The sequence below is a fragment of the Macrobrachium nipponense genome, chromosome 29 (assembly GCF_015104395.2).
Source record: "Macrobrachium nipponense isolate FS-2020 chromosome 29, ASM1510439v2, whole genome shotgun sequence".
Lineage (NCBI taxonomy): Eukaryota > Metazoa > Arthropoda > Malacostraca > Decapoda > Palaemonidae > Macrobrachium > Macrobrachium nipponense.
The window spans coordinates 43,350,488-43,422,576 of NC_061092.1; the positions used below are offsets into that span (position 1 = coordinate 43,350,488).

Here is a 72,089-nt window from a genome sequence, read left to right on the forward strand (position 1 = left end):
CTGTGTTAACTGTACAATGTCCCTGATGTTAACCAGTTTTAGGACTCTTGGTCAAAACCAAGTAGATGATTGTACAAATGTAAGTTTATTTCCTATTCTGTTGTCACAGAAACACAATTTTTAATGACCAAGATATCAATTTCATATCCTTGCAGCTTTTTGTAATTTCCATGGGGTTTTATGTGACGGGACAGACAAAATCGCTCTCAAACGTTTAATATCTTGAACCCACTCATGAATACTCCCACTCCAGTGTCCCTTCAAATGACCATAGATAACAAAGTCGGAACTTGAATTCAAGGCATTGAGATACGGATGATGATGGCAGTGTTACTGAATAGCTGATAAAGTCTCATGCTTGTACATATAATTATCTTTAAGGTAGCCAACAGTTATTACTGTGAAGGATTGAACAATTACGAATCTTGTTAAGGGTTACTATGAAACCGAGTCTCTTACCAGATGCAACACATGAGGGAAAGGTGTTATGGTATTTCTGTACAAGGTTAATGATTGTTGATTGTGTCACTCATTACGAATAATGATTATAATCAATGTGCCGATAGATATGCTCTTTTGCCCTTTGCTGATAATTATGTTCTGTTTAGATGCAATAATATATAAAATTGTTTGTGCCGTTTGTCAGACACATCCGCTGTTCGTTTCTTACCATATTGAGGTAGTCCACAATGGCAAAGAATTTTGTAAGAATTTCCACTTCTCTGCTTCCTTCAAGAAAAGGGATGCCTTAGCATTGATAGAGTGTTATTCATACAGAATTCCTGTGGCACATATGACGATGCAAACTCTGAACCCGTCATTAGTTTCAGTAAAACCTCGACTTTTTCTCCATCTCACTAAACCTGCTCGTCAGGGAAAAATGACTGGGATTTACTGAAATTCAAACCCCGGTTCAGTTCAGTTGAATTCGTCATGCGTTTGTGGACCAGCCCTGTACAATAGTACCGCAAGGTCCCCACACGTGACCTGCGGAGCCCCACCAGGTACCCCCCTAAAATGGACTGTGGCTAAGAGGCTGGTCATGGATAGGTACTGGCAAGGTAATGGTATGGAGGATATGGTACCAGCAGCCATGAATGCCTCGCATCGCAGGGCAATGAGTGCTCCTTTTTTTTTAAGAGAAGGTCGTGAAATGGTTTTTGGAATTTTAGATGAAGCAGATATTCTGTAAATACGATAGAACTCAGCCTTGTTTAAAGTGTCCGGAAACTATCGCATTGCCTTGCACCACATACAGAATGTTTTTCCTTGTTGACTGTTGCATAGGTTATTGTGCCAACATATTTGGGTCTCTCCGCTGATTTACCTGATAATCAAAGCTAACAGATGCCTATAGATATTTTTACCCTGTTTAAACACAGACCAGATTGTTATTCATGACCTGAAATCTGTAATCTTAAAGAAGTGAATCTCACCGAGGACCCAATCACTACTTTCCTGGGCTGCGGTGCATTGATGGTTGCGATAGAGTTAGTTCACTAGAGTAGACCAAACGTAGGTGGAACATGTATCAATAATTATGCTGTCTATGTTCTCATCCTTAATAAATGATCAAAACAAATTCTCTTGGAATTATTGAATTTTGCCTCTGCAGTCATGAACATTGCCAGGTATAAGATTTGTTTTTCACTGAATAGGGGTTTTATCTACTGAGAAATATAGTCTTATTTTATGGGAAAGAAAGTAGTACATTTTGAATCGCATTCACTAGAGATGTAACATTTCCTTCAAAGATGTATATATGAAATTCCCAGAATGCCTTTTCCAGTTTCGCATCAATGCGCATCTGAAGTAAAAGTTCCTGGTTTCTTGGTCATTACCTTTATCCTTCCAATTCTTTCAGCCACTCCCCTTACATTTTCACTTCTCTCCGTCTACTTTTTGAGCAGAGACAGGGAAACGCAACGACTGGTTATTGTTTCAACTGAAAAGCTGTCCCAATATCTGCTCCCTTTTAGTGATAAAAAAAAGGACATGTTTAAAGAAGGCATGATTAAGGATTTTCCAGAAGACTGGAAAGGGTGGTATTCATTTCAAATTACAGAGGTGAGCAGGTAAATACCATGGACAAAACCATTGAAGTAAACATTACTTGATACCCAACTTCTAGAGGTAACATGGTGCAGGTTATCTGCATGACACTCGTTCAACCCTCAGGTTCTGGCACTGGTTATATAGCCTCTGGTCTAAATGATTTTGAATACAGATTAACCAGCCGTTTAACTGTGGCTCATGGCACACTAATGGCTGAGGTTTCTACGTGACGACTTGAAATGAGATATAATACCAAATGCTTGCATGGCATCAAAACCAAATTTCAAACTACTTTACTCTGTACTGTCAACAGAAATCAAACTACCTCGTATTTAAATGTCATATGACTGAATGCTAAAACAACCGAGGACTAAAGAAATATAACAGAGTTATCTAAACTAAAATTGAGGTGAGAGATTCTTATAGCCAGAATGAGACCATTAACTTGACGTGTTCATTCAGATCATAACGTAATAACTTGCCAACGTTTCAAAGTTTATATACTTTGCTAAATTCCAGTTAACATGACACCGATCATGTCAGAACTACATAAATGCAGTAATAAATAGAAGTGACTTGTCAGAGGAGACCAGTTGTATATGAAAATGATGCTACAGTTCATAAGTATACTACCGAAATCAAAGATCCGTGTATAAGCATGGACAAATGTAGATTAATTGAGCCAAGAAGTTGCTGGAACCTTGAAAAACTGTCTTGAAACACTGCGCCCATTCCATTCAGTTAAGATGACTCAAAGTAAAGAAATAATATGAAAGCGCGAAGACTAGGAAAAAGACTAGGCATAGCACTAAAATAAAACTATGAATTACAAGAACAAGTTCTTCAAGAACACGGAAATTGAAACAGCCATTGAGTTCCACCAGCTGGACCAACGAGACCATCGTATCGAAGAACTGTTAACAAAGTGTGCTGGAATAACTACTTTCTTCCTCTTCGCTGATGACTAGATGACAGACATTTTTGCTTGAGTTCCTGTTGGGTGCGGACGTGTCCTGTTAAGGTAAGGATTGCTCTTGAGAAAGTGTCTTGGTTTGACTGCTAAGAATTGGTGTTATATTAGAAGGTATTGAACATGGTTGAACTGGAAGAGTCGAACCATTAAGAGCTAGTAAGCGTTGAATGATTGTGAACGACTTGATGTGTAATATCTGAGATGCCGAATTTTTCCCGAGTTACAAATGTGTAATTGAATTATCTCATGAAGTGACTAGGTTTTCGTGCAGGTCAAATAATGCAGTTTGCAACTGATCATATTAAATTAGAGAGAGAATCTATGCAACTTTGGCTTTGCTTGAGCCAATTTGCTAATGGAACAAAAGCGTAGGTTTCCTGAGACCGGTGTTGTAACATTATAGTTATCAGGACCCGGCTTGTAAATAAAACTATCGGCATGCCATGTGGATCAAAAGAAGGCTTAACTTCCTTCATCAGTCGTAAATGAATTGGAATAACAAATACAAAATATCAGCGTCATCGACGCCGGAGTCGTATGCAAGGAGATTTTCTCCAGCGTACGTGCAAATTATTAGTTCTTGAGGGATGTCTATTTCCCCTACGTTACTTGGAGCCGAGACAGACCTTCCCAGGTCCATAGGGGAACAGGCTGATTCGGACCATGTACTGGCTCATTCGGACCTTTATCCAGGCTTATTCGGACCTTCATATGATTGGTCGATTTTTCTATGCAGTTTTACCTCCTGAACAAGAATTTTAAGTAATATTTATTCGGACGACTGTAATTAACCCGGAGAAATACATTTGACTCCCCAATTCCTGGTGGCTTTCGTATTCGCGGAGACGAACGATACGGAATGCTTATATAGAAATACCCATTGCTATAATATAAAATTATTAGTATGGGTCCGAATCAGCCTAGCAAATGGTCCGAATCAGTCAAGATTAAGGTTCGAATTAGCCAAGGTCCGAATAAGCCTGCATCCGTCCATAGAATACTTTTAAGTGTTTCCGTTGTCGTCGTTCAGTCCGCTGAAGTAATTCCGGTAGATCTAGGTAATAACTCTGCGTCGGATATTTCTTTGGAAAGTACAGTTTCCTATAGTATTAGGGTTGCCTTTTAAGAATTTACCTGTTATGTTTAGGGGGGATGAGTGTAATTAAGCGCCAGGGGATAATTGCTGCTTACGAAGGACAGCTACAACTTTTACGAAGAACAGCGGCAACTTCAGGGTGCAAATTAATTTGGGTCTCTTGAATGATCCGCCATGGTTGATCACTGGATTAACGTTAAGGTCCTTTCAGGAACCCGCATCATTGTTATGCTGTTATTAGATCTTAGCACAATTTCGTATTGTTCACTCACTGTGACTGCGCCCAGACTTATGCTCTATTGTTGGGGCTTATTTGTCTTAAGCTCAAACGTCGGTTCACTGTTTTTTTTTCCATTACCTTTCAATTTACAAGCATTTGTTTTTGCGGTAAAGTGATCACAGAATCACAAGTACTGATTAGTTTAAAATGTGCTTCGTAATGAAACTGAAATGGGCAAACATAAGTTTAGACAGTTTTCCAAAGCTACCAAGAAAGATAGACGAAACCGTGCTGCGCTTGTTGAAGAAAGTGAATAGCCAATCGTATGATAACGTTGAAAGGCGTAATCCTTTTACTAAACTTTTTTAAAGCACTATTGGGTTAGATTGAACTTTGCTAAGAACTATAAAGAAAAGCCATAAGTTTGTGAATGTTGGAAACTATTCCTGTTTTGTTCGAAAGGATCGGTGAAAAAGTGTACAACGATTTTCGTAAAATTTGTTGTAGGATATTATTATTTGAAAGCTGTTTTAGCAGGATACGAAGTATTTTCCGAAAAAATTCAATCAATCAGCCCAGAATTGTCGCTTCAAGGTATCCGTTAATCTTCAATAGGATGAGGGTATCACCAGGTCTCAGGTTAAATGGGAGACCACAGAAAATAACCGAAGATCGACAGGTAGAGGAGGTTTCAGGAGTCCACTCACCCAGGTGTTAGATTAACTTTACTAATGTTAGATTAACTTTACTAATGGACTTCATTTAGTAAAGTTAGATCAGCTAGCTCTACCACAAATTTTGTGATAGACAGTAATTCTGCAGAAGAGCTCCGCACCTGGATATCGTTAATGTTTTATTGATACAGAGAAGGGTGAATATAATGCAGTTCAGGTAGGACAATTCTAAAAAATGTAATAATTACCACCAAATTTGACGATACAGTTGGCATCTGTTATGAATACTCGTGAAATTCTTCCAAGTTCTTTACATTAAAATTCTCGATCGAATTTTGTTTGCGTGAGTGCATTGTGGTTAAGCATGGATTGCTTATCAGGAATGTCTTCTCTTGGAAATGTGGGTCAGCGATAAAATGCTGAAACGTGATGGGTTCCTTTGTTGTACGTTTCACAAATTATGTAGGATTTTGGGAATTAGGCGTTACTTGAAAAATATTGGATGTTTGCAGTCATGGCACCATAGGTTCAACTGTGTCCTAGCTCCTGGATTATTTTTGGGTGTATTGTTAAGTCTATGCCGAATTTCGGCCTCATGCAGTGCCCTTAGTGTAATTCTTCCTTAAATTACAGGGCCGGAGGCATCGATTGTTTATGAAATTTGGTGTTTTGAGAAATTAACCGGCTCTTGTTTGTTTTAACGTTAATCTCTGAGGGCGCAGTTTTGGTAAAGGAAAACAAAGAGACTAAATTCTTCAAATTATCTCTGTAAATGTCCCTGAGTAAATCACATGTACTGCATTACACAGTGTATTAACAAATCATAGATAAAAGTTATCCCCATGCGTAGCCCATGTGTAGAATTACCCATGATCAGTGTCAAATTATTGATCGCACATAATAGCACACTAAGTTAAGAACCATGTACTAGAGGTCTTTTGAAATTATTCAGAAATCTACAATTTAGGAATCCACCACTCTTACTGAGATTACTCGAGTCTGTCATTTCAGATTTCCAATAGTGAACTAAATGAGACATCGTTTCAAGCCAGGGATTAATCGAGTTGAAATAATGAAACAACGGCTACAAAGACTTAGGCTTGTTAAGGCTCCTTCAATTTTTTTAATCAATACTATGTTCAGAACATTGTATGTCGAAACAGAATCTGGTTACGTAAATAAATAGCTGCTAGACACTCAAAAGGCTGTTGCGTGTATGAGAGACAACCATCCCACATTTTTTGCAGTCATACCTTTAGTTAGCTTTAAAAGGAATTGACTTTGAGATAGTGATGGATAGCAAGTTTTAATCAAACGCACGTGTTATAAGATAAAATCGGAAAGTTGAAGAGGGTAGCACAGAACTTGCGGATTTCTACACTTCTCTCGTAACTTGGAGTGTTTCATCTTTCAGGCAGAAACTTTTGGGTAATTCTAGGCAATAAATCCGCACGGACTGCAAGGAACGGTCCCGCGAATACGACAGTCACTAGGAATTGGGGCATTAAATGTACGTATTTCGCCTGGTTTAGTACCAGCCCCTGGGGATTAATTATAGTCGACCCCCCCAAAAATAACTAAATTCTTAATAAGCTGCCCAAATACTATACGAAACTGTAATTTCCAAAGAAATACCCGACGCTGAGTTAGCACCTACGTAGATCTACCTTCTTTTGTAAACGCTAATTGGGCAAAGAGCGGAAGTGCATACCTAGATTATCTGCAGAATGAGTTTGTATATACAAAGGGGTATGGGAATGGCGTTCGTTTCGTACTACTATGGGTTTCAGAGAAAGTGCAAGTACATGTTTTGGCAATAACTGTAACGAACACTCGTATCAGAACGAGATTTTGCTATAGTGTATTACACCCAGTGCGGTAATTTATAAGGGTATTGTGAATCACTAATTGTAAAGAATAAAGACACTTGTCTCTGTACCAAGAGACAAAAACTCCATTAGCCAGAAATGGATACGAACACAACAGTAAAAAGCTCCGCCTACCCTCTCCCCCCACCCCCGTCCTCCTTTCTTCCCTTACCTTCCCTTCTCTCTCTGAAAGTTGCTTCAGTAAACTTATTTTGTATGATTTTTCTATCAATCTATCTATCTATCTAACAATATACATTGTTGTATATATCTAACGATCCAGTCTGTTGTTAGCTGCCAGTTGATTGATTTATTTATGCATTGATCCGTTCATCTCTCTCTCTCTCTCTCTCTCTCTCTCTCTCTCTCTCTCTCTCTCTCTCTCTGTGGGGCAGTAAAACGATAGACATTATGATTTATGGTAAAGCGGCAGTTACATGTGCATTGTTATAATCGAAGTTTTAACTCTAATGAATGTCAGGTAGAAAGGGTCAATTTTTATTTGTAACAGAGTAACTATAACCAGTTACCTATTCAAACCAATCTGAAGGCAATTGGCGGCTTTTCATGGCTAAGAGTTTGAAAAGTTGCGTGACAAACGAATTTCTGCAACCGTGCTGAGAGTTAAGTTCCGTGGTGGCCATCTCTTCTTCACCTTCGTAATAAAAGTACTATATTGCTGATACCCTGAGTCCACATGAGGATTACGAAGAAGGTAACCAAACACAAGTATAACAGTCGCTTTACGCATAGATCATAGTGTCTATCGTTTTACTTCTCCACCATACATTCAGATTTCTCTCACTCTAACCATTTACAGTAGGTACCACACACACACACACACACACACACACACACACACACACACACACACACACACACACACACACACACACACAGAGAGAGAGAGAGAGAGAGAGAGAGAGAGAGAGAGAGAGAGAGAGAGAGAGAGATGAGCGGATCAATGCATAAATAAATCAGTCAACTACCAGCAAACAAACGACTGGATTGTTAGTTATATACAACAATGTATATTATTAAATAGGTAGATAGATATACAGATAGTTAGATAGAAAAATCATACAAAATAAGTTTACTGAAGCGACTTTGAGAGAGAGGAAGGGTAGGTGAGGGAAGGATGAAGGACGGGGGTGGCGGTGGGGTTGGGGGGAGAGGGTAGGCGGAGCTTTTTACTGTTGTGTTCGAATCCATTTCTGGCTAATGGAGTTTTTGCCTCTTGGTACAGGGACAAGTGTCTTTATTCTTTACAATTAGTGATTCACGATATCCTTATAAATTACGGCACTGGGTGTAATACACTCACGGTCCAGATAGTGTGAATACACTATAGCAAAATCTCGTTCTGGTACAGAGTTGTTGGCAAAAAACGTGCCTGCACTGTCTCTGAAACCCATAGTAGTTTAAATTGGGGATAAAATGCTATGGATCCGAGATGTTTGGATGGAAGTCGGGCAGACCTTTGGCACCTTTTATAGCCATTTACTGGACATCCATTTCCTCTACCTTCTCTGCAACTTGGGAGTTTCTCAGTTTTATCTTTAGACCTTGTGCTTCATCTCATTTGTTTTCAGGATCTCCATTACCGTCCAAGGGACTACTACGCCAATTTTTTTTGCACTGTCTTAAGCGCGTGGCCGAAAGTTTGGCTTTATAGCTTAAATTTCATGAAACCTCATACAATTTGATGGGCCCGTCAAGATATATTTTGTCTACAAAAGCTGTACTTTGGACTTAAGCATACAAAGATTCGTATCATATAAAGGTAATTTTCAGGAAGACTAAAGTCTCTCTCTCTCTCTCTCTCTCTCTCCTCTCTCTCTCTCTCTCTCTCTCTCTCTCTCTCTCGAATGACAAGAGTAGTTTAGGAATACTTTTGTTCAAGATCGTCGTTTTGTTCATGTTTAATCTGTTATGCTGATAATTCCTTAGGTATGCAATGAAACGAACCTTTTGCTTGGCTTCGTGAAGCAATGTGCGCATAAAGACGTATTAAAGGCAATACGTTACCGGAAATTTAGTCCATTGAATCAGTAACTTAACTCTAGTGAATAATACACGAGAGGCTCTCGTTCTTAGATATCACCATAGCCACTTCCGCCGAGGAGCTTTTGGAAAAATTACAATACAAATACTGATAATAGCATAGTTAATGAACATAGGTTAGGGAATTCTTTGGGATCAAGGGTATCAGGTTAGTTGTCTAAAGATTGTTTGACTTCCAAATTAGGATCTAAGTTTAAGTTAGATGTTAAGTATTACGTCCTGTGAGAGGTTGCTCTGAAATTTAAAGATGATAATAGACTGATAGATAGGGATATTTTTCAGAAAATCGTTGGGTTATATATATATATATATATATATATATATATATATATATATATATATATATATATATATATATATATATATATATATATGTATATATATATATATATATATATATACATATATATATGTATATATATATATATATATATATATATATATATATATATATATATATATATATATATATATATATGGGACATAATTACAAAGCCTAAGTAGCGTGGTCGGTATGGTGTTGGCGTGCCATCTCGGTGGCCGCGAGTTCGATTCTCGGACATTGCACTGAGGGATGAGAGATGTGTATTTCTGGTGATAGAAGTTCACTCTCGACGTGGTTCGGAAGTCACGTAAAGCCGTTGGTCCCGTTTGTTAATAACCACTGGCTCCATGCAACATAAAAACATCATACAAATAAACAAAGCACACAAAGTAAGATTTTGATTGGTTATGACTCTCTCTCTCTCTCTCTCTCTCTCGACTGCTAGCAGATAAGGCTAGTCCAGACAATTCGTAAGATTCCGTTGGAAAATTTGTTACCGCTAAGGGACTGAAAAGTGTCAATTTTACTGCCAAAAATATAAATGAATTGATGCCATACAGGTCAGATAAATGTATTTAGTAGAAAACCGCATCAGTTAGTTTTTTCCTTAAGGAAATTGAGCTAAGTGGCATCTTTTGATTTACCATTTACAGTGCCTTGTTTTAAAAGCATGGATATTGCATAAGGAAATGGTTCTATTTTTCATGCATTATCCTTTGAGAGTGTTGGACGTGAAGGTCACTAGCTGAAAGTATTTTTGTAATAATAACTTTTGCAGATGTTTGTAAGGCCAAGGAACAAATAAAGCATTTTTCATTCTTTAGCATGTGGTATTGGTGGCTGTGAGAACAGTAGTTCATAATTGATTTATGAGTTTTTTTTTTAATGCGTTGTAGTATATTCATTTAAGATGGAACTGTGCTTTAAAGATAAGTGTCTCCTGCTTAACAACGGACTCATCCTTCTTTGATTTGAGAATGTAAATGTGACCCGTTAGGAATATGATCAAGCTGCAATGGAAATTGGGAGAACAGAATTAGTACTATTCTGCTTTAACATTTACTGTTGCAGCTTGTCTTAAACAGTTATCATAACATTTCGACTTCACGTTCTGAAAACTAGGCAGGAATGATATGTTATTAAGCAGAAGGTATCTAGTGTCTTAAAATCATTTTAATATCTGAAGCATGCAATATAGAATTCAAAACCTTATAAAGCAACAACTATGGACTGTTCTTTTAGCTGCCAATACTTCAGTACCGTTTGGGAAAGAATGCTAAATTTGCGAGTTTCTCAGCCATAAGGAAATCCATAAAAAGCAATTATTTTCATAAAACCGGTCAGCTACTTATTCTGGTTGCCTTTACGCCCAACAAATTTGAAATAGGAAGATTTGGGTAGTGAGGGATTTGTCGTGATAACTACTCACTACAGGCTGCTATGCATTATGTACATAAAGAAAACAACAGTCTAATCGGTAATGTAATTTAAGATATCGCTAGCAATATGTTCACCAGAAAACACTCGGGGCGGGGGAGGGGTGGGGGGCGCTTAGAGAGGAATATGAGAGACGCTTCGACCCCTCTAGTTAGGATAGGGACCGCTTAAAGGAATTGATAGGTTACTGAAGTTTTTGGAAATTACACAAATTTGGGATCTTTCCTAGATAGAGATCCCCAAGGGTTTTCGGGGGTCGTTATCTAGGACTTAATTTGTATTTGTGGTTAATATCTTTATGATATCTACAGTCTTTTGTTTTTGGTGTCACCCCTAACGGGCTTGTACTGAACACGGCACCAAGGTGAATACATACCGGGTTAATAAAACCCGTGGGGCTCATTATCTAGGTAAGATCCGAAATTTATAGATATACGCGAAATTTGTAGAAATTTTAGCACTATTTGTATGATGAAAATAGTTAAAGCGAATTTAAAAGAACTACGTCATCAGGCATGAACAGTTAAAATATCCGAAACAGTTCACAGTGCTTTCACACACCATACCAAATACGAAAAGATAAGCTATGAAACGACATTCGAAGTTGGGTAAATGACGTTGGGTGCAGAGGTCTTATCGAGGTGAGAAGTGTTAAATGATTAAGGATATGTTTTATTGTTCCACTATAATTGATAGTCGGTATGATGCTCACAATGCAACTTAAATTTACCAGTAAAATGAATGCGTAGTTGCTGTTCCACTTTGTTTGACAAATGTGTACTAAAAAGAAATAGGAATACTATGGTGGGACATTGTTTGTAATAAATTGGGTTTTGGATTTCGGTAATGGTGCTCTGTAATACTGTGCATATTTTAAGTAAAAAATATTTAAGACACTGGTAAAGTTTAACCAGACCACTGATGTTTGGCAGCTCTCCTAGGGGAGGCCCGAAGGATTAGATATTTTTACGTGGCTAGGAGCCAATTGGTTACTTGACAACGGGACCTACAGCTTATTGTGGGATCCGAACCACATCGAGAAATTAATTTCTGTCACCAGAAATAAATTCCTCTGTTTCCGTGTTGGCAGAGCGGGGAATCGATTACGTGCTTGATTGTCAAGCACGTAATCGACTCGTCCAAGGAAGACATACTACGTACTAACGTGGTGCCGGCTGCTTTTGACAAATGGCCGTCGCACAACACGATGTTTGTTAGTTCAAATATACAAGAAGCGGCTCCTTGCTTGTAAACCTTTTAAGTTAAAGCTTTTATAAATTATGATTGCTCGCTAATAGCTTAATGTTTAGCATGGGTCGTTTTTACTTTCTTGCGTCGAACTGCTATAAGAGAAGTGAAGCTTTGACCCTCCGCCGCCTTGGAATCGTTGCACATAAATTCTGGATCCCAGGTCATAGGAATTGTGCAGATAAAGCACTAGGAAAGTGTGTGTTTAGGGTTTGGGGTTCAACATTGGGTTTCCATATAGGTATGTGCCAGTTTTGAATTAATGTCGGTAGATGGGACACCATAGCGTTCAGATATGTCGAAGGAAGTGTTGTTCGTTTAGATCAGGAGTCTGCAAATTATGGTCCGGGGGGATCACATCTGGCCCACAGCTAATATCCAAAAGCCATATACAAGTATATCCCGGTTTGTTTTACCAGTCGCAGCCAGTCAAGTGTGGTGGCAGTCAGTCGTCTCCCATCCCCTGCTTATAGACCAAGGTACTGGTCTTTGGAATTATCAAGGTCAGAAGGGCAGGCTTAGTAAAGATTACAGAGGTGATAAGAGTGTCACGTTGAGATGGTATGGGCATGTGATGAGGATGGATGACAAGGAGAGAGTGAAGAGGGCTTGGTAGGAACCTGCTAGAGGAAGAAGATCGAGAGGGAAACAGAGAATTAGATGGAGAGTTAAATTGAAGGAAAATATGGCTAGTAGAGTTTTAGTGGAGGATGTTGCCTTTGATAGAAGGCAGTGGAGAAAGTGCATCAGGTAACTGACCCCTTACTGTAGAGGGATAACGGTGGGAAAGAAGATATATAAATTGCCCAGTTTGTATTACTTTAGTTAGAACAAATTAAATATATGAAACTGGCGCTTATTTTCTTTTTTACTTATTTTTCTTTATTGGGGTCCGCAGAGGTGTGAAAAACAAATGCGGCTAAAAAATTTGGGGACCCCAGGTTTAGATTAAGCCAGCATTTTGCTGCACAGGGTCTTGTTCTAGGGCAGGTGTTCCTAAAGTAGTGCCTCAATACCCCCAAGGGGTATCAAGATCGTTTCTGGTGGGTATCGAAAAAGGCATCCTGAAAAATATTAAATAAACGGGTTTTCCTCGATTCAAATCGTGGTGTGGCTCAAAATTTATCATCTTTAGATTTCCCCTGCAAGCCTGGATGATGATGATGACCTCGAGGTCCAGAGGAACCCTATTGATTTGCAAGTCAGTGAAGGGGTGCAAACTGCTTTTGAAACTCTACCGTTGATACAATTTTCATTAAAGCAGATCCGGGCTTTTCCGAAAATATCAGATAGGAGGCGCTCTTACCATTCGCAACCACGCATCTATGCGAGGCCGGGTTCTCCGTGCTGATGCAGATAAAAACAAAACGAACACATTCAGGCAGTGACATGGACTGGTGCGACCGAGAATCGAGGCGTTGGTTTCTTCGGAAAAAAGAGGAGCACAATGCTATGCAGCTCACAGCCGAAAAAATCGTGCTGAATGAGCCCATATAGTGTTGTGTAACGTTATGTGAAAAACAATCTCAAATAGGATTTTTTTTATATAAAGAGTTGTACTGTATTCATTTAGTTACTCAATATAAAATATAATAGAGAGTCCTTGCAATTCAGCTATTTGTTTATAGCCGTCCTGGTTGCTCTTTTGTGCTGAAAATTAAAAGCTAAAAGTTAAGGGTATCAGGCTGACTTAGAGTTGAACTTTGGTGTGCGATAAGGGCAATAAAATACATTTGCTTATTTTTTTACTATTCTCCACCACTGAAACATAAAGTTAAGCCACTGCTTACAGTTTACAGTTAAGGATGTAAGGAGACCGTTGAACATCTTCGGTAAGAGTGAGTGGAATCATTCTATGCTCTCTGAATTCTTTTCAGGAATAGGGGTTTACTGAGGCGAATGCCATCGTGGCGAAGAGGATAGGTTTAATTGTTAATAATCTAATCAATTACGAAGCAGTTTTAGTTTCTCCACCGTAAGCATATCGCAGATATTACAGATATGCCAGAAGCGTATAATTGCATTTGAGAATTATTGCTTTTGTGATAGTATTGACTTAGTATGCCAAAATGAATAGTGGTTTCCATGCTGGGCGGTTGGTTTATTTAGAATTTTAGATGTGTGTTAGGCCGTAGGTCAGCTCGGGCCCTTGCCCAATGGCTGCACGCGTTGAGGGAACTGAGGCGTTTTGTGTGGACCTCTGGCCTAGTTCCCAACTTCCGGAAAGAAACCTTTTCAAGCGGATTAAGTATCTAGGTGAATATGTCGTGTTCCATACAGAAAATTAGATAAAGGCTTTTGGAAGTGATTTCATATGAATGAATTAAAAGGAAGCGTAATATGAATGGAAAATAACTGCAGTCAATTCAAGACTGACGCCATTCAGATTTTTTTCTTAAACTTTCCAGAGTTTTGAAAAGTTAGTTAGTTGGTTTCCTTTACAAGACTGGAAGGAATAAGTTTAAGTAATGATGTTGGTGGTGAACCTAAATTTTTAATAACGTTTTGGGTGAAGAGTTTCAAGAGCTGAGACAGATAATAACTTTTTTTTTTTCGTGTCATAGGTAAAGTTTAGCACAAGTGTAACCATATCATCCGAATGGTGGGTCTTAGATGGTAAGCGCCTACCTTTAGGGACCGATCCGTAGTTCTGATTAAGGTACCATGAATTTTAGTTACCTTAGGGTGCCTGTTTATTTGTTTGGTTTGGTTTTATGTAGTGTCTCATATAAGTTCATGGATGTCTGGGTGTTTGAGAGAGATTTCCATTTCACCCCTTTCTGGATGACAGGTGTCTGGAAGTGCGAAACTGGCCCAATGTTCAACTACTTACCTACCTCTGCTGTAGAAAGTTTCGATGTGCCCGTCTTACGTCACTATACAGACCCGTTGTCCAGAAAGGGGTTGGATTGAATTCAGCTTTATGCCCGGAGACATCCATGAACTTATATAAGTGACAGTGCAGCCCTCCACAGGGATGATTCCCTCTCTGGCGGGACCTTGTTCGTTTTCAAAATAAGTTGCTGCTTAAAACTGACGTACGTCCTAACTTAATCTAAAATTAAAATTGTCTTTTAGTGTTTTCTCGTCAGTATAGTAGCTCCTGCAGAATAGGAAAGTCTTTAGTTTTCTTTTTTAATTTGCTTTCTTTTTGTATGATCTTCATTTCAGGCGGTATTTTGTTGCGTAGTCTTGGCCCGCAATGTTCAAATGCTCTCTCACCAGTGGTCGTTGAAGATGGCCACTGGGTGAACGAAGCAGTTCAAGTGTGTAAATGTTTAATTATAGAGGTAATCATAATAAGTCTTGAATTGTGCAAGGAATAGGCGGCATTCTGTTACCATGTTATAACTGCTGTGAGAGATCGCGCACACGATCTATGGTTTTATCCAGTTGTACTGGTAGGTAATCAAATAGTAGATTTTGAAAATATTACTCACATGTATTGATTAAGCTTAAAAAGTCGAAGCGCTTAGGCCTAGATTTCTGTTAGCTGGCAGTTCCAATTCCGTTTTAAGCATTTTCTAGAAACTCCGAGTTGGAGTGAATGCAAAGTAAGGAGACAGGGGTAGGTGTGAGAAATAATCATCTTTATTAGAATCCCGTGTCCTGACATAACCAGACCTTACCTTCCTAACATAACATAGGGAGCCGTGCCCTGACCTGGCCGGGAGGGTGAACTTCCCAAGTAACACAAAATTTTGCTGACCCATTTGCTGTCTCCCTATTCGGCGTAGTACCTACTGAATTTTTATTTACCTAGTATATAAGCTCTTTTCCATGGCAGAGAGTCAAGAAGTTGTTAAGTTATTTTAGTTACCCTCAAAATAATTCTAGTTTTCTTTAAAAGTTTTAGGAACCCGTTTTCTTTCTTCAATGATACTGCCTCGTCAAATCTGATAGACCTTGTACGGTATCTACTCAAACTCACCTCTCTCTCTCTCTCTCTCTCTCTCAACCCTTTCGATAGCTGTAATAAAGTGACGCAAGAATGGGTAATTTTTGTTAGCTGCAGCTTTGCAGTTAGGAGTTAAGTTAGGCTTACACAGGAAAACTTTAGTGATTCACTTTAAATTCTGGTGTTTTATTTGAAATTAACAAGCAAAATATACATTGCACGATAAAGACAAGGGAAATGACCTATACCTTTTTAAGTTAGCCACTCTTGGGGTTCAACACACTCAAATTTACGAACTTTATTCTGAACAGAGTAGTTCATAAAAAAAAAAAAAAAAAAATCTTGGATAAGCACAGTGGATATCATAAAGGTACATTGTTCTCGGTCAGTTACCATTTCCCGTAAGATGCTAACTACACCTCTTTGAGAAAGTTCCCCAATACAGTATGTTCCTGAATGAAAAGCAACAGACCAATATTTATGAAATTCAGTGAGCTTATCCAAGAGGCCTTTTATGAATTCGTTTGTGTGGACTACTGTTTAGAATGAGATGTTTCGTGAGTGTTATGAAAATTGTTAACTGGGGACTTTTTTTAAAGCAGTACTAAGACTGCTTCGGTCCTCATTGCTATAAGCAAACGACCCAGAGGATGTAGTTTATAACATTTGCCTGAGAAGGAATTGCCAGATTATGTATTGGCTTAAATGAAGCTACAGTTGCATGTGCTTACAACTATACTTCTCACTTTTTCAGTCTTCGTGTATAATTTTTCATTTCTGCTTGAGGCAGTTCACTAAAGGCCCAAACACTGTCGATTCAAGACCCTGAATCTTGAAATGATTTTGTAGATAGATAAAGAAGAATCTGAGTTTTTCGATTATCAACCACTGTTTAGGCAAAGGAAAGTGAACCCATAACGAACTTTCGCATAACATTAGCATGTTTATAAGCCCTCCACTCTTCCTGGTGGATATGTTCTCATAATCCAATAATTATATACATGGAATTTAATAGATTACAATTTTGAGCCAAGTAATTTGTTAGGACACTGAACTACCTTAACGTTTTTTTTTTCTTTTTTAATGCGTTGAATACGCAATTTTCGTATCCTAAGTCTTAATTACTCAGAATATTTTTCTTGGAAATATATTCAGTAGGCAAAATGAGAAACGCTAGTGGGACCATCAAAATTATATGTCCTATTTTATTGCAGTTATTGCTAGCATATATTTTTTCATATATATTTTAAAGTCCTTTGACCTTAATACCTTTAACCCTCCCTTAAAATTCTACTAATAAGTTTACTCTTTCCCGTAGTGTTAAATTGCAGTCATGACAGTGCTACCGTAGGAAATTTTGGCCCAAGGCGAAGCCGCTGGGACCTACGAGGTCATGTAGCGCTTAAATTATTATTAGTCGAAAGGTGTAACTAGAAGAAAATTTTGCAGTTGCGCTATGAAACAATAGCTAGGAGAGGGTGAAAGTAAGATGGAAGCAGAGAATATGAACCGAGATCCAGTAAAAGGAATGAAAAGCATTGCAGCTAGGAACCAAAGGGACGCCGCGATGAACATTAAATAACGCCTGCAGTGTACCACACTGACGCCCGCGCAGTGGCGAACTTAAGGGAGGGAAAAGGGAGAGAGGGTGGATTTCATGGCTGATGATGTCTTGCTGTCTTGCTTTGAGTACTTAAAGGTGAAGGGTCAAATCTGATGCCAAATATGAATTCCTTGAGATCGTGGTTCTCTTAGTAATCAATAAATTTGTTAAAATGGATATTTGAGGTCATACTTCATCTCAATCAATGAGAACGTCTGCCATTATGAATGTAGAATTGTACAAATTAAAGATGGTCGGATACGTCCTATTTTGTTTTTACTATGGTGTTCCTAAAGGGCTAAATATCTCATTCATGCAACAGAAACAACTAATACAATTTGTTTGACAGAACCCACTATTTTCATCTATTTTGTATAGACTCACAATGGGGTTTATTTCCTTTTTCGTGTTTCTTGTGCATATGCAATATTATCATGTAAAGGAAAACAAATATTTCAAATTAAAGTAAAAACCTCGCTGTCAAAGGTCGGTTCTATAACATTTTACTGTGAAATTAGTAGTTTAGGAGATATTGAAGGAAATGTGAGACCAAAATCAATGTTTTTACTTTTTTCATAAAATCTTTATTTCAATTTCGGGCTTCTTCGCGGAAAAACCTTCAGTTTAAGAGAAGTCTTATAAAAATGTGTAGAATTCAATTTTCTGTATTTTTAATCTCTATAGCTACCTTTTACCAGTAAGATGCACGGTTTTGCAGAAAAACAAGAAAATGTTAATAAAATATATTCACCGGTCCCATTTTGGATGTAGTGTTCCTAAGGGTCCATATGACATGTTTATGCAATAAAACAAACTACTGCAGTTTTTTTTTTTTTTTTAAAATGCTATTTCTCATGGACTATAGCTTTAAAACGAGTATTCCATAATGCTGCCACGTTATGTAATTGCTTGTGACCCTATAATTCTAGTTTTCTATAATAACCCCGTTTGTAAGGAATCCGTTTTCTTTCTTTTATTTTGCAAATACTCTTCCATTCAAGGCCTGTTCTCGAATCTCCGCTTCATAAAGACGAACTTGCTTCGCAAAAACGATTTGGACACCTAGTGATAAATAAGATCAATATGATTCTCTAAAGAGTTCGATTAGCCATAATAGCATCACGCTAGCTGTGGTTAAAAAAGTAAAAAGGGTTAATCGCGCTTAGATATTTTGTTTTATTATTCAGCATAAATTTTAGCCTAATTCTGCTTCTTACCCCTTATCGCAATGTACGTCAAAATACATGTTTAATTACCGCTTTAACATTTAGGCAATAAGCTAGCTTATCTCGCTGTTGGTTATTAATTTGACAACCTCATCGATTAAACCTTGGAATAATTTCTCCTTATAATTCGGCAGACCACAAATGCAGAAGCCATTAAAGTAGTTTAGTCTTGTGATATGTTGTTTATTGATCATGTTGTATCTTCATTTCTTTACTTCAATCGCTGTTCCTGTTTTACAAGATATCTTCAACGTTGCCTGTAACCAGGTAGAAATGCACACCATATTCGAAAGATCATTTAACTGTCTGTTAGTGCTTTGGAGAAGGATGTTAAAGATATCATGGACAGAAAGGAAAACTAATGAGGAAGTAGTAGAGAGAGTAGGCGTTGAAAGAGAGCTTTTGGCCTCGGTGAGAGGTAGACAAATGCGGTTTGTTGGTCACATAGTGAGAAGACAAGAACTAGAGCATCTCTCTCTCTCACTGCTAAAATCAGTGGAAGAAGACCGAGAGGAAGACCTAGACAAAAATATATGGATGGATTGGTGAGAATGACTGGAGGAAGAATGCAGCTCCGTTGCTGCAGAGCAGGAAATAGAGAGGAATGGCGAGCCATGATTGCCGACGTCCTTGGGTGATATGGCACCTGGATGATGGTGATGAGTGCTACCTACGGTTTTTGCGTAATTCCTACGAGAAGTTTGACAAGACCACAGCACAAATTAATTTGTATTAAATGCTCTTGACATTCAATATAAGAAAGCCGAAGTGCCTTAGCGTAAATTTTCCCTATTCATATTAAAACTTTCTTACGTCGTTTGGAATGTGGTCTCCCTTTGAACTAAAGTTTACAATTTTCTGGATAACAAAATCAGGACGAGAAATCCATATCTTAAAGTCGGTGAAGTTTATTTCACACACACAAACACACACACACGAAAAACGAACTTTCAAAATATATACATCATTTACTCTAGCATATAGCTTTGCTGTTTCATTATGACCCATTTAAGGCTACATTGATTCTCCCAGAAAACAGCGCACAAAATATTGGCCTACAGTGCAGATAACTGTACGAGTTTAAGTCAATGCAGTGTCGGTAATCATCATTATTATTTTTATCTTTTAACGCTATTGATAGACTTCTTACGAAGTTAAGTACATCTGTTAGCATTACTTAGCAATTGAATATGAATGAAAAAACTGCCAATACGAAGGAAAAGCATTAATCCAATTCACTTCATATGCTGTGCTTGGGCACTTAAATTCATAAGATTTTGCTAAACATTTGTTAGTGTTATGGAAGTTTTCATTGTGCATTATTTTTGCTAACACCAACTGCAGGGTCGTGCACACTCACATAAACTGACCCACACAAGTAGGTGTAAACGTAATTTTTCTTATTCAGAGTCGGTAAAATATTATGGGTTGCTTAGTTAAAGAAGGGTGTAATTATTGTAGAAAGATGGCTGTTTTGTACCTACTATAAAACTAGACCTGTTTCGGGAGATTAAGTGCAAAAAATCTTTTTCTAATACTTGCTGAGACTATTCATGATGTTATGTCATCGATAACCACCATATTGGACGTATAGTTTTTTTTAAGAGGGGGGATGGGCGGCACGTAATTATCGATCGTGGTAATTGATCAATTACTTAACATTTTGCTACGTTCGGATTTTTATCTTTTACAAACAGCAAAGCTCACCTACACCCCAAAACAGCGCTGAATGACCTTTACAGGTTTCCGACGCTTGGGCTATGCCCTAAATTCCATGATCAACCAATCAATCAAACCTACCCCCCCAAAAAAAACGAATTTGTATTTGTGTACTACCTACACCCGCTCTCTCTCTCTCTCTCTCTCTCTCTCGCTCTCTCTCTCTCAAAAAAAAAAAAAAAAAAAAAAAATTGCAGATGTTTATTGATATTTTTGACTAATTTTTGTAAAATTTCAGTCATTCCCAAAATATTATTATTTTTTTAATAGGTTACCAGCGACTGCGTGGATACTTTATTCTCTATCGATGGCATATTTACATGGAATTAAACGAAGGAAAATATTTCCTAGAAATGGTTTAGTGCTAAACACCATATGAAGGGAAAAATTGCAATTACATAGGTAAGCATCACTGCAAATGTTTGTTTCCTATTTTTTTTCGCTAAACATTCGTTAAAAATCTGGGAGATCATCTGCTTTGCATTGGTTTTTTAAACGTCACACACACACACACACATGTAAGCGTAATTATTTTTTTCGGCTATGCAAAGAGTCTGGAACAAAAAAAATTTGGAATGCTAAATTCAGAGGGGTGTTCCTGTTGTAGACATGCGGCTGCTTTTACTTATATAACTATACCCGCGTTTGAAAATAGAAAATCTTCTAAACAAATTTTCTTTTAAGTTTTCCCTTGACCTTTGTGGTTCTTGGCCGCCGGTTTTGCTCATTCCACGAAACAGGTTCGCAGTCGTACTGTCTACTTGCAAATTGGTACAAAGATTCTTTTCCTACTTCTTACTGAACTTATCACAAATACTATCTCATCAGAATGATTATGTTGCAATGTTTTTATTTCTGACAAGAAGGAAATGTGAAGTATTTGAAAATTCAATGTTTTTTTTTTTTTTTTTTTGTCGTATCGATCATTTTACACAGCAAAGTTTGTCCTGCTAGAAAAGGCCACATGAGCATTGTAGTTATTCAGCGGCCCCCACCTTAATATCGCCCCTCCCATTCTCTCTCTCTCTCTCTCTCTCTCCACACACACACACACACACACACACACACACACACACACACACACTTCAAGCTCTATACGACACTTTAGGTAACGTGAACCATAATGTAGCGCTGCCTAATAGTTCAAGCTAAGTTGTAAGTCAGCATTCGACCGCTGAGTTTTTATTTATTTATTTATTTTTTTTTTTTTTTGTGGAATGCCAATTATCTTATAAATTTTTTCCCCTTCCTTGTAGGTTACTGATGACTGTGTGGATATCTGATAAACTCCATCGACGGCATCTCTTACCAGCTTCTGAGAAACGACTTGAAGGATAATATTTTTATTTTAAGTTGTCAGACGTTGAAGATGTTATGAAAGAAAAATAATTGCAAATATCAGGTTAAGTATCAATCCAGTTGGGCATTTCATACTCTGTGATTATGTTGTTTTGAATTCATGTTAATTTAACTAAACATATATGAGCGGTCTGCCAGATCTGTAACAGCTGTGCATTGTTTTTTTTACGAGAGAGAGAGAGAGAGAGAGAGAGAGAGAGAGAGAGAGAGAGAGAGAGAGAGAGAGAAAGCTAGCTTAGTTTTTCGTCAACTGTCGTAAAAGTGAATAACTGGGAGCTAAATTTAGAAGGGTGTAATTAATGTAAACATGAGCTTGCTTTTGTTTAAATAATCAGGGCTAATTTTGGACACAAATGGGTGGAGGCTTCTTTTATAAAAATTTTCCTCGAGTTGGTAGCTGCTCTCAGCTCCTTTAACATGGCCATGCCATCTTTGATTCTGTCGCCCAAATTCTTCCACGGTCTTCATCTCGTAATAGTTTTTAGGCTCCTTATTTTCTCGCTACAAAAACAGGTTTGCAGGCAGATATCACCTCATAAATAGAAAAAAAAAAAGATTTTTACTTATGAAATTATCTTCTACTAGACACATGACATTTTATTTTTTGTTTTTCTGTCAAGGCTAACTTACTGTCATTAAAAGATTAACCTTATTTGCCCTCAGTTGTTTAATATACGGCTGTGGTTCATTTCCTTCTTTATAGTCCCGTGTTCTTTGTTAACTCTTTATTGCCACTTATAGATTTTTCTCAGCCTTATGTTTATCCCTCCCCACTAAATCAGTTTTTCATCTCGTTTTTTTATTTTATTTTTTTTATTTTTATCATACCACATCCATTACAAATTTACATACAGTGTTCTTACTCCAGCAATTCCCATAAATTTCCCGGCATTGGTCTTCGGTAACCCATCTTCCTTGGACAATATAATGCTATGATTTCCCTCTAATGTACAGGAGACATACAGTGTCTATTTCTGCAATAAAGACCAAACAGGAATTATTTGAAGGCTTCTTCCATATTTTGCATTGCATATGTTCTAATTCATGACCAAAGTACGAGATAACCTTCCTAATATGTAACTGAAATGTCTGAACTTCCGTTCAATCTGGGCGCAAATGCTTGTTTGTAAAGCATGCTCAAATGTACCATTTCACAGTTTGTCTTATCTCTCTGTTCCTCATATCTCTTATATGATTTCTTCCTTAATTCACTACTGTTTTTCCTTTTCCATACTGGGTAGTACTTATGCTTGTAGCATCATGCCTTTCTTAATAGCGTTTTATATTAACAACAATAAGAATCATCATCATATTGTTTCTTTTCCAGTGCCGTAAATACTGTTGAGATTGTCATTTTTCTATATTTTTAGGTTTACAGTTATGTTTGGTGCCGACTGTGAATATTTTAAGCTTTCACAGGCTTGCCGAGATACTTGTGGTATCTCTTGTCTGTTTTATTTGTTTCTTGAATCCTAGCACCTTGTTCTTGAGTGGGGGGTCTTTAAGATACTGCTAGGCTTAGATGGTCAAGATGCCGTCCCTATGCTTCCTATACATTACACTGCAATGTTAATTACTGCGAACCTTTTTTATGGAAATGCATTTTATATGGTTAGGAGAGCAAAATTAGCTTGGTTGCTACTTGTGAAACATTCAGCAGTTGTCAGAATTCAAGATGGTGGCCTCAGCTATCTTGAATTTCGACCAATTTTCAACTTTTCATCTCGATGACATAGAAGGTCGTGTAATACCTCTTTATATGGTTTTTTCGGGATGGGGAGTCCATTTCTGGAGTTATTTTTGGGATACGGGGTCAATGACAAGGTCAATTCAAAGGTCAAAGGTCAAATTTAACCTGAATTTGGGGAAAAATCACCTCTATTGACGGATTACATGTGGTTTGTTACTTACCTATTCCAGTATGTCAGGTTTTACTGGGTTGGGCAGGTAGGTACATGTATGTGTGTGGCCACCTTGATATCGCCATGGAACATATGTATGATGAAGCTGGGGAGGAGCAGATGCCACACGGTGGAGCAGATTGGGAGGAGAACAAGAATAAGCACAAGGAGGAAGGGGAGGGAAGGCGGAGACTGGACGAGGCTGATCGGAGGAAGATTGCAGTTGAACTGGAGAAGTACAGTCACCCACTCAATGACCAGCAACCAGGTCTCTATAACATCTGCAATGGCCAAGTGACATCAGGCACAGTGAATGTTCAGGATGCATTGGCCATTGGGGGTGAGCAGAGCAGGCATTTCTCCACTTCGCTAAAGCAGCGAATTCCACAAGACAATAAAGAAGAAGGTCAAAACAATGGAGTCGCTCAAGAAGGCAATCTACGACATCGAGACACTGTTCGGTCGGCTGATAGTCGTGGGGCAGCAGTGCAGCATTGATATGGCTGGTGTCTTCCAGTTTGAACTGAGTTCTGTCCCTCCAGCCCTGATCGACGAGTAAAGGTGACAAGGCTGTGCTCGTCAACTCCCTTGGTGTGTCTGTCACGACTCCATCTGCTCCAGACGTGGTGCTAGTTGATGGCAGCCAGCTTCTGTATCACGTTGTCTGGCCAGTCTCCGGGACTACAGGTGACCTGGCTGCAAGCTTTGGGACTTGACTGGCCCACTACCCTCCTGTCTCCAAGAAAATCGTTCTGTTCGACAGATATGATCAAGAAGCTCCCAGCGCAAAGGACCATGAGCAGACAAAAAGAGGATCAGCCAAGGAAGTCCAGCTAACCGCAAACACCCCACTTCCATGCCGAGAAGTTATTCTTTACAATTCCAAGAACTAGAATTTGCTCAACAACATTCTATGCAGCTATCCCCTTCCACACAACATCCAACTCGTTAACAAGCTGGACTGTGTCATTACCCATGCTGAGGCAGACGTCACCCTCTGCAGCTACATGCTGAAAGCGGTTGCAGAAGGCGCCCAGAACATCCGAATCCTCAGCAATGACATCGATGTATTCGTTCTCTTAGTGTACTGGACATCGAGGATGCGAGGTGTCGCCAAAATTCAGATGGAAAAGTGGAATGGCGATGTATTGGACATCAACAAAACTGTTCAGCAGTTAGGCCCCAGAAAGTGCAGCCAACTTCTTGGTGTCCATGCACTGTCAGGCTGTGATACAGTGTCATACTCCTTTGGAAAAGGAAAGCAGTCAGCGCTGAAGCTCCTAGAGAGAGACATGCCAGGTCTCGATCAAGTGCTCGGACAGCCTGGCGTGACTCACGCTCAGCTCCAGGAAACTGCATACACCTTCTTATCCCTCTATGGACAGAAGAGGTGTACAACAATGAAAGACGCACGTGCTCACTTCTACCGTGGCTGCAAAAAGCCTCCGCCACTGAAGAAACTCCCACCGACTGATGCAAACCTGCAGCTTCACATGCTCCGAGCTCATCTTCAGATGCTACTGTGGAAGGCAGCAGACCAACGTGATCCACCCGAAGAAGCTCCAAATATTGTCAACTTTGGTTGGAACATTGAAGGATCCACCATCACACCAGCCGTCTCGACAACGCCAGTTGCTCCCCAAGCACTCCTGGATGTAATCAGCTGTAGCTGCACTGCAGATGGCAAGGCATGCAGTAGCACACGCTGCAGCTGCAACAGCGCTGGCCTTTCATGCACGGACTACTGCAAGTGCGAGGGAGGAGACATCTGCTGTAGTCCTTTCGCCAGCAAACAGATGGACATCGAAGATGATGAAGGGGATGTGGATGATGAATAAATGTACACTGTATTTACTTGTTATATATACTTGCAAGTATATCAGAATGGTTAACAAATCAATTCAAATGTATACACGTTTTATTTTCTTAACTTTCACTGCTATGGGCGACAAAATTCGACCACAGGGTTCCCTGCCACGGGCAATAAAAGTGGGCAGACAAAAGGGAGAACGGTAATACATTGCAAATAAATGCGCAGGACACACAATATTGTGACATCGTTTCTTGAGATATTGGGAAGATACAGTCCAGTACTCTGCCTTTACTTCCTTTTATTGTAACCGTTAGCTATTAGGGGGTGATATGATATATAAAAAGGTGTCGATATTGCAATGTTCATAAATTCGATACACAATCGGTCAATAGAGGTGATTTTTCCCCGAATTTAGGTTAAATTTAACCTTTGACCTTTGATTTGACATTGACATTGACCCCATATCCCAAAATTAACTCCAGAAATTGACTCCCCATCCCGGAAAACACATGAAAAGAGGTATTACACGACTTTCTATGTTATCGAGATCAAAAGTTGAAAATTGGTCAAAATTCAAGATGGCTGAGGCCGCCATCTTGAATTCTGAAAAATGCTGAATGTTGCACAAGTAGCAACCAAGTTAATTTTGCTCTCCTAATCATTTAAAATACATTTCCATAAAAAACGTTTACAGTAATTAACATTGCAGGGTCAACATCATGGCAACTGGGCTAAGACTAATTACTAACTGTAACTAACTAGACTGCTAACTTTTTCTTTCGCCATTTTTCTTACGCTGTCAGGGATGACTTTTAATCACTGACACAAGCACGTTTGAGTAGCTTGGTCCAATCTCGACGGCCTGAGGGTAGGCTGCTAAGTATTCCAAAAAGGGATGGCCACCACTTGGGACAGAAAAACGTTCATCTCCTCATGGTCCCTATGTGATGCTGTCTTATACATCATATTCATTAGAAGTCTTCCTTAACATATCATCATTAAATGTTGACCTATCATGAATGTGGATTGATATTACCCAAAAGACACGGAACAAACTGATAAAACATTCCTGATTAGACTTCCCCCAAAGATAGGAAAATATTAAGGACATAATGCTTTGTAGGAGTAGAGGTGCATTGCTAAAATTTGTAAAATTCAGTGGCAAAACATACACCGTTAAAATAAAAAATATCAAGAGAAAACAGGGGCATTAGATTCTGTTCCAAAAATCTTAGTGTAAGATCTGCAGCAAATAAGTCCTACTTCCTATGAATGCAACAGACCTAAATCTCGCATCATTCTGCGGCGAGGAGAAAATAATATGCTGGAAGACCAGCATATTATTGCAAAGAGTGTTGATTCTATAGATATTATAGTGAAGTAAAACATTGACAGAACAGGTAACACCGTCATAGAAGCAAAATTAGAACCAAATTGACCCATAACCACCTCAATATGCTTACCGGTAAGAAACCAAACCACTGAAGCAAGTAGCATTTTGGAGACTAAGGGACCCCTTTCACGCACAGACTCGGTCTTAAGACTTGTAGAAAAGTGGGCGGAGCGTTGGATGTCAGTGCGTGAATGTGGTTGTTTTTAGCTGGTACAGACTGTCACACAGATAATTCGTAGCGACTTGCTTAAAATGAGGTATAAATAGCCCATTCATTGTGAGACACGGTTGTATCAAGGTTGAAATACATATCCGTGCGTGAATGAATGGAGGTTACCTCGACGCAGACCTGTATCTATGATTTCGGTAATACTCAGTGTCGTCTGGGTCACATGACTTGGGAAATTCTTTCATTCTGGCAGAAGTATGGGTTGATAAGTCGCTTTGCACTGACTGGATTGCTTTATATAAATCACATGCTTAGGGAATATGAAAGCCAAATGATATTCAGGCAGAAACTGGGAAAATATCGCTTACGATATTTTAATAAACTAGCTAAAGGTTAGATATCAAGATGCTATACAGTTACTGCCAACAAGAAAATTATGTAAACATTAGAGGTGCTTTCCGGGATGAAATTCCGAATCCAGGTAAAAATGTCGCAGAAAAGAAAGTTACTGGAAAAATGTCAGGAAAAGAAGTCTCAATCTTTCATAGTGAACCCCAAGTGTAAATTTTAACTCTGTATGTATCCACCTTTGCAAATGCGTGTTTAGTACAAGCCCGTTGGGGATAACCGTAAAAAATAAACAAAAGACTGTAAATATCATAAAGATAATGACGCCCAAGAAGTATTGTGAATTTTCCCCTGTATCTTATTGCCGGTCACCATAAATTAATGCGACTTTTTCCCGGGACCTTTTTTTTTTCCCTAGCAAAAATTGAGACTTTCTGCAACGTTTTTTACTGTGACTTTATTACCGGTCACCGACATTCCCAACCCTCTAAGGAGATATCGCCACACTTGAACTTTAGGACCTCATAAGAACTCGCCGTCGCTGAATACCGTAGTGTGGCGGTCAGTCTATCGGGGCACATAGATTGCCTCATACAAATGTATGATTTCTTGATATAAGGTGTTATTAATGCCAGCAGTTCCCAAAATTTATCCTCACCCATTCTCAAATAACTGTACCAATCACTTGGATGACATTTGAGTTCATTTATGAGGGATGCATGAGAAAACTTTTAAGCAACCAGTCTCTCGTCCAACATCTCTTTCTATCCTTAGCACGGTTCTTCAGTTTGACGCAAATTATAGCACAAATTACCATAGCTTCCAGTTCGCTGTTGGAGAGTACGTCGGTCATCGCTATCACAACCAAGAATCAAAGAGCAATTTTCGCAGACCGGTTCGTAAAGTCAGTGGCCGTGTCATTTCTTTCGACGCCCTTCCCCTTTTGACGTTTCTGGGGATAAGACTGAGAGTGAATGGGGTCCCTATTAAGCTGCACCCAACTAATGATTCGAAGATAAAAAATTATCCAATACTTTCAGTAATACATCCCGGTGTTTACAGTCCCACAGGTAAAAAAAATGGCAAAGGTTGTCATCACAGTAATTGGACAACACTTATCTAAAATTTTAACCCTTTTACAGTACAGTATAATTTGCTGAAATATAATTGGAATTCAACCGAGAATCAATTCAGGCGAACTGCATATCAGAATATGGCTCCATTCGTATGTCAATACATTGGAGAACGTGACGACTAGTTTAGAATTCCCAATTAGCCAATCATTCTAGGAAAACTTGAGTGTACTTTGACTTAACAATTTCCATCCACGATAAAATACTTTGTTCTACATTCTAATATTCTGTCATAACATTACACGTTCCAAGCAATGGCCACATTGCCATTTCTATTACTAACCTATAAGCAAGTAATTATTGCCATATTTTTTTCTTATGTACTTTCAAATGAAGATATGCTATATGAAAAAAATATAAATTGAAGCCTCATAAAATTTTGGCAGCACTTCATAAGTGCGAATGGGAAATGGACTGTTAACAATGTACCTATTACACTGTTTAGGCTTACATTAACAAATATTACAAACAGTTTTACAAGAGAAGTTAATAATAGTGTGTATAGCTGACCGGGCTCAATTTCCACTGTGCTCCAAACCTACAACATACCCAGCGTTTTCTTAACTTCGCCATAACGTAAGTAGACAAATTGGCTTAGTCAGCAAAAAGAATTGAACCTGGCAAAATAAGTATCATGTACATTAGCCATTTTACTATTTTACATTATAGAAGCCTAAACTACGGTTCGGGACCAGTCAGTATTAAAAACTTGTATCCAGTTAATGATTATGGACACGGGAGCTGCACTGTAGTAAAATCCAGTAAATTTGTTTGTTAAAAGTGGTGAACCTCCATTCTTTTTACCATGGCCTGGTAAATCTAAAATTTTGCAATGAAAAGTTGGGCAAGTGACTCAAAACTTTTTAACCCAAGTGATTTTGATAAGCTTGACTTCTACAACCATTCAGAATTTGGTCAGCAAATGTAAAATCTATTTTAGTATGCATTTATCCATCCACGTATAAGCAACATACAGTGAACAAATAAGGCGTAAAGGGCCTAATGGACTCATTGGTTAACTTGTACCGACTGCTCTAAATCGCCACCTGGTGTGTAGGTCATTATCTATACCCGGTGATTGGAGGTGCCTGAAAAGCCGTTCAAAATGGTCCTAGGGTTCCTTTGTCGAATGAATATAGTTTACATTTTTATGAAAATGTCTGTCGGTGTTGAAATATATTGACACTTGAAATGTATTGGATTTCCGTACATGTAAGCGTTAAGATGAGCTAATTAAGCAGCCAAGCGGAAACTATCGGCTTGATCCAAATAAAATTATGTATGTCTGTCAACTATTTGCTTACGGTCACTACAACCGAGATTTGAGGAATACTGCCACTGATGCTATTAAATCAAAACATTCAATCTACTGTTGGATGGTGGTGCTCGTCTTAAGAAAAAAAAAAAATTACTTCAGTATTTGGCTTCGAAAAGTAATATATCTGTCTTCGAACTGGTCACGCACTTTGGCTATTGAGTTTTCATCACACACACGACCCAGATCCTAGAATGCATCTTGGTATTCAGCGATCGTCCAGTGTACAACCGATCAAGGTTGTACTATCAAGTCGGTCGTTAAACGTTATGATTAATGATTGATTGGAAACGATTTAATCCAAACTAGGAACATACTTCAGGTCACCAATACGGTCTCTAGAGCAGTAACACGAGTTTTTGGTTCGACTTTTTAGTAACTTACTTTCGTTCTTTTGGGGACCATTGACATCAACAAATATTTTGTTTTTAACATTCCTTAATTTTGTTGCATTTTCCTACTGCAGTCTTTTCATCCCAATTTTCCGTGTCTTATATTATCTTCTATTTCAATACTTTGTTAATCATGCAGAGCAGTAAACAAATTTTATCTTTTTCTGAATCATTTCCCTTTAACAGTATATCCCGTCATTTTTGTTTTCTTTAATACAGTCTCCAGAACCCATTTGATGCTTAGCAGATAATATGCAGCTGCCCTTCATTGTAGGGTTCCATATAAAATTCATCTATTTCTCTATTGATTCTTTAACATTTTTCAACTTTCTCCAAGTTTCGATGTCCAACTACCAGTAGGTTCTTTTTCAATGCATGAATAGTAATGTCACCTTTTCCTGCTCTTCTGTAATTGCGGTCAATTTCTGATAGTAGGTTTGTCAGGGTTCTTAGATCTTTGGACATAATTTTTGAGATTAAACTTGCTAACCAGCGTTGTCATTTTCTTCCTAATAAAGTTTTCGCCCTCCAATTTTAAATCTCCCAAAAAGGCTTGCTGTTTATATCGTCCGCTTCCTTGATTACTCTTAACTCTGTCCCTACTTGACCATTCTTCCTGGTAGAAATGTATCCGAGTTATACACTTAACTTTGTTAATTTACTTTCCCCATCCTCATATCCTACATTGATATAATTCGTTCTTTCTTGACACCACTTGTTTACAGTGTTAATAATACAGTGGGGGGTCACGACTTTGGGGTCTCCTGGCCAGGTTAGTACACTGCGTCCGTGGTGAGGTTAGGTCAGCTTAAGTCTGGTTAGGTCTCACGTCCTCTGAAATGCTTGCTGGGTCTAGGGTATCCCTGACCCCTAACTTTGCATTCAATCCTTGATTTTCTTGCATTTCCCGTCTTACTATATTGGGGACCTGGTTTTCTTATGAAGACATATTTCAAAATGCTGTTTGAGGCATCATGCTTTTCTTGTAAAATCTCGACAGAGTATGCTCCGCGCAAGAGGATTAATAATATTGTATATAGATCACTTAGCCATTGGGAACATTTTTAACAATGCTGCTGCTGCTGCTCCTCGTTTTACAATATGACTACATCTTGTTTATTCTTGTGGTTCCTATATTTGTTCCATTCTATACTATTCTTTCGTTTTACATATTTATTTATTTTTTTTTTTGCAGTTCATCCCAGTCTGTCAGAAATGCACAGTAATTAGAGATCATCTACTGTTAATCCTTGTACTCTTCCTTGATTAGGGCACATCCTTTTACAGATTTCGTTATTTTCCCCACGTTTACTAACTCGAATATTACAGTCTATATGAGATGGTGTGTTATAGAATACTTTGGAAGAATTGCAAAAATTAATATGTAATCAGCCACTTTATAACATGAGTCAGCGGGCAATTATCCACTAGTCCAATGGCAGATGTGGCCTTGTTACTAATTGTGTGCTAATTTCTTGAAAAATTATCACTTAATTTCGTGAAATGAGAACATTTCTGCATTAATTTTTGCCTAAATAGATCATTTTGAAATCCCTTAGGGTTTCACGAAAAAATCGATATATACTTACGTACTCGTACGTTAATTGTTTTACACGAATGTAATTATTCAATGACAGAAGACCTTGTTTAGATATTTTAAAAGTGAATTTTTTTGTTAAAATCATTAGTTTAAAAAATGTATAATTTTTTTCTACCTTTCATATATATACCTCATGCAGCTAATATCCAGTATTTTCTTACACTAGGCATATTTTGTGTGATTTTTCACATTTTCCTCAATTTACATCTAACATATGTCATAATTCGGTATTCATTCCTGTCTTTTCTGATAATTTCCTTCATCCTCTCCTTCACCCCCACTTGTCTGGTTTTTTTTATACTAATTTTTTTTAGTTTTTTAATTTTGTTCTTATTTCACTTGTCGGCTTCATACCTTATCATTTTCCGTTTTTATTTTATTTCAATTTCCGCTTCATCCCTTATTCCATCTTGCGTTTGTTCCTCCATTGTCACCCTCTTCCTTCGATTCTTTGATTTTTTCTTTTAAAGTTTTCTTTCTTCTATCCTCATACCATCTCAGCTTTAACTTTTGTCTATTCCTGTCTCACGTCATCGTCCTCATTCTTTCCTTTCTTACTGATTATCATTCATCCTTATTCCCTCCATGTTTTCCATCTACTACTTCATCGTGATCATGTTTTTCTACTGGCGATTCATTTTTCTTTCTTCCTTAATCTACTAACTTGACTCTCGTCACATCATCCTCTTTCTTGTTTTAAATTTCATCCTCCTCATTTTAATATTCCTCGCCCTTTTATCATTCTTCTTCCTTCTACCCGACTTTCTCTTTTTTTCATCTCGTCTGACTTTATTTTTTTTTGGCTTATTTTTTCCTTTATCAATTATAATTACTTTCTGACTAGTATTTAGATGCCCTCCGTAAGGACTACAGTTTCCATCCAATTTCCCAGCCTGACATGTTCAAATAATTAACTAAAATTAAATGATCCTACAAGTTGTTGATATTTCTATTTTCAAGTATTATATTAACAAATGTGCTTTTACTAGTTTCTTGTTGTTATTCGTTCTTTTCTACTACAGCATAAATTCATACCTACTGCCGAGTATTTCATGAGTATAAGTTCGATCCCTTAGTACTTAGTAGTTTTACACGACTCTCCATTTCTCAATTTTTTCGGCTTCCCTTTGTAAGCTTCATGAATACACCGTTTTTGTTCTTGAACTTTACTCATTTTTAAAACCACGTTCTCCCCCTCTTGCAATTTCATTTGCTATCAAATTCTTCAACGGTGTTCGTGACGATTTGAAGTCCGTACGAATCTTTTACTTTCCTATTTAAACGTTTCACATTACATTTCCGATACAGTGTCACTATAACAAGAAAAAAAATAGTTGAAATCCGTAAGAATCTTGCAGTTTCTGATTTTAACTTGGCACATTCCATTCCTGACACTTTAAAATTATTACTTTGATCTTATAGTTGCGTAAGTTGACCTTTGTGTTAATCCTGATGACACGCACTGGGGTAGTACTACCTATCTGCAGATGTCTTTCAAAGAGGGCGGCCTTTAAAAAACACACTAAACAATGTTTGGGTTAGGCAAGATTCACGTAAAAGATACTTAGTCAACCTCTTGTTTTGATGTTTGTTGTTCTGTTTATCACAGCCTCTAGTTTTATTTTCTTATAAAAACGTGCTTTTGGTGGCGTCTCAGGTTTATTGTTTGCCCATTTTTAAGTCCTCTGTCGCTCTCGTTCTTTTACCTTTTCTTTCATTATTAACTGGTTTGAGTCAGCAACGGTTCACCACTGGTTTCTGCAGATTTGTTTTGAGGCCTTATATGTGCCAAAGTTCTGCCCTTCGCTTATACCTAACCTCACTTTTCGTACTTGTAGTGGATCGGCATTTTCCACTTACCTCCGCTGTTCGTTGTTAATTTTATTTACATTGTGAATCTCTTTTGCCCTCTAGGCATATGTTATTTCCTGCCCTTGGCCCATTTAGTCCTTCCTTCTTGATTTCCAACTGTTTGTTTCAGCAAATTGCTCACAATAAGTGAAAATAGTGGGTCTGTTTTGTTTTTTTTCAATGTATTTTGTGTTTTAGAGAATAGGTACATTGTGTTCATTTTAGAGAATAAGCGCATTATTTATTTTAAAGAGTAGAGTTACATTGGGCTGTTAATTAGTAATTAATCGTTGTAGAATGCACATATAAACTCTGCCAGCGAGAATAATTACATACATATACATAGTAAGACTATACAAGGGTCCAGACTAGTGGGGGACACATGCTTCAAATGTTTCCAAGTTTATATAATGGGCATCTGTGGTTTATTCGAAAAGAATGTTAGGCCTATAATTACACATTTAGTAGTACTAATTAGCTGACAGGCTTCGTTTACCTTATGCAAGATATTTTAAATAGATATTTTTAAAAGATTTAAGATTTTAATTTTTTGAGTGTAGAACATATGTAGTACTACATCATTTCTTATAAGGAAAAACAGCACTGGTTAGCTTGTATTTCATGAACTGTCGACAAAGTGTTAAGACTGAAGAAACCAACTAAGTACTTTCTTGCTTCAGGGGGTAAGTACAGCAGTGTTTCAGTATTTTTTTTACTCCAGTATTTAACACCCAAACAGAAACGTAACACTTGACATATCTACTATTTAATGGTTGCGCTAACGATTATCAAATCATGTAAACGTTTTTTTAATAACCGTTAGCTTAAACATTAAAATGATTTAATCATTGCTAGCGCAACATTTAAATAAGATATGTCAACGTGTTACGCTTCTGTTTGGATGTTAAATATTGGAAGAGTAAAAAACTACCGATGCACTATTGTAGTCGCCACCTGAAGCAAAGAAAGTACTGCGTAGTTGGTTTATTCAGTCGAAACAACTTGTCAAGAGAGCTGTATTACGAATATTTATCTTTTCTTAAGGCTAAGACAATTGAAATTGGCAGAAGGCAACTTTATATGATGTACACGTGCACTTTCATAATTGAGACATTCGTCAGACGAGTTTTCTATTGATATCTTCAATTAAGTCTTCTTATTTACAGAGAAGTAAAAAGGACGTTATGGGAGGACGCGCTATATTAAAAAAACTAATGTGACCTGGAATACCGGCATTTAAAAGAAAAAAATTTGTTTCCTTTCTGGACACCTCGCTTTGAATTTTTTTTTTTCTTTAAATAGTGATGGTGAAAATATTACAAACCTTTGGATGAGTAAGTAATAAGATTTTTAGATACAATAGAAATATTTATTTAGAAAACCCTAATGTAAATAATTTGCCATGGAACTTACTTCCTCCTCACCAAAACAGCACCAACCATATTTTCTCCTTGCCTTCTTTGACGTGACATGCTTAAAGCCTGCCTTGGTCCCTAGAATGAGAGCCCTTTTACTCTATGCCCGCTACCTTTTTCTGGGACAAATTGTTCCCTCCGTATAGTCCTTCAGATTCTATGTCATTCTATAATTTTTCACCATCCACAGAGGTTACTTCCGATAAGCGCACTATTCTTTCCTCCTGCTTGCTGTCACATCCGCTGTCTTCCCTCTTATGACTAGCCAAACGTTTTACTTGCTATGGTTCTTCAGTAAGTTTTCCATCCACTAGGTGGTCCTGTTTACACTGTTTATGGCCTTTCCTACTCATTAGCCGCTCCTAGTTTTGCAACCATCCCACCTGTCCGAAAGAAAGCTTTCATTAATATTCATCTACTGTGTACACTAATTATTCTTTAGTACTCACATCCACTATCCTCTTATGACTAACCAAACATTTTACTTGCTATGGTTCTTTAGTAAGTTATCCATCCACTAGGTGTTCCTGCTCCCACTGTTTATGGTCTTTCTGCACATTAGCGGCTTGTAGTTGTGCTACCATCCCGTCCATTTTACCTTATACGGTTCTTCAGTACGTTATCCACAACCAAACATTGTACTTCCTATGGTTCTTCAGTACCTTATCTATCCACTAGGTGGTCCTGCTCCCACTGTTTATGGCCTTTCTCCTCATTAGCCGTTTCTAGTTGTGCAACCATCCCATCTGTCCGAGAGAGATTTTCTTTAATATTAATCTTTTCTGTACTCACTAATTATTCCTTAGTATACCAATCATGCTGTTACAATATGCGATACCTGTTTATTCACATTTCGTAAGCAGAAAATTTGTAAATTAGATTCATATACTTTTAATCATCAGCTAATTACCACCTTCCTCGTAGTCTGACGTTTGGTGCTTTTAAGATACCGCAAATGTTTACTTGCATACATGTTGCAACTGGATTTACAAATGCAAACTAATGGCTGTGATTTAGACCGATTTTTCAAATAAACTAGTATGTTCTTGCTAATTACTTTATAACCGTTTTCATTTAATCCAATTACAAACAAAATGTATTTTTGTTAAACAGTATCCATCTCTTCATAGCATTACCAGGTGACTGTAAATTTGGCCAAATAAAACATTTATAACATGGTACCTGAATACCATATCTAATGTGCCTAGGAAGAAAAATGACAAAAACACATGTTAACTGATCTCCACCCGAGTAAAAACTTAAATTTTACTAGTACTACTTATTTACTTATGAATACTCCTGATATCCTCCACACAGTTTTACTGCTGCACAGTATATAATACGGGCACTAAAATGAAAAAATATTTTTGTCTTGGAGAATGCTTTATACATATCAGGTCTTAAAAGTCCCATTCATACTGTAAATTCAATACCTAGCTTTTCAAGTGTTCCTGTATTCTCTGAATGGAAAGTCGTGTACTACTTACAACTGTAAGTGTACAAAACTACAAAACTTTTGGCTAACATTTTTGAGTAAATCATTGATAGAATATGACTGCTTCTACTATTAAAGCCCTTACAATTCCTGACTAAAAATAAAAAAAGCAATGAACACTAAATAAATGTGTTAGCTCTGAAATTTGATTTCTTGCAATCAATGGACAGCAATGGATTCTGCCCTCTGAGCAGATGTGAGTGTGTCTTGACCTTTAAGCATAAAGGCTGCATGGTGCTAGACATTTACTGCATTTCGGGAAAAGGAAGATGAAGTTTGTGATCCATTAAAGTGGTTCTGACCAAAGACAACCTTCCCATAATAACCACTGCCGAGAACCTTCCAACTGTTTAACGATCCTAATGAGCATTACTAGCAAAAAAACCTATCTTTAGCAAAAACTGCTGCTCTCCAACTGAAGAGGGAAAGGCTCCCCTCTGCTGGAACCTAGACAGGCGGGATTGGCTAAAAAAGAACGGGCCATAAAGGGTTCCTTCTTCCTAGTGCCTCAACCAAGAGAACTGACAGATCGGGATACCACTCACCTTGGGGCAACAAGTTACCACAAGGGTCGTCATGATACCAGAAATGATCAGTACACAACAGAACGGACCAAATGGTAGAAAGCTGCAGAAATACGGATGGTCTGAGGGATGGCAAAAGGCATCCTCAATCGCAGCCCTGGGGTCTTGAATTGGTGTGCATAACACTGTAAGGTTCCTGCTTAACTTTCAGCAAACAGGTTGCTCTCTAAGTTTCAAGAGCCTCTTCGCCACATGAGGACATTGAGAACACTCAATTCCTGCTACCTGACCCATGTGACTGAGCTGATAAACCACAACATTCAGCCTGTCTGGAATGTAAAGGCTAACGGCTTTATAAATGGCCGACAGCTTTATAAACACGTCACTATGGGAAAGGGGGACTACAGTATCTTCACTTGCTGTTCAACACCAGAGTGACCTATTAATCTCTTGTAAGGCTTAAAAATCTAGCAGCATTGCTCACATTTAATTAAAAGACTTTGATGTGCAGATGAAATCATCTGTACTACACAATCCCAAAGTAACAGGGTCTTCCAAGTGTGTGCCGTATCCTTTTGCCATTTCCAAGAACAGGTGCATCATCAGAGGATTCTTTAATGAAACTCTAGCTCTGATGTCCTTGTCTGTCCACCACATCAGATCATCCCTTACCGCTCAGCTGTGAGGCACAGGTTGTGAGGGGGAGTCTGGAATATAAGACCAGTGCTGCTTTAAGTACCCCTGAAACAACTGTGGGATTACCTGATCAACACAAGTTTCACCAAGAATGACAGGACCGAGTTGGTGGCTCCTGTTGGGATAGGAATTGCTCTGTGACCTCCATGATTTTGCCGATACAAATGTTTATGGAAAAAACTAGACTGTTGCCTCATCAATCAACATGCTCAAGTACTTCATGTGGTTTGGGTTGGAGATTCAACCTTTCCCAGTTACCACCAGGATTAGGACAAAATGCGAGAGGCACATGCACCTCTGCAGACACCATGACCAGCCAGTCATAAAATAATTGGAACAAGAGAGTAACTATCAAATGAGCCCAAGCTGGCACCAAGGTGAACAGTTGTACCGAAAGAAATCTATGTATCCCCAATCTTAATATATTTTCTTTACTACAAGGATTATGTATATACACTGTCTTACATCTTGTGTCAATTTTGCTTTAATTTGCATTTCTGCAAGCAACTGCCCCTTTCTTTATTATTCTATAATTTCTTCATCCACTTCAATCACATCCCTAGCCATTTCATCTTGGAACTGTGTGCCAATTTCATTCTGACTGGTCTTGTTACCATTTCACGAGAGCTTATGTCTTCTTGTCAATACTAATTTTTTTGAAACTAGTTCCTCAGTACTTTACCTCCTGTGAACAAAAAATATCCAGGTTTCCTTTATTCAATATCCTCCTACCAGTTTCCCCACTCTTCAACGCTCATTTATGAAGCTTGCTTTATGATTATTTTCTCCTGGGATTTATTCTTCAAAATCCCTGGCTACTTAAAAGCTTTTGGGTACTGGTGGCCATTATTCTTGAAAGCTAGTTCTTACTTTCAGCATCATCTTTCACTGGATTCAGTATATATGAAAATTAATGAGTACAAATGTAATGAAACTGAAGGCTGAAGAACCATGCTAAAGCTTTTCACAGCGTAAAACATGGAGTGAAATGTAGGCACATTACCAAGGAAAGATAGTTTTAGTTTACTTTTTTCTAGATGAAAATCTACTGTGCATTTGGAAACGAAACTTCATCGTTCAGAAGAGATGCCTAGATCAAAAGAATTCCCTCTCCACTACACGAGCCATAAAATTCTCATTAGGGGGTACAATTTGTTGAGGACTTTGTAGTACGTACTACTATTCGTTTAAGATCCTCAGACACATTTAGCATTTAATTTGTAAATTGATGCTCGCTTTACTTTTAAGACCATTGCACAGAGAAACTAAAAAAGAAATTCCTAACAATTCTGTCAAACATTCGATACTGTATTCAGGAAACCCGAGACCACTGTATTCGAGTGCTAAACTGTGCAATTATGAATGCAAAAGCCTGACAATTTATGAAATGTGTTTGCAAAAGTATCCTTTACCCATGCATCAAATCAAACTGGCCTTGGAGAGAAATTGTTTCATAACTGTACGTGAAATACTGAAAAACACTACCAAAATGTAATTTTCCTTACCTTAAATTCATTAACAGTAGCTGAGTAACAATCCTGTTGTTTCTCCATAAAAACTGTCCAAGTGGCAACCTATGCAAAATATTTGATCACGGTAAGGCACCTGATGTTGCTCTTGCTACTTCTTTGAAAAAAAAAAAAAAAAAAAAAAAAAAAAAAAAAAAAAAAAAAAAAAAATAGACAGACTGTAACAAAAGACATACCTTTAACTAGTAACTCGGCTATTGGGGGATCCTTACACCTCCATGGAGCCAAGACGAGCAACAGAACCACCCATGCAGTAACTGATCATGGAAACCTCATTTTGGGGAGAGACTATCTTCCTTTCCTTCCAGTTGCACACATGCTGGAAAAATAGCACTATTAATCTGTGTCAAAAAATCCATCAATAACAATTTAAGGAATAATTTCAATGTAACATAAAACCTCTGATGGTGTTACAATAATGCAAATGACAATTTTTTAACAACCCTATGTACCGATATATAAACAGTTGAAAAACTTCTGTTAGCCTGGGTACATCTGCTACTACCACTAATAAATTTTCCAGTCTATCCAGATCTGGTAATGTTGATAAAATAAGTTGTACTAATTTTCTTAGAAATTAAAATATATGAATTTCTAAAAAAAAAAAAAAAAAAAAAGTCAATGAAATTCACAAAGAGAGATGCTAATGTAATTCCAAAGTCTGTAGAAAAATACAGAGATGTTTAAAGTATATATTAAGGGAGACAATGGATGAAATGTACCCCTACCTTCTTGACTCCTGCTTTCACACCCTTCCTTAGCTCTCCTCCCAATAGCCTACTGCAATCAACTTTTCAAGTCTTGTGTATATGAAATGACATAACTATCAAGAACTTGAAATTATGACCCATTTACCAAAATCCGAGATTATATAAATAAGAATATAGTAATACAAAACCTTTGTTTCACCTAAAGTAGAAAACTGTATCCTTTACATAACCTGCCATTGCAAAGTACAAATATCCTCCGTTACTGACTATCACCAGACTGGAAATACATTAGCTCCCTTAAAGAGCCATTTCATCAACTGGAAAGCGGCCAAAACCTTCCTATGAAATGACAGGCTACTAAAGTTATTATTATTATTTTTTTTTTTTTTGCATTCCTCATCCTCAGTTCTCAATACACATACATAATGCAAAACTTTTCAATCACCATTTCGGTAAGATTTTATTTAATGTGTTCATCTGGAAAATGCCAATAGGATTGGGGCATAAGGGGGTTGAGCAAAGGATGAGCAATATGATTGACACTTATAATTCTTATAGAAACATACAAGTACGCCTGTAAGTTTGTAATTTTATTTCTATCTGTGAAATTATGCATGTGTTCATCTCAGCTGCCACCGACTCACTCTCATCATACACGGACTGATGTGTTTTCAAGTTAACCAAAGTACCAATGGAAAAAATATGTAAGGTATTGAAACTGACACAAAACCCGTGTAACAAATACAAACGAAACCTAAGTAAAATCGACAAAAAAATCCGTGTAACAAATACAAACGAAACCTAAGTAAAATCGCCTGATAGCAATTAATAGATTGGGAGATATAAGAAACACCGTTCGTCTACAGTCTATGAGTATTCACATGCCCAAGTGCGATTGAAACAAACGGACAATGAATTTCATGTAACAGTTCGAGTTACCCAAGTTCACAGTAGTAACCTACATTTTCAGACAGTTTTCAGCAAGGTTTTCAATGTAAAATAAGAAACCAATAAACAGAAGTTAAAGAAGCAACTTACAGTGAAACTAACATTTATTCTATTCAAATAATGCCAACAAGGCCATTAAACTTAAATTATTTGTCTTTTCTTCAATTTTGCACAATGCCATCAGTCAAATTCTGATTTTGTCCAAATCTTGCATGATGAAAGAGGAAACTTTCAGTATAATGTAGGTAGCTCAGCTATGTTATCATAAATATCCTTGCCCCTTTTCTCACCAGCACTACAATCTTCCCTGACCCTTGTCTTAAAACTTAATTCCTGGATTTCCTTCCGAGTTATTTATTCTACACTAATATAATGCAGATTAAATTTCTCGTGTAACCAAATTAGTTTAACCTTCCTCTTTATATCTATCCAATCAATTTTTTCTACAGAATTGGTTTCACGCATTCGTCTGAGATGACCTATGTAATGGCGTTATTTACTAATTACATGAATACAAGTGCAGTCACAATTCACTGTATTCCAGACCTACCCTCTTAACATTCTGTGATACCCGTTTTCAATTTATATCATTCAAGCAATACCAATGAAAGATAACCAGTGAGAATAAGTGAGACTTCACCAACATACAGTGGGATAACACAAGCATTCTGAACACTAACCTTTTGTCTTTATTGTAAAAATTGTTCAACTAAACTCTTCGAAAAGTTGCCAGAAACTCTTGATGTCTTAAGACTTATTAGCGTGGACATTTCTTCATTAATGTCTGCGGAGTAGAACCAAGATACCTGTACATAACAAATGTAAAAATGAGTTATATGATCCGAGAGGCTCTACTTTAACGTAACTGGCTTAGATGCTATATCAATAGAAATGAAATTGATAACAAGATCACATACAAAGGAAATTACCTAAATAGCACACTGGTACTACAGCACTGGGTGTCACCCATCGCAAAATAACTGAATTTGCTTGGTTGTTTATTGCAAATTGATAAATATGTAAACTTATGACTGAAGCTAAATGCGACTTTTGACGACGATAAAAGCCTAAACAAACTATATAGTACTGTACTGCACAGATCCCTGATTGAACATGTCTATCGGAAATAAGATGGAAAAAGTGATGGCATAGGTTCTTGAGCAACCTAAGGCTTGTTTTCATTCCCAATTACATATCCAGTGATCCCCCATTACAGCATGAGGCACACTTCTAAAAGGCTTTAGGAACCTGTGCAATTTGGGAAGAGTTTACTCCCAAAACATAAAGAATGACAAAGGTTTGTACCTGGGGTAATGAAGGCACAAATCAAAAATAGCCATGGATTCCTGTTTATTTTAGTAATGCTAATGAACACCCTTGGCTTTAGCCCTTTCACAAGTCATTAAATCTAGGATTCACTAATTGCCAAATAATATTTGGTTTTCAAGAAGGAATGGTTTATCTCTTCAGTAATAGTAGGCCGCAAGTGAATCATAATTGACACTCAAGTTATCCTGAATATTTGGGCAAAGCTTACGGGTAAAGGCCACCATTCTTGAAAATAAATGTACCCGAAATCCACGGCTGACAGAAACAATGGAAAACAGCTGTATCCAATACATTCCTACCCTGGTTAATAAAATCACTGATTAACCTGAAGATCAAGGAATTATCAACATAGACAAGTGGCTGCATATGCTAATGTTCCTGTCTAAGATGGTGACGACTTTCAAATGAGGGATGTTTAAGACGACCATTGGGGGAAAAAGCCGACCAAAGAGAATTCAGTGACCATGTCAAATGGGGTGATGAATACAAGGCTATTAAGCTGGCCAGGTTATTAACTGCATGGGAGATGGGCCTCAAGTCCTAGATTCTAAATAATTAGAGATTTTAGGCTTAAAAGAAGAATTCTGATGACAGAGTTAATTGTTTATACACTATTTGTTGTTGTGAGAAACTATTATACCCTCATGGCTCATTTATAATACACATACAGATGAGTGAACTGATACTGTATAGGAAATGGTTATTGTCGGTTATTCAAAACGAAAAAAAGCCACATCTTAATATACTCTTCCATTCATAAGTTGGAGACAGAGAGAGAGAAACGTGTGGGAAATTTAAAAAGTTCAAGAGTAAATTGCCTTAATCAATAAAATCTGGTAGTACTTCATTATAATGCCCAAAATTACCGGAGTGTCTAAAACATGTAATGCCAAAATATCAAGAAGATACAGCTGATATATATAAAGATATTCGAGAAAACCTATGCGACAATGGGCTTGAAATGGTTAGTAATGTGTATTTATTTAGTTATGATTTATTAGGAAATAATATGTAACATGATATTTGCATGTGGGCAGTTTCTGAAAACGACTGAGTTACAAAAGTGATTTTAAGCCTGAAATTGTTTTCGACAAAATTTTAAAACATTCAAGATTTATTTTCATGGGAAATGTTTTGTTTTCCCACTGCACCTCCATCCTGTGTCTAAAGGTGCGTTCACACGGTCGAACAATGCCCGACGGACAAACATTGTTGCCATATCAAAGGCGAAGCAGGATGACGTCAAAAGCGTTGAAACGAGGGAAGTAGATCTGGCAACAAACTGGGGTAACAATTGAAGTTGTATATCACTGTTCTTACTCTGCCCACAAGGCAAACTCTGGTAAGCAATTGTTAACTGGTAACAATGTTTGTCCTTCGGACGTTGTTCGTCCGTGTGAACGCACTCTAACTATATGGAGGAACGCAGGGGAACATGCAGTCTTTGACCTGGGTGGAGCCACACATTCCATTTAGGGATAGAAAAATGAGAAACTATCAAGTACCCAGTGTATGTGGTAAAGCATTTTTTTTTTTTAATATTTATGTTCTCTGACTTAGGTTAGGATGCATCCCTCTATGATTTACATCACCACAGGTCAGGTAAGTATAGAAGGTAGGGGGGTGGGGTGGCTTTGGTCAAGCAGACTTGGTGCACAATGGGGTAAATTTTTAGTTTCAGCCAAATTTGGAAAAATGCAATAAAAATATATTTGTTGCATCAGAAATAATGTAGTTCCAACGGATTTAACATTTATTTTGACTGCAAACCATCCCATTTAGAGATTTACTATGTAATTGGAGTTAAAAAAAAAAAAAAAAAAAAAAAGTTTTTTTCCAGAAAAAGGTAAATGTCCAGGAGAAGGCCGCACCCGTTTTTCAAGTATTAACGACGAAAAACGGCAAAAAAACGACCAGATTGGTGTTGCACATCGCATAGAAACATGAGGAAATGAATAGAAAGAAACAGAGTTACTCTTACACACAAAATCTAAGCATAACCTACTACTACTTCAATTATGGGGGATCCCAGTGGGAAACGGGGTTTTTTGGGTGGGGGGAGGAGGAGAAAAGTGATTTTCGGGCACTACCGAACCTAATACACCCACCTAACCTTACCTAGGGCCCTGTACCCCATACCTAGGCCTAGCGGGGGGCTCCGCCCCCCTGCGACCCCCCCTTAAGGCCACAGTGATTTTCGGGGCACTACCGAACCTAATACAACCACCTAACCTTATCTAGGGCCCTGTACCCCTACCTAGGCCTAGCGGGGGGCTCCGCCCCCCTGCGACCCCCCTTAAGGCCACAGTGATTTTCGGGGCACTACCGAACCTAATACAACCACCTAACCTTACCTAGGGCCCTGTACCCCTACCTAGGCCTAGCGGGGGGGCTCCGCCCCCCTGCGACCCCCCCTTAAGGCCACTACCTAACATCCATCAAACCAAATCCAAAGTGATGGTACTGCTGTATACATCGTTATACTACCACCATTATAATATACTCTATAAATTAATGAAGCTTACCTTAAACTGTTGGTTGATAAAAATGTGCTGGTGCTTTGAGGGAAAACGTGAAGCCGTTGCAAGGTTCCCTGACATGCAACTTAAAGTAGGAAGTGGCCAGGTACCCGACGACCACATTGCACTGCAAACAATCGGTAGGAAATCGAAGGTCTGTCAAAATTAATGCCAGAAGGGCCAGCCACTACCTCTGCCATAGGTACAGGAAGACAAAATGCCGTTTTTTGCTTCATTATTCGAGTATTCAGTCAAACAAGGATACCAGTGGACACTAGACAGGTAACTGTATTACTCCGCTGAAATGCTAGTGAAACTTAGTTTTCGACTCAAGTCATTCGTAATTGGTTATGAAACCCATGACGTCATAACGATGTCACACCTCTCAGCCAATAATGAGTAACTGGAACTGCTTTTGTTTGCGTAAGAAAGTAAGTTAGAGGGCTCATTAAAAGTAAACATTACCGTAGAGGAAACACCTCTCCCGACTTAGGAAAATTCGAGGTAAAAACTTAATCTTTTTTTTTCTCTGTAAGTATGCATTAGCGACAATAATGTATTGAGAAGAAGTGTTTTGTTATCACGTGCTTTACTCGGGAAAAATATCAATATAATAGATTTCCCATAATGGTTGAAACTGAAATAATACCCACAATGGGTTAGGTTATGATAGGGCCCGGCAGGATTTTTCATTTCCTTACCCTAAAACATGCTTTACACTGTAGGCCCCCCCCCCCCCCATATTATTATTAGGGCATTGGATGTTATCATGTAACAGAGTTCTCTCCCGAAAACAAAAGGTATTACTGAACTAAGGTATTTTAGGTCATCGCCAACATGAATTTTAAATTGTAATTACACAATCAAGGAAAGAACAGGGTCACTATCAGTCATTCTGTACTTACTAAAGTAAAAAGATGGAGTTGGTTTGATTGGATATTAATACAGTACAAAGAGATCCAAAACATGAGATCAAGAACAAAAATCTAAATGTTAAACCAAGTACTAATGGTTGGATAGGCTGATGAAGGAGCAGCAGGCAATGGTGGTACAGTAAAATCTAAGCAGCAGGATTAGCTAGAGAACGAAGTAACAGTAAACACTTTAGTATTTAGTAATCTGTATGTCTACAGTACACCACATGATGTGCACTGATGTCAATAACACCTCCTATGGAATCGCACCAACAAGAATGTTAATATCAGAATTGGTCGAATGATCGTAATTTTAGTGTTTACTTATAAAGTAATATGACTTGCATTATATTGTAAGCCTGTTAATATTGCAGAAGTATTCCATTATTTTTGGTACACTGTTCGGGAAGTGTTACTCCACGAACAGCATACACGGCGTACAAATCACTTGTGCAATCTCTTTTCAAAATGTGTTTGGTAATGGTTACATGACTTTTCAGCTAATTAAATCAGCAAAAATTCTCCTGGTGAAGTTCCCCGATGTTTTCAAACTCCTCGCAGGTTTCAACACCTGATACATTTAATTTAACAAAGGATGCCTTATACGTTGGGACTACCAATGGCAAGAGAACTACCTGGGTAAAATACCGAATGGCCGGCCTCTGCCATAGCGCGGACCACCTTCCCGAAAATCGGAAATTATGGCATTAATTGTGACTTGGGAAATTATGGCTTTAATTTGTGACTTGTTACTTCGAGAGGAAAGTAGAGGTGTAAAGGTGTTGCTTCGACGGACGCTGGCTCTTGACTAATGTCTATCCTGGGTTACAGGACGTGTTAAAAGTACTTTTTTCGGGAAGGTGGTCGCGCTACGGTACAGGCCGGCCATTTGGTATATTACCCTACTGTTACCTCTTTCACTCAAAGCTCTGCCTCTAACTAAATTTAATAACTGGCCTGATACAAGAACAAATATGTACTTTCTTCTTGTATTTCCGAACCTAAACAACGAATAGTATGCTTTGTGTAATGGTATGGGAAGAAAGTGGTGCCACCCTTGCCATTTAAGACTCATGAATGCAATGTTAGTTGGAACGATTTTCTGCATTTCATTTTTATGATTTACGGCACTCTTGGTTAGGCTAGGATGAAGGTTCACCTTCAGGCAGGTAGGAGGAAGAATGCTAGGGAAGGTAATTAGGAAGTTTCCCTGCATTTACTCTAGGACTTATGGTGTGCTGTAGATAGGGAATGGAAAGGAATATGATATTCAGGCCAAAGGCCCAGTGCTGGGACGTACAAGGTCACTCAATGGTGAAAAGGAAAAAAAAGAGAGTAAAAATGCTTTACACGTGTAGGTTAGCCTAATAGGTAGGCCTAGATAGAAAACATTGTAGTTGCACCATGAAAAAATTGTTAGGAGTAGGTAGAAAGTATGAAATAAATTATTTGAATGCAATTATACAGTAATAAACAATGAACTGACAGCACTACCCCTATAAGAAGGTGGTGCACTGTAAAACTCCTGCCAAATGTTCTGGCTAAATACCCTAGCTTGACAAGATGTTGCCTGGGGTAACATCTATTTTTACCTAACTTAAATATGAAAATGTTTCACACCAGGATGTTCATCAAGAAAATCACAACTGATATACTAACGCCACCGTATCAATAAGCCTTTCAAGGTTGAGACAGACAGCTTAAAACCAACAAAATCAAGTACATGCTTAGCCTAAGTTGCCTTTGGTTTGAAACACCAGATAAAATCTTGGTCATGATTAATAACAGAGTTAACAGTAACTAGAATAATTAGTTTACGAGTTCTACTTACATGCAAATAAAAGCAAAAATTCCCAAAAGATGCGGGTATACAGGGAATAAGCCAAGGACCGATTCCCCGGTCACAAAGGCTTCCAGCGCCATGTTGTTTTACGAGTCATTGACTACTGAGATGTATGACGTCAGACAGAACAGAAAATGGGTTTGTGAATTCGTAGATAGAGTTCCTTTTCTGAATTAATATCTATCTTTCCGGGCGCCAGGTGACAGAAGGAAAGGAAAAAATTTGTTTCTTTTCGAACCTCTTTTAAATACCTTTTGTATTACGTAATACACCGCTTATGTTGAACGTAAATTATGAAATAAAACAAAGTTTTGAAAGGAACGTATCCACAGACGACCAAGAATCGTGGTGGTGGTAACTGTCAATTGCTTATTTTTTGTATACGTTATTTAGATACACGGTTAAATGTCATCGAATTCAAATTAATTACCCAAGTGAAAGCTATGAAAACTAAATCCAAATTCTTCACGTTCCTTAGAATAAAAGCATTAATGATGGAGGCCACTTAAACGACTACAAACTAAACGAAACCACACAGTGAAGTAAACGACATGATTATTCAACATATTCAGTGATACAGTGATACGTGGCAGTTATCATTTCAACATTCTTTCACGTGATTCTACTTTAATTAATATTTTTTTACCCCTCCCTTCCAGTGGTAATTACAGTCTTGAACCAAACAAAAACTTCTTTCAGTTTTCAGCTGAATATTGAAAAAGAAACCCACAAAATCACTGTGCTTACTTATAAGTATTTACATTTTATTTTACTCAACACTCGAGTACTTTCAGGCCCTATCTGTGGCCCATTTTCAAGAGATGTGTAGGTTGTCAGCCTAGATCAAGGCCCCGCAGTCTTCCGGAACTTCTTGTTGTTGAGCCATCATTTATATGATGGCTGTTCTGGTTTCCTTGAGGGTTGCTAATCCCCGCTTGTCGCTCTGATATCCTGAGCTGATGGTCAATGGGATTAACCCTTGTGGTAAGTGAGTGGTCACCAAAAGTCTGTTAGGCAGAAAACCTTATCTCCAGGTCAGTAGGGTCAATCTTAGCTTCTTTTAATATCAAAGCTCGGCTTATGGGATCTTCTGAGGTAAAACTCTTAATCCAGTTTCCATTAACAAACACCAAGTATTTCAGAAGTCCTCGTGAAGCAGTTCTCACAATATCATACAAATCCCCGTATAGCAATCTCAAACTCCCATTTCTAAGCATTTAAGAACAATTATTATTAACCATCCTAAACATTTCATCAGCCAGTCTTAACCATTTTAGTGTTTTTCAGACTACCACCAACAAATCTGAAACCTCTTCAAAAATCCTTTGGTTGTAATCCAGTGAATTGATCAAATTTCATGGTAGAATCTTGAGCTCGGCCGTTCTTCGATGACCTCTTGTGTGTTTTCTCAGCAAGACCAGGTCGTGCAAGGTCAGGCCGCGCCAGGTTCTGAGACCCTTCATCACGTGAAGGTTTTCACAGGTGTCCACCAACAAACGGGCTGTTGACAGACCAAGGACGCAGTTGTAGAACTCGAGTACCTGTTCAGAAAAAGGGTCATTTAGATGATTAATGGACAGGATCTAGTAAATATAACACTTTTCAAACGGTTAGCTGACTGGAAGAATCCTCAACAGAAATGTAATGATTGGCTGAAGGTCTCTTGCGTATTTATTAGAAAAAAAAAGAGCAGGTCATACGTTGAGGACGAGGCTTTGAGGTAACTTACTGGATAATACTTGATTGGTTATCAGAATTTCAGCTGGTTTCGTGATCGAAGTGCGAGTTGAGTAACAGATGACGTAATAGAAAACAGTATTATAATTGAATTATTCATTTAATAACACACTTTCAGGAAATATGTATTAGTTGGCAAAAGAACTATTTACATTTTATTTTACTCAACACTCGAATACTTTTAGGCCCTATCTGTGGCCCATTTTCAAGAGATGTGTAGGTTGTCAGCCTGGGTCAAGGCCCAGCAGTCTTCCGCAACTTCTTCTTGTTGAGCCATCATTTATATGATGGCTGTTCTGATTTCCTTGAGTTGCTAATCCCTTGTGGTAAGTGAGTGGTCACCAAAAGTCTGCTATAGCTAGGCATTGATGGGAAAATGACCATAGGATGGATTTCAAAAACAGTAGGCTCATATACAAAAGCAATAAAATCAATCAGTCATAGGAGGGTAGTAGAAGGAGCACTCATCAGAGAGATTAAAGTAATAGAAGGAAACAAAGGTTTTACCTCAGAAGATCCCATAAGCCGAGCTTTGATATTAAAAGAAGCTAAGATTGACCCTACTGACCTGGAGATAAGGTTTTCTGCCCAACAGACTTTTGGTGACCACTCACCACAAGGGTTAAAACCATTGACCATCAGCTCAGGATATCAGAGCGACAAGCGGGGATTAGCAACTCTCAAGGAAACCAGAACAGCCATCATATAAATGATGGCTCAACAACAAGAAGTTCCAGGACTCATACAGAAGAGTGTGCTCCCAGAAACAGTGATGGACTCCTAAGGAAGCAGGATGCAACCCGGAACCCCGCACTATGAATACCACCCAGTCGAATTGGAGGACTGTGATAGCCGCCCCCCCCCCCTTAATAATAATATTTTGGTAAAAAACCATCCTTTAGGCAAATACCGTTAAAGACAATGGCCGAATTAAGCGAGTTGATTTTATATATTGTTTTTTCTGTTTTTCTTATCATCCGCTTCTCTGGCTCAGCGATGTTTATGAGTAACTGGCCAATATTCATATCGGGAATTTCTAACAATTATAAAAACTATGAAGGTGATCTTTTATCAAAACAGGATTCTGGTATACTAGTACCAGAATCCAGTTTTTATAAAAGATCACCTTCAGCATCTTTATAATTTTTTGAAATTCCTAATATGAATATTGACCGGTTACTCAGAAACATCGCTGAGCCAGAGAAGCGGATGATAAGAAAAATAGAAAAAAAAAATGTAAAATCAATTCGCTTAATTCTGCCATTCTCTTTAACAGAATAATCGTAATAGTAATAATGTGGCGATTTCAATAAAATTTTCCAATTATGTCATTATGCAGAAGCGGATTCAGTGATGGTTTTGTTAAACCCTTTGTCCAATTCTACTTTCTGAAGCGCAGATCTCAACTCTGTTACTGCGGTATGTAACACTAACACATTCACTGCATGACAGGGAATAAAATGTCATATATATATAATATATATATACATATATATATATTTACATACACATATATATTACATATAATATTATATAGATATATTACTATACACATATATTTATACATATATATACACATCTAATATAGTATAATACTACAAACACAAAACACATTTTTATATATTTATCATATATATAATATATATATATATACATATATATATATATACTATATATACTTACATACATACATACATACATACATACATATATATATATATATATATATATATATATATATACATATATACTATATATATATATATATATATATATATATATATATGTATGTATATATATATATATACATACATATATATATATATATATATATATATATATATATATATATATATATATGTATGTATGTATGTATATATATACGTATATATATACGTATGTGTGTGTTAGTCATTTCTAAAAATAAGGGTTTGTACTTCCGAATATAAATAGATTTTGAAGTGTGCCAATGACAGTTATACAATGGCATGCATTAGGGAATATTATTTCCTAACTATCAACATTCCCTTTCTGGATGAATAAAGCGAGGCATTCACGTAAATAAAAATGCATACAGAAAGAGAATTTACACACTTAAATATACACATAAACATACACAGCGTTCCGCACCATTACTATAAACGAACTCTGGGTATGGGATGGGAGCGGGTCTCAGGAAATTATACCCATAACGTTATCGTGACAAACCCTGACGTTTAATGATATTTGTGGTTTCTGGATGATTTTCTTTTTTATAATTTCCCTTTCCTGCGGCAACTGTGCCTTTATCGATCAATCAATTATGGCCTTCCGTGACGTTGGGGCCAGTCCTAAAATATATGCGTTTGTTTGTAGAGGACGGATCTGCTTTCTCTTTGCTTTATACGCTTTAGTTTTTAAACTTTGGTTATTCTTAATCGTTTATGGGTATAACGAAATAGTGTGAAACACCTAAAAACACATTCTAATGAAATAGAGTAATACTACGAGAGTACTCGAAAATACATAAACTGTAATTACAAAATATATCCTCAATTTTTCCCACCAGTCCATTCAGACCTACTGGCATCCAGTCTCACGAGTGCCACTGTCCCAATTCTTCAGGTTTTTCCCCGCTGAGTGAGTGCCACCCTCTTCACCACGTGTTGTCCAGGGCACTAACATGTTGGCAACCACCTCTCTCTGCCGCACGTTATATTTACCCCCAGTAAATCTGTTGGTACGGTCGTGGGACGTCAGTCTCGATTCTACCTCCGCCTGAACGGATGGCGTCTTTCTATTCTCTATCAATTTCGATTCGAGTTCATTCTGTCTGAGATGTTTATCGTGAGTGCAGACACTGCTGTGCAGTGATGGGGTCACGGGTGGAAATCTTTCTGAAGTTTACGTGAAGAGTGTTGTAGGTACTGTGGGTCAGTGCAGTGTACTTCTTGATCTCTCAGCGGTGACGCAATGAAGTTGCTGGTGTCTAAAACAGATTTCCGCATTGCTTAGGATTGTTCTCGACAGTATTCCGCCTCTAATACGAACAACAGACATGTTTTTTTTTTTTTATTTAGCCATTTCTAAACGCTCTGATATACTGTGAAATGTTTTGTTATAACTGCAAATGGTTACATCATATGACTTACCAGAAATTTTCAGAAGCTGCATTTTCAAAGTGATTTTTATTTTAACTCAAAGTGATTGAGGAAATATACGAATTCCTATTCTTATAAAGTACGTAGACACTCAAGAACAGCCATGGCACTTGCTAACATGCCCTTACCGCGACTTCCCTTGGCACTCGCTCGACACCAGGAAGCGATGCCCTTAGCGCCTCACAAACCCGAACCGCCCCCCACGGTGCCCCCCACCGTTATTTCTCTCAAACAAATGTGCAGCAAATTCTGGCTGGAGCGTATACAGTACGTCCTTCGCAGGGACATGCCTAAGCCCTTGGTGTTCGCTGTCCAAAGATTTCTAGAGGACCTCCCGCGCGAGTTACGAGCCATGATGATACACAACGCCCTCAAGGCAGGGGGTCTTCATCTACGACATGGCAGCCGCGAATTAGCGGCCATAAACCGAGCCCTTGTTTTATTAACGCCTGAGCTGAATGTAGTGGAGCCTGTTTACCTCACGCTCCCACGCCCTGGACCAGATGGGATCGACTGGCCCCTCGACGTCGAACTCCTCCTGCGTAACGGTGATGGTCTCACACACCTTGTGCTGACGATGCCACCTCTTCTGACAGATGCCGTCCGAAGGGTCTTCACCGACCTGTGCCGCACCTGTAGGAACCTCCGGAAGGTGCGACTGGTCGATGCTTCCGATGATGCCGTCGTCCTCCTGACGAGGCACTGTCGCCACATAAGCCATCTCGATGTGTCTGGCTCTGCAGGGGTCACCGACGAAGGCATGAACAGACTCATCGTCAATCTGCGCTGGGGAGAGGGAGAAAACACCGAGGTGCGCATGCGCCACATAGACGTCGGGGCAACCAGCGTGACCATAGAGGGCATCTGCGCCCTCGTGAGCCGAGTGCCAGGGCTAGCGAGCATGGGATCGATGGACGTCATCGAGGCACTCAAGACAATGGACGAACTAAGTGATGACTCGTTAGTCACGGCCCTGGAGGAGGTCAACGTGAGATGCGTGACAGTGGGGAACCTGCAGCTCCTTCGGCGGGTGTGCCCTTTGCTGTCCTCCATGAACGCGACTATCAACTTCCCCGGGACGACCCTCAACGACCTGCGCCTCATAGGAGGCCTGAAGCACCTGAGACTGACGGTGCGGGAGCCGTTCATGCTGTCTCCGACGGCTCTCTACGAGTTCTCTTGGGCCGTTGGGTCCCAGCTCCTGACGCTGAGGGTGGAGGGGGACGTCTACTTCGAGGTGGACCTTGGGACGGTTGCCTGTAACTGCCCCCACTTGGAGGAACTGGCGTTGCCCGCAGTAACGGTTCCTTCCAAAGAATCTTTGGCTGCTCTCTCAGACGTTTCCAGTATTGCACTGGCCAAACTTAAGGTTATTATTTATTTTCATTATTTTTACTGAGATATATGAAATCCGACAGCAGTGTGAAGCATAGGAACACACTTGAAGGCATAAACAATAACACAAAGATTTATCAACATGTATATATTCTATACTTTTTCAATAGCCTTTTAGTCTGTCGCTCAAAATTTTCTTTGTTAATCCATATTTTAAGAGAGCAAACTTACTTTCAATTTAATCAATCACGCAGCTTAGATAACTGCGTACCGGCCAATATTTTCCCACATGGTAAATCATTATGCAATCTAATATTTTATAGCAATCTATTATTTTCATTTTCAAAATATATACAGCAGTAAAAATACTAATATAATGACTAATTTGATTACAATGGCGCATCTACAATGCAAAAAATAAAATAATTACGGGCTAAGCGAAGTCTCACTGGAAACGGGCTCATTTCTGGCTGTCCGGCCCTAACGCTATTCAAATGCTATTATCTCCAAAACTATTGAAGATAAAAGAAAATTCCTTTCGGGAGATGAAGCCTTACAGCTTTCAATTTCAACCCATATAAGATTTATTTAAGACTATTTGAAATGTAGTTAACGATAATAATTATGCAGCAGAGAATTCAGAGAAGCTTCGCGAGTTATCGCCTTTAGGGCGTCCTACTGGACTATCACCATAAATACATTAGCATTATTCTAACGCCATCACTCCCTTCGTATTTAAGACCCGCCCTCTATTATAAACCTTTTGAATAATTGCTTTATTAGGGCCTGACCTATAGACAAGAACACAAGGATGCCTCATCCATTTGCTATTGTATTAAAAATACAAAACCATATTACAAATTCTCGTTTACAAAAAAATCGTGTAGGACGTAAGCACCTTCCCGTATTAAAAAAGGACAATATCTAAGCAGCAAGGCTATTTTTTAGACCTTTTAATTAGTAATAAGATGACTAGTATAAAAAATTACATGATGATTAACACATATATCTTAATGACAGCTTACGGCAATTGCTTCACAAATGAGGGGTTACGCAGAGATAGAAAAAAAACCCCGTTAAGTAGGCCCATCACTCATTCAAAAGTAGAAAAAATAAGTGATTTATGGTTTTCTATTTTCGTGTCTTCATTTTCTGAGGTATTTCTGTAAACCTAATATCCACATGCTACAGGTGTGGCTGAGGATTTTCTTACATTAATACATACTCATAAATGTATACATGTGTGTATACATACTCATGAATGTACACAGCACATACAAACATATGCTTTAAAAACTAGACTGGACATAAATCTTCATACAATTCCCCACTGGACACTTAAATTATTAGTTAAGAAAGCACATTAACTTACAAACACCTCTGTGCATACATGTAGATCCAGACAGACAGACATACATAAAACACGTGCAAATTTATAAACACAAACTTACGTACAAACATCAAGAGCATTAATAGTCATCAACCAAAAAAATGTAAACATATATAAATAAAAATAGATACACTCAACAAACTAAATCCACTAGCAACGACTGCCATCCTTGATACTGAAAAATAAATAATTTGGACTTAGATAAAATTCTCTGCGTTTTTCAGTATTGATTGACTTACTTCATTAACTCTTTATATTTTTTTTTCTCAGGAGGGTGGCAAGAGCCTCGACTATTCAAGTCAGCTGGCATATTTTACTAAACATCTGACTGATTAAAAAGGTTATCTGGCGTCATTACTGTATAGGGTGGGGGTTAATTTTTCTTGTTGCTGTTAAAAGGCTGAATAATAATAATAATAATAATAATAATAATAATAATAATAATAATAATAATAATAATAATAATAATAATAATAATAATAATAATAATTTTAGTCTTATTATCAAAATATATAACGTTAGCTTGTTCATTTATAATCCTGATCGTCATTATGATAATAAAAAAATTAGAATTTCAAATAAGCTTACAGACAGACGACGTAACCCTTACTTCTAAAAATTGAGTAGTCTGAAATAAGGAAGGGTCAAGAAAATGGGTGTCAAAACGATATTGACAAATGATATTCGGATCAGGGATTTGTAAAAGCTTTTCATAATTTATTACGTAAATACACGCACACACAAAGACGTAACTTAACAAAAGCCTAACTTTAAAGAAATGATTTCATCCAGACATTTCGTCAAAACCTTTTCGCTTTTTGAATGTAAAATAAAAAGTTCACCACTGGATACATGCTCTAAAGAAAAAAATATATAAGAAATAACGATATTGAATAAACACCTAAGGTTATCAACAGTATTAGAATCCTTTGGAATATGAACTTTGAGTGTTTATAAAATGTTATGGAGTCAAAGTAAAAACAAATAAAATGTTTATTATAACTGAATTGTATTCCAGCCAATATTGCATATAATCGAGAACATGAAAATTACTCGTGTAAATTGCACCACGAAATAATAATAATAATAATAATAATAATAATAATAATAATAATAATAATAATAATAATAATAATAATAATAATAATAATAATAAATGGGGAATATAAAACAAATATTCACCGAGATCACGACAGACACAATCAGACATCAACTAAAGAAAATTCCCAACTGGAAAGCCCCACGTCCCGATGAAGTCCATGGATACTGGCTCAAAAACTTCAAGGCCCTACGAATAGCAGAACAACTCCAGCATTGTATCATAAACCACCATGAGCCCAAATGGATGACCACAGGGAGAACATCCTTAGTAAAGAAAGACAAGAACATGGGGAATATAGCGAGTACCTACAGGCCTATCACCTGCCTACAATAATGTGGAAGTTACTAACAGGTATCATTAGTGAAAGGCTATACAACTACCTAGAGGACACAAACACCATCCCCAACCAACAGAAAGGCTGCAGAAGGAAATGTAGGGGCACAAAAGACCAGCTCCTGATATACGAAATGGTAATAAAGAATAGTAAGTGAAGGAAAACCAACCTAAGCAGACATAGATTGACTACAAGAAAACCTTTGACATGATACCACACACGTGGCTAATAGAATGCCTGAAAATATATGGGGCAGAGGAAAACACCATCAGCTTCCTCAAAAATACAATGTGTAACTGGGATACAATATTTACAAACTCTGGAATAAGACTAGCAGAGGTTAACATAAGGAGAGGGATCTTCCAGGGTGACTCACTGTCCCCACTACTCTTCGTAGTAGCAGTGATTCCCTTGACAAAAGTTCTGCAGAAGATGGATACTGGGAGGCAATAGAATTAACCATCTGATGTTCATGGACGACATCAAGCTGTGTGGTAAGAGCAACAAGGAAATAGATATCCTAATCCAGACTGTAAGGATGGCATCTGGGGACATCAGGATGGAGTTTGGAATAGAAAAATGTGCTTTTGTCAGTGATAAGGACTGAAGGGATAAAGCTACCAGATGGGAATAGCATCAAACACATACGCAGATGAGACAAAATACAAATACCTAGGAATAATAGATAGAGAGGATATAAAACACCAAGAGGTTATGGGCATGATCAGGAAAGAATGTATGCAAAGAATTAAGGCGATACGCAAGTCAAAATTCAATGCCGGAAATATGGTGAAAGCCATAAACACATGGGCAGTGCCAGTAACCAGATATAGCGCAGGAGTAGTGGAGGGAATGAAGGCTAAACTCCGTAGCATAGACCAGAAAACTAGGAAATACAGACAATACACAAAGCACTACACCCTAGAACAAAAACGGACAGGTTATAGTACATAACACGAAAGGAAGGAGGGAGAAGACAGTTACTAAGCATAGAGGACTGCGTTAACATCGAGAGCAGAGCACTGGGGCAATATCTGAAAACCAGTGAAAACGAGTGGCTCAGGAGTGCAGGGAAGAAGGACTGATGAGAGTAGACGAAGACCCAGGAATATACAGAGACAGGAGAATGACAACAGAACGGAAGACTGGCACAACAAATCAATGCACGGGCAGTACATGAGACAGAATAGAGAACTAGCCAGCGATGAAACATGACAATGACTACAGATGGGAGAACTCAAGAAGGAAACAGAGGAATGGTAACAGTGGCACAAGATCAGGCCATAAGAACCAGATATATCCAAAGAACGATAGATGGGAATAACATCTCACCCATATGCAGGAAGAGCAACGTGAAAAACGAGATCATAAGCTAAAGTCCGGCACTTGCACAGAACCAGTACAAAAAGAGGCATGATTCATTAGCAAAAGTCTTCCACTGGAATTTGTGCAAGAAACACGAGCTATCTTGCAGCAATAAGTGGTTCGAGCACCAGTCTGAGGGAGAGATAGAAAACGATCAAGCAAAGATCCTCTGGTACTATGGTATCAGAACAGATAGGGTGATACGTGCAGACAGACCAGACGTGGCGTTGATTGACAAAACCAAGAAGAAAGTATTACTCACCGATGTCGCAATACCATGGGACATGCCAGTAGAAATTGTACTCATAATCATAGGGACACTAGGCAAGATACCAAGATCCCTGGAAAGGAACCTGGAAAAAGTAGATGCTGAAGTAGCTTCAGGACTCATGCAAAAGAGTGTGCTCCTGGAAATAGCGAATATAGTAAGGAAAGTGATGGATTCCTAAGGAGGCAGGATGCAACCTGGAACCCCACACTATTAAACCACCCAGTCGAATAGGATAATAATAATAATAATAATAATAATAATAATAATAATAATAATAATAATAATAATAATGTCAAGAAGAAAGTTGCGCTGCCAAATCGAAACTTGATTTCAGAAGATTCCAGAATGATTACAACGAAACTCACTGAAATCGTTAATTGTCTTTTTTTCCATTTACCCCACTTTCTGATAATCCTGGAATTGGAACCAAGTCCCATCGATGTGAATTATAAGTTAACAATAATCGGTAGAGTCCTATTGACACCATCAGTACTGAAAACGAGGAAATATGAAACACGCACAGAAGACCTTTAACTTGGAAAGCAGGCTTCTACGGAAAAGAATAGTTATAGCCCATGCCACAGGAGAGAGAGAGAGAGAGAGAGAGAGAGAGAGAGAGAGAGAGAGAGAGAGCTATGATCATTTGCGCCTAGCGTTTCCCTTTCTCCTCTCTTGCTCTCGCTCTCCACCGTAGCTGCGACACACAACAGTTGTTTAAAAACTAAGCCCGTAATTCACTACTTGGGTCAATACATGCACACTGGATGTTATAGGAAAACGCCCCTCTCTCTCTCCTCGTCCCGTTCTAGAGTCGAAAACGAAGAGAGAGAGAGAGAGAGAGAGAGAGAGAGAGAGAGAGAGCTATGTATCACAGGTAAATTATCTATCACTACAAAAAATGCGTCAACATCAATAATGAAAGAGAGAGAGAGAGAGAGAGAGAGAGAGAGAGAGAGAGAGAGAGAACATATACAAATACGTTCTATGAAACCTTCCTCACAAATGTGGGAAGACGTGTAAAAATGAACAGAGAGAGAGAGAGAGAGAGAAACGTCCGCGTATATAGAAAAAGTAATGGAAACAAGCTGCACATATGACATCAACCACATAAACAGATGAAATAATAAAAAAAAGTTTAAAATACTTGGAAATACAAAAATCAATTCAAGCTGTAAAATGTTAAGTACACAACTACCTTTCCTCTCTCTCTCTCTCTCTCTCACACACACACACACACACAAACACACGCTCTCTCTCTCTCTCTCTCTTTCCTTTTCTACACGTGGTCCTCCCACTGGAATCCAAATTCTTGGAATTTAGATTCCTAACCCTTACCCCCCACCGCCCCCCACCCCAACCCCCCCATCCTCTTTCCTCTCAGCATCATCACGTGTTATGGAAGGGCGGCTCAACAACCCGGTTTTATGGGATGCTGGTTTCCCTTGTCGGTGAAGTGGCGGCGCAGTGGCGGTGATGGACACGAGATTTGGGGGATTTGTGGAAACGGGGGAAAAAGAAAGGAGAGAGAGAGAGAGAGAGAGAGAGAGAGAGAGAGAGAGAGAGAGAGAGAGAGAGAGAGAGAATACATACGTCTAGCGTGTGTGCATGCGTGTTTGTGTACATAAGGTAAATTGATAATGAACGGGAGCTTGATAATTAATTAATAGTTTTTTTTTAACCGTTATGATTTATGAACTGCTCTTTTTCGGGACCTTGTTATCATATAATTAATAGCAATTTAATTCTTGTTACTGACTGCTAAAGGGGCTCGCATAAGGCTCGTTGGGACCGTGTATCTTATAATCTTTCAAGTTATTGTGCCGTTAACGTCTGTGCAATTATCATTATAATATATGAAAGGTTGATTATTATAGTTTTTACGATTTGTGATATAAGTTATCAGAACTCCAACAACAACAGCAACAAGAACTCGAACTTCTAAAATTATAAATGCATAGACCTACCGACCCAAGAAAAAAATGGCAACTACGCCCAGGAGAGATGCCAGCTGTGCTTTCCTCGTTTATTTTACCGGCACGAGGCGAACGAAAAGTAAAGCACATTCCGGAAGAATTTCCGAAGCTGAACGAATCCCAGCGGTCTTCTTTACTTCGTGTTTGCATGCTTCCGCTGTTTCACAAAGAAAGCGCTTCAATATTTCACAAAGTAATTGTTTGTGCTTGTCTACTTGCACACTGCCGAAAAGAGACGGTTAAATGCGTCTAGTTGGGGCTTGTTTTGTTTTTTCTTTTTCCCTCCGGTTCGTTTGTTTGTGAATATCTTCATCATTACTATGTGGCAAGATTGAAACGAACGTTTCTACAACGTAGCTCTTCTATCGATGTGCTTTTCCTGGAAAAGGAGAGGCGGGGAAAGAGAGAGAGAGAGGAGGGGTGGGGGGCGGGGTGTAAGGGGGAATGTGCGCGCTCCCGTTTGTAACTTCGAAATCAATTCGGCTGAGATCTTGGGAAGGCTTCTGTAGAGTTTCGGAATCTCTTCTTTAAAAAATCTTTAGCCCTGATGTCATGAGCTCTCTTTGCATGTATAAATCTGAATATATTGCGATAAGAAATTGGAGGCAAAATACAGTATTTTGCCTTCAGTTTCTTATCATATTACTACCACTAATAATGATAAGCTTTCTTTTAGCTAAGGATCATTAAAACAAAAAACAAGCATTTATTATTGTTTTTCTTAAAGGAAGGCAGCATAGATGCCTAAAATGTAATTCTGCTACAACAGCATTCTTTTCTTTTATTTATTCTTTATTTTACATCAGTTAATCCAGCAAACTTCACAAAACAGTAAGTTTTATAAATACGTGAAATTAAGAGAGGTATACTGTAATCGAATAGATAAGTCATTTTTGAAAGCTATGTAAATTTCTCAGACCAAAAAGTGCAAGTATATATGTATATATATATATATATATATATATATATGTATATATATATATATATATATATATATACACATACATATATATATATATATATATATTATATACATATACATACATATATATATATATATATACATATACATTATATATATATATATATGCATATATATATATATATATATATAATATATAATATATATATTATATATATATATATATATATATATATATATATATATATATATTTATATACCAGCAACAACTTGTTTACCAATTTGGCAGTAATTTAATTACTTGATATTCTTTCTTTCATCCGCCTCAAAATTTAATCTTTGTTACGCCAGTTTTTCTTTCACTGCAACCATATCGGGAAAAATGCCAATTGTGAAATATAGTAGAAGTGAATAAACTACAAATTATTACAAAGGTTGTTAGAACCTAAAAATATATTGAAAACTGACAAACAATGATTTCCAAAAATAATGCCGATATATCATCTTGATTCTTTCGACAATAAATGATGATCATCACAAATTTGGGAAACCAGACAATACATGGAGTAAAAATCAAACAACTTTTATTTTCCCCATTTCAAATAACTTAATAATTCTTCATAAGGTAAACACAAGAATGAAGAAAAAATACACCGTATTTTGCCCTCGAAGGATATTCGTAAGTTATGATGTATTTTACGAAAACGATAAAATTATTGTGCAATTTAGTCTTCAGTAGCAATGTTTTACTGCGGAAGTAATGAAGTAAGGAGCGGTGCAGTCATTTTTCATATCACTCCAAGTAAAGGCAAATTCAAAACTGAAATACACGAATAGCACTCAAACAATAATTCTACCCTGATCCATTCTTGCTAATACCCAATTAACCCGTTTCATTAAGTTAACCTGCGCACTTAACACATTCACGTATCATAATATAGTGAACGTGATCTGGGTCAAATTTAGTCGGCATTAGCGCACGCGCACACACACACACACACCCACATTCATTCATTCATTCATACATACATATATACATATATATATATATATATATATATATATATATATATATATATATATATATATATATAAAAGTCATATCACTTTTCCGTGATTCATATACATATATCGAGCTACAATGTCCTTTAATATCTAATTCGCTCTACCTCGGAATTAATATATTTTCATATATGCTTAACCGAAGGGGTAGTGTAGTAGGTAAAAGCTTCACTGACGTTCCTGGATTTGAAAGGATCCTGGGTTCGCGTCCCGATCCAGGCAAGTCTATTATCGAGAAAAAATTCCCCTTCGGTTAAGCATATATGAAAATATATTAATTCCGAGGTAGAGCGAATTAGATATTAAAGGACATTGTAGCTCGATATATATATATATATATATATATATATATATATATATATATATAGTATATATATATATATATATATATATATATATGTATATATATTATAAGGAAAACTACAGATAATTTTGTAAACGAATATTTTAAATTTGTCATCTGGAATTCTCGACATCTGAGCACCCAACATACTTAAAGGAAAAAAAATGTAAATACTACTTTGAGGTTTGTAGTCTCGATCTCACTTCCATGAGAAGCCTAATTCCGACACTACCATTCAGACCCCAAGATGCGTAAAGGGTTTGTCGAGATCAGATGCTCTATGGCAGCAATAATAGTCACCCACCATGATTAGTTTCTAAGAAGTTGATGAAAACAGTAGGTTATGATCTCTAAGCAGTAAAAATATTAACAATAATAATATAATATATATATATATATATATATATATATATATATATATATATATATATATATATGTTTGTAGACTGGAAGATTGGGGTATCTAGAGCGCCGAAGATTCACCAGAAAAAAAACAGCAAACAACCATCGAATTTTCGAGACCACATGTCCCATCTTCGGGGCTGCAAGAGTCCAAAGAATAAAAATAAAAAAATAGACTCGGTTAAAAAACTTACAAAAGCCTAAAAAATGGAACTTAAAAAAACACTAAAGAAACTTTAAAACATACTGAAAACCTAATATTTAGAAAAATCTTAATATATATATATATATATATAATAACAATAATAATATTAGAAAGTTTAGTACCTGACTCTATCAGAGCTAAGACCTCTTCCACTATTTTATATGTATATAGCCTAAGTTGACGTAGTCCTCCTGAGAAATGAGAATGTTACTTAGTACTTAGCTCCGATAGAGTTAGGTATTAAACGTTCTAATATTATTATTGTTATTGTATATATTTTTTAAAGTTTTCTAAATGTTAGGTTTTCAATATGTTTTAAAGTATCTTTAGTTCTTTTTTTGTTTAAGTTCCATGCTTTAGGCTTTTGTAAGTTTTTTAACTGAAAAGAATACTGTGGGGGTAAGATATAACTGAAAACGACAGATATTAGTGTCTAATCCATAGTTTTTGAGGTGGATGAGATTAATAATATCACTTCCAATGCCCTTCAAGTCCAAGTTCAGCCCTAGTAGGGAAGGGGTGTGTGAAAAGGGGTGTGAAGGGGGGTGATATAAAAAAAACCAAAAATGACAGATATTAGTGTCTAATCCATAGTTTTTGATGTTGCTGAGATGAATAGTGACACTTCTGATGCCCTCTAAGTGCAACTTTAGCCCCAATAGAAAGGGGGGGGGGTGTTGCTTGAGATGGAGTGGGAAGGGGGTGACATAAAAATAACAGAAAATGACAAATATTACTGTCTAAGTCATAGTTTTTGAGGTTGCTGAGATAAATAGTGACACTCCCAATGACCTTCAAATCCAACTTCATCCCTAATAGGAGAGGGGGGTGAGAAGGAGCGGGAAGGGGATGAATGCAAAAATAGCCAAAAATGACAAATGCTAGTGTCTATTTTATAGCTTTCAAGGTTGCTGAGAGGAATAGTGACACTTCCAATGCCCTTTAAGTCCAAGTTTAGCCCCCGATAGAAAAGGGGGTGAGAAGGGGGTGGAAAGGTGATGACATCTAAAAATAATTGAAAACTAAAGATATTAGTGCCTAATTCATAGCTTTTGAGGTCGCTGAGATGGATAGTGGCACACCCAATACCCCTGAAGTCCGAGTTCATCCCCAATACGAAGGGGGGTGAGAAGGGGTAAAAAATAAAATGTCAAAAATGATGGATATTATTGTCTAATCCGTGGTTTTTGAGATTTCTGGGATGAAAAGAGACACTCCCGGTGCTCTTCAAGTCCTAGTTCAGCCCCAATAGTATTAAGGGGGGTGAGAAGTTGTGAAATATAAAATGTCAAAAATGCTGGGCAATGTAACTGAAGCAGCAATCTTAACAGGAGAGAGAGAGAGAGAGAGAGAGAGAGAGGAGAGAGAGAGAGAGAGAGAGAGAGAGAGTTTATCAATTGTCATTCTGTTTTCCCAGACAGTGCCCAGTTGGTCGCTATATATAATATATATATATATATATATATATATATAATATATATATATATATAGAAAAGAATATGTTAATGTTTACAGTTCACAAATGATATTACATGAATTATGACCTGTTGACACTTGCACTAGACTCGCTCCAATAGTTCTTTTGCCACGTTGTGACCAACTGTTGTTTGTTTTAGACTCAACATGACTGGTGTGAGTGGTAGTATACAAGACTCTACACTCATCCTTATTAGTAATTTAATAATTCATTGTTTCTTTGACAATTAGATGAATGCAAATTTGAGTGGCCTTACCCCGATAGCAACGGGTTCCTCGTCCACGCTGGCAACAATATAATACCCTTCAGACCGTATTGTCCCATTAGTACGCTAGAGAACAGCAGCCCATATTTATGGAATTCTCTCCATATATATTATATATATATATATATATATATATATATATATATATATATATATATATGTGTGTGTGTGTGTGTGGTGTGTGTTGTGTGTGTGTGTGTGTGTGTGTGTGTGTGTGTGTTTTTCAGATTACTATAACCATTCCTCTTTTAAGAACCTGGGCTCTGTAACTTCATGTGGAGAAGACCACATTGCCTTTTACTTTCCCCTTTTCAACTTCAAACCCTGAGAAAATAGTTATATTCGGTAGTTCTTCCTTTTACAATAAAAGATTATTACTTCTACCTTCATAAACTGTGGTGGATATGAAATGGTATCGAAATGGTTTCTTGATTACTCTAAATCTTCAGAAGTCAGGCGATGTCAGTTATCATTTCCCTCCCAAATCAATAACTCGCATTCATCTAGTAAGTGATACATTCCTTGATATTTGAGATACTTAACTGTTAATGTTTACAGTTAAGCATCTCAAATGTTACTGCATCTGCATCATGTTTGATAATCAAATTCAATATGGTTTACTTTTTGTCGCAGACATAGTACATGGTGAAGCTAAACAAAGCTCTGAATTTATGCATTTTACATCTTATAGCCCAGTTTATTCATCTTTTGTTTCTTCAATAATTCCGAAAGAAGCCAGTGGAGTGAGCGAATGAATTCACCTTAATTAAAACACACCTTCCTTTTCCAGATATTTGAGGTGGACTGCATGACGGGAGTGGGACCGAAAGCCTGGGCGAAGGACTTCACCCTCATGCGTCAGGGGATCGTGGCAGCGCTGAAGAAGGCTCAGCTGCTGAAGAGACTCGTCCTACGGCCAACTCCCATCGTGGAAAACGACCTCCTGGAAATCCTCTCTTATAATCGCATGAGGCGCCTTGAGGTTAGGTCATTGTACGCTTTAAAGTTTAGCAAGCGAGTTGTCTGTTCTATGGTTACGTAATGGATTTATAATATTCTTTTTAACGGTAAATATTATCAGTAGTACTAGGTAAATTGACTAGAATTATCTGACTGAAAGACTGACTGGAAAAGTTTTGGTTTCATAAAATTCCACTGTAGCTGCCTGATCAAAAATGCTTCCATTTAATCATGAACACCTGATTAATAATTAACCCCAAAATATCACTTTCTACAGCAATGTTTTCCAGCATCTTTTTAGTTCATTATTCTACTAACCAATCCATATATTTGCATTGATCTAATCGCTGATCATAATAGCAGTTTATATGGTTTACTAATCAATAACTTATCATATTCCTTCCTACAAACAATCTTTCGGTTGGCAAATTACCTCCATAACAAATGCAATTGTTAACGTAAAATTCTATCCCTTCTTGAAACCATGAACCTTGATTAAAAGAATAATCCAAATAATTTATCTCGCTTCCTCTCGATAAGTCAGATGTAACAAGAGGTAAATTTTAGTAAATTTTCTGCTATCCAGTCTAATAATTCAGCTGATCACACAGCAGTCTGGCTATTCATTCATCGACAAGTTTTTGTTATCAATTAACATTTTACTGATTATACTAACCAACTTCTCAAATATTAGTTTTTCTTCAAGTCAACTGATCTTCTGCATACTATGTTTAACAATAATTTGTCAGAAGCCATACCATAACCATTCATTTATTCTCCTAGTGGGTCTGCAAACTAGTGAATTGTAATAATTCATTTGGTCTCTCAGCTAACTCGTCCTATGAAATGTTAGTTATTTCGCCAACTAATACATCTTTCCTGAAAGTGTCATCAAATGAATAATTTAATTATAATACTGTTTTCTATTACGTCATCTGTTACTCAACTCGCACTTCGATCACGAAACCAGCTGAAATTCTGATAACCAATCAAGTATTATCCAGTAAGTCAACTCAAAGCCTCGTCTTCAACGTATGACCTGCTCTTTTTTTCTAATAAATACGCAAGAGACCTTCAGCCAATCATTGCATCTCTGTTGAGGATTCTTCCAGTCAGCTAACCGTTTGAAAAGTATTATATTTACTAGATCCTGTCCATTAATCATCTAAATGACCCTTTTTCTGAACAGGTACTCGAGTTCTACAACTGCGTCCTTGGTCTGTCAACAGCCCGTTTGTTGGTGGACACCTGTGAAAACCTTCACGTGATGAAGGGTCTCAGAACCTGGCGCGGCCTGACCTTGCACGACCTGGTCTTGCTGAGAAAACACACAAGAGGTCATCGAAGAACGGCCGAACTCAAGATTCTACCATGAAATTTGATCAATTCACTGGATTACAACCAAAGGATTTTTGAAGAGGTTTCAGATTAGTTGGTGGTAGTCTGAAAAACACTAAAATGGTTAGGACTGGCTGATGAAATGTTTAGGATGGTTAATAATAATTGTTCTTAAATGCTTAGAAATGGGAGTTTGAGATTGCTATACGGGGATTTGTATGATATTGTGAGGACTGCTTCACGAGGACTTCTGAAATACTTGGTGTTTGTTAATGGAAACTGGATTAAGAGCTTTAGGAAAGGTCAATGGATATTGGATTATGTGTTTTGGGATTGGTTAATGAAAGTTCGATTATGTGTTTTGGGAATTGTTAATGGGAACTGGATTATGTGTTTTAGGACTGGTTAATAGAAACTGATCTAAAATCTTTCTGATTGGTTGGTGATTTATTGTGCTATCGGCAATCTCATCTATTTGGATGAGTTTTCCAGCAGAGCTGAAGACAATTTTCCTCTAAGGAAAAGTCTTTGGGAATTACGAATAATAGACTAGTTAGTGATGATATTTCCAGTGATTACTCTTCTCCTGACCCTTCCCGTCCTTACCGTTTTTTTTTCTTTTTTTTGCAATTGGCAACGTCACTGCATAGTTGCGCATGCGCAGTGTTGCAAAAGTTGTTCTATAGCATTCTTTCTTCGACAAATGCGTAATTTTCTTTGTTCGCGTGTTGTGGCACACTAGTGATCCTTCCATTTCATTTAAACTACACAGTTACTCTCTAGACGATATGAACAGATGTTATGGCATTGATTCTCAAACTTATAAATTGTGACTTTAGAATTTTTTTTTTTTTTTTTTGGAGGGGGGTCATTTTGATGAATTTGATTTTCATAATGTCTAACAAGCGGGCTAGGTAAAGTTAAATGGGTTAGGAAGGTTAGGTTAATATATATCCCTGCTTTTCATTAATTTCCAGCCATTTCCCCCCCCTTCCCAACCCTAAAAGCCATTGTTTCCCAATGGGTGTCGTCATTACCATTAAGTATGGGGTTGTTGGCGATGGTTTATGACGGAAATGAATGCAAAATTCGTCCGAATTATACTATGAACTATTAGAATATCATTATTTCACCTTTTAGATAGGAAAGTTAATAGCGTAAACTGATTAATGGGATTAGTCTAAAAATTCTGGAGTACTATATGTTCATTTGTTAAGTATACCTAAGGTAGTCTAATGGGGGTTGATAACAAATGTTCAGATATCTAAGGTAAATTTGTGATTGAGGAATGGTCGAGGTGCTTACGACTGCTTATGAATTGTAGCCAATCTGATGAGTGCATAAGGCCTCTAAGGGAATGATAGGAAAAAACTTATTTCTTTTTTAATGGAACACTGATTTTGAAGGATTTCACTGGTTCTCAATGCATAACTTCAAGTCCTTGCATACATTTACGGCTTGGTCTGACAGATGATAATTCTGGGGCAGATGGGCTTTGCTAATTGGGCTGAGTACATGATTGCTGTGATTAAAAAGAATCTTTAGTGACTGCTGGATTTATCAAACTGATTGTTTATCGAGTCTGTTTACTGGAGAATAGTTTTGTTGGCCAACTGACTACTTTGAATATCGTTCGCTGTAACTCCTCTGGGATTCTGGTTTGAAAGAAAGCAAGGTTTTCAATGCTAACTGATCACCGAAGACTAACAGTTTGTTTGATAATGTCTGTGACCAAATGTCGAAGACTTAGGAAGTCTCGAGTCTCCTAAATGTGCAATCTATAGTGCGCAACTTAATTCAAAGAACAACATTAACTTAGTTTGACAGAATTAAGAAATGTGGGTCAAATAATTCGTATAACAAATGTGGTTTTTGTCTGCCTGTTTCAGAAATGATGAATATTAACGTAGTTTTTGTATGCACGCTGCAGTCACTGCTTATGCATAGTACCGTCATAAAAGTACAATATTATGGTCACACACTTAACATGAATCCTTATTGAAAATGTACACAAGTCAATTATGTCTCGAATTCTGTCAGTTTATCATAAAACCCTACATGCGACAAATGTCCAATTTATTCTTTTTCTCATTTCCTGGCCTTTCTATTTTCCGGTTATTCCCAAAATCACATACAAACACACACACACACACCCATCGAACACTAATATTCATGGTGTGTACGCAACTTGGCCGCCTCAATAGGATCGAGTGATTGTTATTATCCAAACCAAAGACCATCACACTGAGTCCTTTGGTGTGCACAACTAGGCAAGATCTATGACGACCAATAGCTGTCCAGTTTTCCTTTAGGTGAAACCATCATCGGAGGCAAGGTAAACCAAAACCACTGAAAAGTGGGAACACTGCCGTTTTTACCTGGACAGATTTGAAATCCTCCTCTGTCTGCTTAATAAATCCACAACTAAGTCTTTTTCTTTGGGGGAATCCCTTAGCATTTGACTAATTAGTTTACCGCAATACATCTGAGGTTGACAGGTGTGCACCTTGCCCGTGGGCAAACTGAGTTACTGCGGTATACCAGGCAACCTCATTTTGTCTTATGCCCAAAGGCTGGCAACCATGAACACTTTTCTTCTATTGAGGAGTGGCACTAAGGAAGAAAACAAAATAACCAATGCCACATTCATCCTTTAACTGATGATCCAAGCATAATGTCACAGTGTAGAAATCTTCACAGCATTGTAAGTTTGCATACTTATACAAGATGATCACAAACGGCGCATTGAACCGATACAATGCCACTAAAACATTTGCTACTTACCTCCACTGCAGTACATGAAATCAACACTTTCTATGTATTTCATATTTTTGCCAACCTACTGTCCTTTATTCCCACCACATGACCAAACCACCTCAATGCACTCGAATACGTTTTGCAGCTAAAAAAACAAGTATTTACCCCATACTGTATCTCCCATTTCTCACACTTTCAACCTTTCTCACTCAAATATAAAACAGGAATAATTTATATCAACAGCTTCAATTCAAGTCCTTACTTTCATTTGCGATCAATAACCAAACTTCATTCGTAAATTTATTCTTCCATTCCAACTTTTACATCCATGACTTCGCTCCTCTCTTCAAAATATCTAATATAGACTTTGTTGCCTTTCTCATTTCGTCTGTTTTGTAATTCACTTCTCTTCTTACATCCATTTATCCCCTGTTACATTCCTCCCCTGATAACTATATAAATCAATCACCTGTCTTCTGTCTTCCTTATTAACATTCACTATCACCCACCACACACACACACACACACACATATATATACACGCACAATAGCATATATATGTACACACACACACACACATATATATATTATATATATATATATATATATATATATATAATATAATATAGATATATCTTTCGTTAAAGCAAAACCGAATTCATACCTGGAGTCCAGACATAAGACTAAAGGTTCTTAGATAATTAAAACGCAGTGTTCATTCTGGTTACTCTTTTTTTATTTCGTTTTCCTAATTGCCTTAGTTATATTTTCACATTAAAATTTCTCAAAAATTTTTTACCTTATCATGCTGTTTCTAAAATGGTACTTACATATCACCCCATTCCATCAATGTCTATGTGGAAAACATAATTAAGAATTTCGTGTTGATGGTTTCACGTTAAATCGTGACGTCATCTGAGTGTATCATACAAGGTGAATGGCAGTATGTATATATATATATATATATATATATATATATATATATATATATATATATATATATATTATATATAGTAAGTTTATGAAATAAATTATACATGAACGAAATATCAGGACACGGTAGACATACTTGACTTCAATTATCTTGAGATTTTAGGTCACGACATTTTAGTTAGATATGGCAAGAGGTTCAAAGGCTTCTTAACCCACAATATCATTGTCAAGCTTACCGGTTATGGTAACAGTGTGAACAACGACCCCTTCGGCATACGACCTGACTAAATATTTTTCTTATATTGCTCTTTGGAGATAAAATTCAGTATATCTTAGTTTTACCAGACCACTGAGTTGATTAACAGCTCTCCTAGGGCTGGCCCGAAGGATTAGATATTTTTACGTTGCTAAAGTGGTTACTTAGCAACGGGACCTACAGCTTATTGTGGGATCCGAACCACATCGAGAAATGAATTTCTATCACCCGAAATGAATTCCTCTGTGTAATTAAGTAAGATCTTGGGGTTTATTTGGCGTCGTGACAATGTATCTCGTATGGAATGTAACGGACTATATATATATAGTTCAAGCCAAAGGTAATCGCTGGGAACTATGAGGTCATTTAGCGCTGGAAAGAAAACTGACAGGAGTTAGGTTTGCAAAGACTGATCACACTACTTCATTTTGGTTGCTGAAACACTACAAGTTGTTGAAACTGTTATACAAAATTTTATGTATATTTTTTATCTTCCGATCGTGGCTGCGTCTGTAACTAGATGTAGTACAGTTTGTTGACGAATGGTAAACGTCTATTTCATCATTTACAAAATGATATTTAATTTCCATATTGCCTGCGTACCGAGCAATTTTTTTAAATTTCTTATACTTCCAACTTTAAGTTGCATTTTCTTCGCTTTATTTTCCTTTTGCGTGAAAATTTTATAGTTTGAGAAAAGTATTGATAGAAAATATTACCTTAGCAATGTCAGATGTATCGACAGTCTGCTGTCATTTCATTCAATGAAATATTTTAGTTATCTTTATAACAAAATATGTAGTTGTTTTCAACGCGATTAGGGATGTCTGAGACAAGCGCAGTTGTTAGTTGCTAGCAACATAAGGCTGGGATGTCCAGAACAGTCTTACTTGTTTATAACATCAGTAATCGATATGCAG

At 37.6% G+C, this 72,089-nt stretch overlaps 2 protein-coding genes and 2 long non-coding RNA genes across 5 annotated transcripts in view; 3 read left to right on the forward strand and 1 right to left on the reverse strand.

Moving 5' to 3' along the window:
* The window catches only part of LOC135206249 (uncharacterized), a 17,658-nt gene extending 16,076 nt beyond the window's left edge, over positions 1-1,582 (forward strand). For both annotated transcript variants that reach the window (XM_064237631.1, XM_064237632.1), the window contains one exon: positions 1-1,582. This exon is cut by the window's left edge and continues 7,015 nt beyond it. The gene's annotated coding sequence lies outside the window, so the exon portion shown is untranslated.
* Positions 1,583-20,680: 19,098 nt separating this feature from the next.
* LOC135205961 (uncharacterized) lies at positions 20,681-34,971 on the forward strand. The gene is made up of 3 exons (XR_010312647.1): positions 20,681-20,808; positions 21,663-21,808; positions 34,847-34,971. It is a non-coding gene; the product is annotated as an uncharacterized LOC135205961 (long non-coding RNA).
* A 370-nt stretch (positions 34,972-35,341) lies between these two features.
* Positions 35,342-47,720, reverse strand: LOC135205960 (uncharacterized). The gene is made up of 5 exons (XR_010312646.1): positions 47,591-47,720; positions 41,678-41,803; positions 39,516-39,658; positions 35,585-35,841; positions 35,342-35,478 (listed from the first exon to the last, which is right to left on the reverse strand). It is a non-coding gene; the product is annotated as an uncharacterized LOC135205960 (long non-coding RNA).
* A 4,349-nt stretch (positions 47,721-52,069) lies between these two features.
* Positions 52,070-70,553, forward strand: LOC135206252 (uncharacterized). Its single transcript, XM_064237640.1, has 3 exons — positions 52,070-53,848; positions 65,716-65,907; positions 67,075-70,553. Exons 1-3 carry the CDS (start codon positions 52,583-52,585, stop codon positions 67,258-67,260), a joined length of 1,644 nt encoding a protein of 547 aa, XP_064093710.1. The 5' UTR covers positions 52,070-52,582; the 3' UTR covers positions 67,261-70,553.
* Positions 70,554-72,089: the final 1,536 nt, after the last annotated feature.

Coding starts and splice junctions, on each gene's coding strand:
- LOC135206252 (XM_064237640.1), top strand. CDS start 52,583: ATGGCACTTGCTAACATGCCCTTACCGCGACTTCCCTTGGCACTCGCT. Junction 53,849..65,715: donor TTGCACTGGCCAAACTTAAG/GTTATTATTTAT, acceptor TTCCTTTTCCAG/ATATTTGAGGTGGACTGCAT. Junction 65,908..67,074: donor ATCGCATGAGGCGCCTTGAG/GTTAGGTCATTG, acceptor TTTTCTGAACAG/GTACTCGAGTTCTACAACTG.